Here is a 61,863-nt window from a genome sequence, read left to right on the forward strand (position 1 = left end):
TGCTGTTGCTGGCCACGATTTGAGACAGACAAAACTATGCAGACTCACCCCTATTCAACCTGCTTTTGGATACAAGAGATTTCAGGGGACATCTGCAAAACATTTTAAGACTCTTTAGGCATTCATTAGAGCTAGAAATTTGCTTTAAAAAAGAAAAGTAAAAGAAAGCAACATATGCTTTCAGAATGTTGGATTTAGTACAGTGGCACAATATACACATGGATTAGTGAATCTATACATTTGCATTTTGTAATCTAATGGCCCAATCTTATTCAAATGCACACAGGGATGCTGGCGTGACATCTGTCATATCCTAAGACTGTCCTGGCAACGCTGCACCAACAGCACACCAACACCAGATCAACAAGGGCCAAGCCTGTCCTGGCAAAGCAATGCTCCGCCCTTTCTAGTACTCCCCCCCCCCCGCGTCCACAGAAACACTGACATAGCCTGTTATCCACACAAAGGACAGCTGCACATCACTGCTGTAACATCATCATCTGAGTGTCATGAATATGTACATGTTAGGCCTAGGTGGACACTAGAAGCCTGAACCAAACTAAGTCAGTAATGGAGAAGTTGCTAGCAGTTCCTAGCTGCAAGAATGTGAGTAAAGAAACAAAAAGATTGTTGTCTCTCCTTTGCTGGCCGGAAAGGACAGACAACAAGAATTACAACCCATTGGAATGTTTAACACCTTAGTAGACGGAGAGGCGCCTGATCAAGCGTGATGGAGTGCAGCTATGGATCTCCAGTTGGGAGGGGTAAGAACTAGGAGGGCTAGCAACCAAGCCAACTTCGGTAAGGTTCTGTCCTCAAAAGTTTCGGACTGGACAGCCTAAATAAGGATGAAGCCACCTCAGTACTATTAGCATGAGAAGTATAATAATGAGTGCCCCAAGGGGTGTGGCTGGTTCTTCTTGGGCAGAGTTTTTGGGTGCAACATCCTGCACACTGTGAGCTCCATTGTCCACCATGGGCATCTGGCCTCACAAGTAGCCTGGAGCTAAGACATCTACAAGAGTAACTGACCCAGGTGAGAGATAGGTATTAATAGAGATAGCCAGCTAGCTTTATTATTTTATTGCTGATATGTTTCCTAGATGTTTATGCCTCTAGCATTTGCTGCCTTATGTAATCTTATGTACTTAATAAACTAAAATCTCTTTTACCAAGTTGTTTCATTGTCTGTTGGGGACAAAGTTTCAGAATCCTGCCTAGCCGTTCAGCAAGCTACCAAATGCTCATTGAGGTCTAGTAACTTGAGGACTGAAGCTTTAATTGGAGAAAGAGCTCAGTGCCTGTAAGGGATAGAGTTGAGCCTAGAGGGTCTCAGTGTCCCTGGACTGAGGCACTGGCACATACAGGGTGGTGGCAGTACTACTGGACAGGGGGGCCTTGAGGGCTTTAGGGTTTGAGAACCAAGAACTCTGAGCACCCCAAACCCCCCTAAGTTTGCGACACTCAGTGACAGCCATTTGTCAACTGCTTGTCAACATTCTCACGTCATGCCCCAATCTTCTCCTAGTTTTGGCCTCTCTGCTGGCAGAGTTGCCCTGTCGTCTGAGTACCTTGGCACAGCACTTTTCCTGCGTTGCACCACTGTCCCTAGTATGTTCGTTAACAGGCTGGCTTCTACACAGATGGGGTCGTCATTGTACCAGCATACCTGGACATATGCTGGCAAATCTCTAGAATACTACTGGGCCTAAAGATGTGTTTTTCTAACTCCTGCTGGAACTCTTCAACCATTGTGGTTGCTTATACTGTCTGTGAAAGCTGTTTTTGAGGCTGTTTTTATGATGGGTCCCAGTATCATATTTTGAGACACACTACAAATTTGTAACACAGACCCTCTCCCATATGCATACCATGATCCCATTTGTCTTGTGCTTGAAAAGAAATTCAACAAAAGCATACCTGGTAACAGCTTTTTGACACTGATTATGTGAGCTTCTCCATTGATTCAGGATGTCGTTCAGAACCATTTTTTCACGGTCTGTTATGTTTTTTAGGACTTTAGTTTCAATCTATGCAAAAACATGATTCACCTAATGAAGCACCACTCCTGCTTTTTGTAAATGTCCTTCTGATTGTGGTACCACTAGTTGTGATATTACCTAGTTTTTAAAAGCATTGTTTAGAGAACCACAATGCATCTGGCATTGCTTTTCTTCTTCATCATTTGCCAAAGATTGTCTCTAAATTGAAATAATTTTCATCTTGTTTTCGTTCCTTAGCTGTTGTTTTGCCTGAGTCCAACAGAAAGACCTTCTTTGTTTAGAAAAACTGGAGGATTGGTGCCTTTTTGCTTCTTTTTGTTCCCTTTGTTTAACCTCCTTAAAGTTTCTGGTTGCCTGATTGGTATTTACAGCCACTGTACATAGCAGTATGATGTGTACATCTAAGGGCCCAATCCTAAGCAGGCCTAGTGCCGGCACTAAACTCCAGGATTGGGCTGCCCAACTCAACATTTACTTCTACATATTTTGGGGCCTGTAAATCCTGCTGATTTCATTGTCCCCAGAGTCAATGTCCCCAATTATTATGGTGCTTTGACTCTTTCCCTCCCTCTGGTTTATGCACAAGGGACTCTGGGACTGGTAGTTCTTGAGAAAACATGTCACATATAGAAACACAAATTAAACTGCCCTCAAACTACAAGTCCTAGTTTAACTGCTCCACAAGCACACTCTCTCTGTCCTAGAAAAGAACCTTGGCTGCCAGCTTACTGTTCAGAATGTTACTTGTTCTGCTCTAGCACTGCTTCTGATTGGCTGCAGCGAATCTCATGAAATCTGGACCATAGATACAAGCAGACAAATGTTCAAAAATATCCTCAAGTATGATCTACAATTTAACCTCCATTTTTTTTTTTTACTGAGTAATGAAGTTGCAGACTGGGCCAGTTTCCCCAGGATCCAATCCCTTCACCCTGATAAAGGGCACCACCTCTTTCTCCCATCTCCCATGCTGGAGCACTGCTTGTATGTGAAAACAATTGAAGAGTTAACTGAATGGACACTGTCCAGCAATCTCTTCTACATATGGTCATTTGTTGTGTGCTGGAATGTTGGTTTCCACTATTATTATTATTATTATTATTATTATTATTATTATTATTATTAACAGTATTTATATACTGCTTTTCAACAAAAAGTTCACAAAGCGGTTTACAGAGAAAAATCAAATAACTAATGGCTCCCTTTCCCAACAGGGCTCTCATAATCTAAAAAGATGCAAAAGAATACCATCAGGCAGTCACTAGAACAGACACTGCTGGGGTGAGGTGGGTTAGTTACTCTCCCCCTGCTAAAAAGAAGAGCACCCACTTGAAAAGGTGTCTCTTACCCAGTTAGCAAGGGATTATTATTTTATATAGTGTCATCTATGTACATTGGATCAATTTTATGTCATACTTTTTATTATTAGATTTTTAAACAGCTGAATTTTCAATATTTTCTAGTAATTATGGAAACTTGTTGGATCACATATGCACCAAATCCTGAATTTCTAGCTAGAGTGGAAGGACCTAAACTGGGCGTTTGGAAGAGATGCCTGGGACTTGGGACCACCGTATCTGAGGGACCACCTACTCCCGTATAATCCTGCCTGCTCTCTTAGGTCATTGGAGAGGGCCCTGTTGAGAGCGCTTGCCAGGAGAAGTGTAGGGTGTGGCAGCAAGGAACCTGGCCTTTCGTGTGTGGCACCACTTTTATGGAACTCACTACAGAATATCTAAAATCTGCCCCTTTAATAGAGAGTTTCTGGAGAGGCCTAAAATTTTTATACACATTACCTTTTGGGGGTGGGTTAGGGTGGAGCACTCCTGATGGTCTTTCATGTAGCCTGTTGTAGTCACATTTTTTTAGCTTGTTGTGTATTGTTTTTTTTACTTGTTACGGCCTATGGGGTTTTTTTAAAAGAATTATTATATTACTGCTATGCTGGTTTTAAATGGTTCTAGATCTAAACTGTTTCTTTTATAATTTTGGTTGGTTGGAAACCTTCAGTCTCGAAAGATTATGGTATAAGCCTACAGCGGTCTCCCATCCAAGTACTAACCAGGCCTGACACTGCTTAGCTTCCGAGATCAGACGAGATTGGGCATGTGCAGGGTATGTATTAAGTTTTGTAAATCGTCTTGAGCTTTAGGAAAGATGGGGTATAAGTGTTTAAAATAATGCTGTAAATATGTCTCATCTCAGATTTTGAGAGTCACCTCCTCTGGGGCACCAAATTTGGAAACTTGACCCAGCGTGGAAACACCTTTACGCCCTCCAGCTTGAAGGCAACGTATAGAAATGTCTGCTTGGAACATGTGTGCCACTTGGAAAAACCCTAGGAATGTGGGCACTGCACAAGTATGTATGTATGTATATGTGTGTGTGTATGTATATGTATAGAATCAAAAGATGTAATTAAAAGTCAGAAGCAAAAGAAGCAGCAAACACTAAAAAGCACAGGAGCCCATAAAACTAATGCTTCAGGGCACAAGCCTACCCAGGTCTACTCAGAAGTAAGTCCTATTTTGTTCAATTGGGCTTACTCTCAGGAAAGTGTGGTTAGGATCGCAGCCTCAGTCACAGCCCAATCCTATCCACACTTTCCTGGGAGTAAGCCCCATTGGCTGTAATGGGACTTACTTCTGAGTAGGCATGCCTAGGATTGGGCTGCCGGCCATCAGTCCCACTTCCACATGACCCTCTCTTTAGGACCCACTTGAGACACGCCCACTTCTGCAGCGGCGCGGGAGCAGGAGGGCTACGTCACGACCAGTATCAGAACGCGAAGCCCCGCCCCCTTGCCGGCCACGCCCCCTCTTTGCCTTCCAGCGGACCCTCGCGCCTGGTTGACTCCTCCCTCCCTCTCGGAGCCTGGCGGACACTAACCGGAAGTTGGTGCCTGAAGCGGAAGCCCGGGGCCTCTCTAGGAGACAGGGCCAGGGCCGCGTCTGTGGTGTTCTCGCGCTTTGTGATGTTGTATTGTGTGCGGCCTGGGGACCCGGAACAGTAGACGAGCGGAGGCGACGTCGGGTCGCGTGGCGCGGCGTGGGTGGGGGCGTGAGCCCGAGCCCGAGCCCGAGCCCGTTGGAGTCCGGTGAGCGGGAGGAGAGAGCGGTTCCGCCTGGAACGGCAATAACGGTCTTCGCGCTCCGGGCCGGGGTTGGGAAAGGGGGAGCGCTGTGGCGGGGAGGGCTCCCCCCTCGGCCAAGGGCCGGCAGGGAGGCGCGGCCGGCGCCGGAGCCCGAGCTCGGGTCTTGGGTCTGTCAGCGCGGCTGCTCCCGGCCTCGGGAACAAGGAGGGTCCAGTCCCGTCCCCCCCCCCCCGCCTTGCGCGGGACACGCACAGCGCCTGGCCTGCGAGGGGAGAGCAGGGAACGGGCCGCCGCCTCTGCGGGCACTGCGTCTCCTGGCACCCTGCAGGCTCGCCTTGGAAGCAGCCCTGAGGAAGGAGGGTCAGCTCTCGCTCCTGTCATCCCGTATGCACGTGTGTGTGTGTGTGGGCATCTCTCTCTCTCTCTCTCTCTATAGATACATAGCGAGGGCCAGACACACACAGATGCGTGTGTGTATGGCCATTCTCCCCATCTAGATAGGTAGATAGATAGAGATGGACGCACACGCGCGCGTGGCCATCACCCCCCTGTGTGTGTATCAAAAATATGGCCATCCCAATAGTGTAATTGGTGGCTCCTTCCCAGTCAGTAGTCTGTCTCTGTTTCCCACAGCCAGGAGGCTATAAGCATCTAGGGGTTCTGATCACTTTGAAACAGTAAGAATCTAGGGGAATTTTATTAGGATTAAAACAAGTGGCCTAATACCAAAATTCCCACTAAGAGGTCTGCTCCACTGTGCAAAACCCTTGCTTGCCAAGGAATACCAAGCTCCATGCTGCACAGAGTTAGGCTTTGATGGAGTTTGTTTTGCGCATCTTGGAGGGGACAGTGTTTGAAAATATCTTCACGAGTAGGTGGAATGTGCATTTTTAAAACCCACATAATGATTGATTGCTTTGTATGTTAAAACTTTTATTTGTACAGGTCAAACACCTGTGTCTCATGTGTTGTATTTTAAAATTGTGCTGTCCCTGGAGTCTAGAAAACATCTGTTTTTTTCTGTAGCTTCTTTTATTAAGGGGAGATGTTACTTTGCCATTAGAAATACTTCAAACCCTCATAATTTGTGGCATGTAGTTGTGAGGCTGTTCTAGATGCTGCTATGTGGATATTATAACAGAATTTGTTGTTTTCTAAATAAAACATAAGAAAAGAGTCCAATTGCACCTCTTAAGATGAACGGAAATTATTATTTTGGAAGAGGTGATTACAAATGGAATAAAATATCAGGGTTTTGAGGCTGTATAGTTTTGGGTGGTTTATGACACTTTGGCACTGGTATAAATCCTCATAGCAATTTAGATCACTGGTTGTCAAACTTTTAGCATCAGGACCCTCTTTTTAGAATGAGAATCTGTAAGGACCTGTCAGGTGTGATGTCATGACCAGAAATGACATCACCAAGCAGGAAAATTTTTAACAATCCTAGGCTGCAATCCTACCTACACTTACCCAGGAGTCCCATTTACTATCATTGTTAAAAGAATATACATAGTAGCTTGTTAAAAGTACAGGTCTGTCACATTTCCCCAAATGTAGCCACATACCATAGTAGCATCAAGTCTAATATATTAAAAATAAAATATTGAAATGAATGGGAATCCACTAGAAATTGGTTTGGGCCCACCTAGTGGGTCCCAACCCACAGTTTGAGAAACACTGATTTAGATAGATGTTAACTCTAACTCTCATTAAGATTGACCATACCAAGGTTTATTCAAAGCTCTCCACAACTACTGTCACATCTTATTTGTAATATCAAGGTTCTGTCACTGTCTCTGCCTCTACCCAGCCTACCCCTACACCAGTGTTATTCAAACTGTGAGGCGCAGCTCCTTAGGGAGGCGCCAGGAACTCAAAGGGGAGGCGCAGGATGTCCTCTTGCAGCGATACAGTCACGCCCCTGGGCAGAATATGAGCCCGTCTTCTGCGCTTTTTTTTAAAGCAGAAAAAACAGGAGTTGCTCAACTTCTCCCCTCCCCCCCAGTGACTGTGAGAGTGGCTGCTGCCACCCTGCCCTCTTCTCCCTGCACTCCGAGGCTGTCGCCTTCTATGTTCGCTGCATGTTGTTTCCAAAGCTCTTTGACTCCAACCCCCATCTGGCAAGTACCAAGCATGCTCATTTTGCAGTCCTTGTCCTTGCTGACTGTCAGAAAGAAACCCTCCTTGATCCTTGTCGGGTTGGTTCCTAGTTCCCAGCCTGGGATTGCTTCTCATCAAAGTGAAATCTCTCTTTTCAACCTCCTCCCTCTTCCACTCCCCCTTCCCATCTCCAAACCTTCCTGCTTTTCTCCCCCTCCCCAAATAAAATGCTTCCTATTTTACCAGTCACAAGGGGTCTTAAAAGTTGTTTCCATGCAGTTGGCAAAGGGGGGGGAGAGAGAGAGAGAGAGAAGCACACACTTTACTTGGCCAGGAGCAGAAAAAGGGTACTGTTTTTAAAGTGATTTATTAATCTTGTTGTTTGATTGAAGAGGAGAGGCTGTATTTTTAAAGTGATGAATCTTGCTATTTGAAGGGAATACTTTTCAGCCATTGATGAAGTGATGGCCAGCCCAATCCTATCCACACATTCCTGGGAGTAAGCCCCATTGACTCTAATGGGACTTACTTCTGAGTAGGCATGTGTAGGATTGGGCTGTGCATCTCCAAGTATAGGAGACAAATCAGCTTCCCAACCAAACCCTTATCAGCTCTGATATATTTTCATGGTCTATTTTTGTTTTCCCCACCAGCTGTTGGAAAAATTTAATTTCATTAAATTAATAAAGGGTTCAATCCTATCCAAGGAGAATGGGAGAAATGACTAGTTGGATTGGGGTCCACAGAGGTGTGTGTGTGTAATGTTGGTCAGACTGGTTATTCACAAAGTTCATTTGATAAAAGAATTCTATTGGTATGCTTACAAAGTTAAAAAAAATGAGTCTTCCTGGACCAGACAAAATCTGCCTACTCCAGCATCCTGGCTCCAACAGTGATCAGCAGCTGATCATTTATAAAGCATGTATATTGCTGTGTATTAATAATATATTTTTAAGATCTGCATTTAATTAATGATATGATTATAATTAATATTAATATAGTTAATATTTCTGGCCACTTCCTGTTTAATGATGTCACTTCCAGCCGTCAGGAACATGATGGGGAGTCATGGCCAACAGCCGCGGGGGGGGGGGGGGGTCAAGGGAACCACTGGCTGGAAAAGTTTGAGTACCACTGCCCTACACTGTCTTGTATTATCTTCCATCTCAATGGTTTTTGGAATCCAAGCTTTGCATTAACAGCTAGTATTCAAAAATATGAGTGATGTAGTTGATAACATGTAGTGTCTACATGATGTGTCTTAAACCCTACTAAACTAATATGGTTAAATGAAATGGAGTCAAGTGCTTCAGTGTAACTGGATTGTGGATTTGTCTCTCAGTCAGATAGTCTTGAATTTTGGGAGTCGAATCATTGCGTGTTTCTAGAAAAAAGATCCCTTAGATAATTCTAGATGGCTATGAGAACTTGCTTCTCTATCAGTTCTTGTACAGTTGGAGTGCATAGCAGTGAAATCAAGTTATATCTATGATCACAGGTGTTCATGTTTGCAAATCAGTCACTGTAGTGATGCTGTGGGTGGAAAGTGAAATATGTTTATTGAATGCCGTTTAGCAAATCAAGAAGACCGCCTGGTGTCTACCTTCTCTCTTCTACTTGGTTAGAATTCAAAGTGCTGACTTTGTTAGGAAAGAATTTTTAGAGAATGGAAAGAATCATAGAATCAGAGTGTTAGAGTTGGGAGGAAACTTGGAGGTGATCTGATCCTGCGCCTTGTTCAATGCAGGCAACTGTAGCATCACTGACAGGTGACCATCCAGCCTCTGAAAGCCTCCAATGGAGTGCCACCAACTGCACAAGCAGATTGTTTCAATGCTGAACAGCTCTTACAGGAGGGAAATTCTCCCTCATATCTAACCTAGATCTATTCCATGTAGTTTCAACTAATTGGTTCTAGTCCTGCTGCCAGGAAACACATAGAGCAAGTACTTCCTACCTTCTGCTTGAAGTCCTTCAGATACTTCAAGACAGTTATTATATTTCCCCTTAGTCTTCTCTTCCTCAAACTTAAACATACAAAGACCGTTTTTAACAGATCTGATATTATTTGGTTTCCAGACTCCTTACCATCTTAGTAGCCCCCTGAATCCACCTTATCAATGTCCTTCTTAAAAACCCAGGACATAGTATTCCAGTTGAGGTCTGACTACTACAGCATAGAGTAGAACTATTCCTAACTATAACACAAACCAGCAATGCATTAGCTTTTTGCTTGTTTATTTTTTGCCACTAAATTACTAATGCTGATTAGTTAGCTTGTGGTCCTGTGCAGATTTACTCAGGAGTAAATCCTATTGTAGTCAGTAGATTTACTCCCAGGAAAGTGCATACAGAATTGGAACTTTACAGTCCAATCCTACCTAAAGTTCCATTTGCTAATGGTGTTGCACCAGTGGGGGCGTGTGCTATATTCCACGGGGGAGTTTAATGCCTTGAACATTTGCTTCCTTGCCTCAGGGTAAGCTCTAACCACCCTACTGGGTCTACTTGGACCTGCACCAATGTATAGAGCTGGCACAAATTTGAGTGGACCTGAGAAGGAGGATAGGATATTGGCATCATTATCCCTGCCCTTGTCTCCTCATTCTTTCCCCTTTCCACCCTGTTCTGCCCATCTCCCTTCTGTTCACCCCCATGCTGACTTACCTGCAGTGAGGCTTGTTGGAAGTTTGTTGGCTCATGGGAATGGCTGCACTGTATGGTGTGTCATGTTTATGACAGCCATAAAGGACCTTATACTGCCAAAAACACTAGTTCTTGTAGTGTAAGGCCCTCTTATGGTTGGATTTAGTTTTCTCATCTGCACTTGTGCCTCTGATTTGTGTGTATGTGTTCCTGTATGCAGGACTTTGCAGTTGTCCCCACTGAACTTTATCTTGTTGCTATGTGCCTGATGATCACAACTGTCAAGATAATTTTGAACTTTGATTTGGTATTTCAGGATGTTGGTTATCCCTCCCCCCACTCTGGTTTGTGACATCTGCAGATTTGATAAGCACTCACTTTACCACCCCATCCAGGTCACTTATAAAAATGTTGAACTACACTGGGCCAAAGATTGTGGCTTTCTACTTAATACCTCCCCCAAGGTTGATGTGGAACCATTTAGTAACACTGACTGGGCACAGTTGTTTAACCAACTCTTAACCCATGAGTGGTAGTACCTTCTAGTACAGTGGTTCTCACTCCTTTAGCTCTGGAACACAGTTTTTAGAATGAGAATCTGTCTGGACCCACCGGAAGTGATGTCATGACTGGAAGTGACATAATCAAGCAGCAACCTTTTTAGTAATCCTACTCACACTTAACTCAGGAGTGAATCCCATTTACTATCATTGTTGAAAGCATATTCATAGTAGCCCGTTAAAAATACAGATGTGTAACATTTCCCCAAATGCAGTCACATACCATGGTAGCATTAAGTCTAATACGAGATTCAAAATAAATTCAAAATAAAATATTTTATTTATATTTATAAATAAATAAATATTTATAAATAAATATTTATAAAATATTATTTTACTCATAAATTCAAAATAAAATATTGAAGTAAATGGCGACCCACCTGAAACTGGCTTGCAACCCACCTAGTGGGTCACAGTAGTTTGAGAAACAGTTTGAGAAACATTGTTCTAGTACATTTCACCATTTTATCCATAAGGATATCATGGGAGACTGTCAAATGCTTTGCTGAAATTTAGGTACGCTACGTCCAAAGCATTTCCACTGACTACCAGACTACAGGTATAACCTAATTATCCATGGATTTTTCACCCATGGTTTTATCTCAACACCATGAGAAGGGCCCTTTCAATTAAAAGAAAAACAGTAGAAGAAAAAAGAAAAACATTAAACTAGCCTTGTTAATGCGAGAGAGGGCAACCGACTGACAATCCGTCAATCATTCTCTCTCCAGGCACTTAGAACAGCTTTACTCCAAGGCAAGCAACCCCTCCCTTTCCCCTGAGCACGTGAAAGAAAGATAATTTGCTCTGGTTGAAAGGAGGGGTCACTGGCTCAGAGTGAGGCCTTTCTAAGCGCCTGGAGAAAGACTGATTGATGGATCATCTGCCTAATGACTTTGTCTTACATCACAAAGGTCAGCAAGGTTGTTTTAAAATTGCCTAGCAAAGAGACATTGTTTTTTAAATGATTTGCTTTAATGCAATTTTTGCCATCCACCTGAGTTTGTGAACAAAACCCTCGCGAATGAGACTCAGCCTGTAGTTGCTCTGTCCAAGAAGATGAGATTATTAATAATATTTATAGACTGCTTTTTCAAGAAGAATAATGCACAAAACATAGTAAAATCTTTAACTAACACACACACACAACAGTAGCAACAACCAATGGAAAAGACACCATGCTGGGGTCAGAGGGACTGTTGTTCTCCCCTTGCTAAATACAAGAGGATATCGGATTAGTCTGATATAACCTGTTCCTGATAAACCCATGCTTGCTCCTAGAAACCACCTAATTATTTTTTAAGGATTCACAGATGTTTCACTTGACAATCTGTTTCAGGATCTTTCTGGCTATTGATATCAAGTTAACCATTAGTTTCCTGAGTCCTTCTTTTTAAAAGAGGGATGACATCTGCTCATTTCCAGACCACGGACTGTTCACTCACTCTCCAGGAGTTTTCAAAGGTTACACTCAGTAGCTCCAAGATTCGCAGACTCCTTCAATATCCTCAAGTGTAGTTCATCTGATCCTGGGGATTTAACGGCGCAATCCAAACTGCACCCTATGCTGGTGCCAGTCCCTTGTGTCGACCTCCAGGTGTCACAAAAGTGCTGTAAGGCACTTCTGCACCACCATGGGTAGGTTGGCACATGGATGTATGCTATCCTCCAGAGGCCGAATTGGACCTCGCTGCATTGGCACACGTAAATGTGACCTTGGCTAGTGCAGGGAGGGTGGACTGGCGGCTTTCTGTGGTGTCGGAGGGCGGGTGGCAGGCAGGTTGGGCCTGGGATGGGATGGAGCCAGGAACTGGCACTTAGGCCATATCTTAACACCCCTCTCAGGTGGTCTGGCCTAGCTCAGGCTGCTCAAATCTGCACTACCTTTTTAGGTGGTGCAGGTTCAAATAGCCCCATTTGGGCCACTGCCATGTGACACGGTGTAAAGGGAAGTGATTCTCCTTGCCCTGGGTTGTGCCATAGCCAACCCCAACACTGCACTGGATACAGCACAGGCCAACTGGCCTGCCTGTTCCAGCTCAGGATGGGATTGGGCTGTAAGTCATTAAAATTAACTAGGTGTTCCATGACCATCTCTTTACTTATCTCAAATTGTGATGCACCCAGTTCTTCAGTAGTGCAACTGTTAGATTATGGCTGCAATCCTATACACACTTTCCTGGGAGTAAGCCCCATTGACTAAAATGGGACTGACTTCTGAGTAGACATGGATAGGATTGGGCTCTAGGGCACCTAATTCTTGTGGGAGAAGACAAATGGAAAATAAGAATGGAGTAGTTCTGCCTTCTCTGTCATTTATTACCATTTCTGTGCACAAAAAGCTTAATATTTCTTTGACCTTCCTTTTCTTTTGGACATATCCAAAAACCCCTTTTTTGTTTTTCTCATTCCTTGCCAACTTCAGTTCATTCTGTACTTCAGTCATTCCTGCAGAAAGCAGGCTATACTGGTGTACTGTCCTTGTGTTAACTGTTTCTCCTCCGTCTCTCACGTGTTCCTCTCAACTTTTCAGAAAGCTCTTTGTGCAACAATGCTGGTCCCTTCAATATCTTCCAACTTCTCATGGGACTTGTTTGCAATTCTGCCTTCAATAGTTTTTCAAAAAATCCCATCCCCTTGTGCAGTTTTTCCTTTAACAGTTCTAACCATGGGATAAGACTTTCAGCCCAATCCTATTCAGCACTGGTGCAGCGGGGCGGCATGACCCACACTGTATTAACGCTGAAATTGTGCAGACTGTAGAGATAAGGGAACAAATGTTCCCTTGCCCTTTGTCAAGACGCAGGGCTTAATGTGACTATTCAAACCAGCTAAATTGTTGGCATAAGTCCGAATATTCCTATGTAGGGCTTTCAGGCCTGTGACTTGGATTAGGATACGGCAGAAGCCCTCCCCCCACCCGTCTTGAAACATCCACCTCGTTCCACCCTTCCTCTGCGCCACTCAGCACTGCACTTACCAGCGCTGGCAACCACACATCAGGATTTTGCGCTGGCAGGACAGCACAGGCCTTCCACTGGCGCTCCTTATTCAGAAGTCATTGCAAATGAGTTCCGACACATTTGCAAGGCAGTACCCCAATTTAGGATTGTGGTGCTAATTGTCCTCTGAGCCCACTGAAATTGGCTTTCCTGATATCAAAAATTCCAAGATGATGTGGTTGCGTTCACTTCCTTGATCAATTCTTCCCTGTTAGGAAGGATTAAATCCAGGCTATCTTGACTCCCTTGTTCCTTCCTTCACCATCTGAATGACAAAGTTCTTCATGAGGCAAGTCAAGAATTTATTGTTTCTCCAAAACTCAGGTGATTTAGACTTTCAGTAGATGTCAGGATAGTTGAAGTCCCCCATTACCACTGTGGCTTGTCACTTGGAAAGTATGTATAGAAGAAGCAGGAGGAGGGTTGGCTGATGGCAAAAAAGCCTGAAAAATTAGGTGAGTAGGGAGAACAGAGAAGAGATGGTGGGAACTGGAATGGTTATCCTCTGTAACAGTCATATCTGAAAACCTGTGCATGAAATAAGGAACATTATAGACTTATTCACACATACCTCTGAACTTTGTAAGCCTATGTATGGTCAAACATGTTAGTTCCCTCCAGGCATGTCTCTTGCTCATATCTGCACTCATAAAACACAAAGTTTGAGTTTGACCTGTTTAATCATTACTCAAAATCAGGGGTGTCCAAAGTTTTTGGCAGGAGGGCCACATCAGCTCTCTGACACTGTGTCAGGGGCCGGGGAAAAAAAGAATTAATTTACATTTAAAATTTGAATAAATTTGCATAGGTTTACATAAATGAATATATTAAAGATGAACTTATACGAATGAATGAAGGTCTTGCGATAGCTCAAGGCCTATAAAAGGCCTTGCACAAAGCAAGGCTGGCCTTTCCTTTGCTACTGCTGCTGCATCACAGACATGAAACAGCAAGCAGTGGAGGAAGCCCTCATCCCACAGCTCACATGAGAGGTCAAACAGTCGCCCTCACATTGAGATTAGTTGCGTTGGGCCAGAGTGGGCTCCAACAAATCTCAGGAGTGCCAGAGGCTCATTGAAGACTGGGAGCTCCCTGAGGGCCGCATTGAGAGGCCTTGAGGGCCGCAAGTGGCCCCAAGGCCGGGGTTTGGGCACCCCTGCTCAAAATCATAGTGATTTTCCAACTTTGACCTTCTCTAAGAAATATTTCAGAATTACAAATGTTAGTCTGTTGCAGGCAACATCTATTGAGAAATATTGCTGCAAAGTGAAAAAAAGGCAAGCAATTTGTCTTCACATTTTAAAATGAACTTTACTTAGTTAAGCTCTGTTATCATAAGCAGTAATTGGACACAGAATTAAATCCTTCTGCTACTGACTTTCAGAAGATGTTAAGAATTTTGCCTGTAGAACTCCCATATAATCCTGTCATCACCTTCCCCCAGTGCAAGATTCACAAAGAGAATTTTTTCTCCATCTCCCAGCTGTCAGATTAGGACACAAGCTGGTATATGAGCTTATTTTGTGAAGCTTTTAAAACAGCAGCAGAACAATCTGCACTTTCATTTTTCTTTCTAAGTTGATATCTAGATTCAGCTAAGTAAAGATCTGGTGGTTGGCGGAGTTCTGGTTTTTTAAAAATTTCTTCTTTTTTCAGAGCGCCACATACACAGGAATTGCAGTCTATTTCCAGATATAGTGGTGCTTAAACACTTATTGCTAAAGGACAGCTGTTAGAAATTGAACCTGAGAGTAGGATTATTTTGGTAGGATAAAAGGAGATCCAGATTTCACTGTTACTCTGCTACATTTTTTTTTTTTTTTTGCAGTGCATTACTGAGATGTAATTTGAGTGCTCTTTGCATGTTGCCATCATGTTTCTATTACAGTGTCCATAAGAAATGCTTTCTGTAATCTGTGGGTAATTAGTAGATTCCACCCATTCCTGGAGAAAGATGACACAGTCCCAGTTTAATGTGGCTTTACTCCTCCCATTTCTACCACAATTTATGCAGTATCCTTGGGCATGGTTCCATTTGTGATGAGCAAACTTGTAATTAGTTCCAGATCCAGTGGCAGAATTCCTTTAGCACAGAGACAGAAGAGTATGCGTTCTGCTCTTAGTTCTCATAGAATTTGCTCTTCTGCTTCAGGGGTCACCATGGGTGAAATCCATAAGCCTCTTCCTCAGATTAACCAGAAGCAGGAAATGCCAATTCACAACTCCCTCATGCTCCTGTTTCCCAGCTTCTGTACTATGTGCAGCCCACTTTTTGAATCAGGAGCATAAGCAGCAGCTGTGTTCCCAATCTGATTTCACCAAGGGTCAAGTTCCTTGACTGCAGGAACTTGTAATCAAGTCTGTAATATGTCAGTAGGCTTTCTCAGAAATATGGAATATCTCCAGTGTTGGTTTAAGCATAAGATGGATATGGAAAAGGCATCATTTCTTATCCTAAGAGTATTTAAAAAAAAACACAACAAGCTTTAGTGCGAATATAGAAAGCAAGTTTGTTCGTGACAGAAGATCGAAAGAGAATGAAATCTATCTTGCAAATGCTTTAACAGTCTTTACAGTCTTCTTAGTTTTATTATCTTTGCAACAAATAGATGCCAGTTACTTTGGATTACAAAAAAGAACAAATATTGCTACATGAAGAGAGAGAGAGAGAGAGAGAGAGAGAGAGAGAGAGAGAGAATGGTCCTCTTTTTTTCAAAGGATGTCTTCTTTTAGGGGGCTGACAAGTGTTAAACCTTTCGTACAGATAATTGTTTGACTGCACACAACAACAGTATTTATATACTGCTTTTCAACACACCTATTTTCTTTCTTAGGATGTGATCTTCATGGTGTCGTGGCAGGAATCTGAGTTTTAAGTTACCCCAATGGATGCAGAGAGTGATGTTGCATTGGACATTTTAATCACAAACGTAGTTTGTGTCTTCCGAACAAGATGTCATTTAAATCTGCGAAAGATTGCATTAGAGGGAGCAAATGTAATATACAAGCGTGATGTTGGGGTAAGTGACCTATCTTCTCAGATCTGGTGTTGCTCATTAGTCCAGAGGTTCTCAAACTACCTGATTTTGGGTGGGTCGCAAAAAGCTGGGCAGCGCCGTCTTGGATTCTGGCAAAATGAGCTGGGTGGTGCCATTTTGGATTCTGGCAGTGGGCGCTGCCATTTTCCAAGCCTGCATCAGATGTGTATGGGACAAGCTTCTCTCCCTCAGGGTCTAAAAGAGCGGCATGCACAGGCACAAAGGAGCAATGCAGCACCTGTGTCATTTCTCCAGTGAGCGTGGCTGTGTTGGCAGGGCAAGGCAGAGTAGAGCAGAGCCTGTCTCTTGAATTTCAGGTGGGAGTCTTAAGCTGCCCCTTCCTCCCCCCTTGCCTTGGATGGGCTCCTTTGAAAAGCTTCTTGCACAAAGGGAGGATTCAGGGCTCAGAAAGGATCTTCCTCCCATAATGAAGGATTCACTTGGTGAAAGTTTTGATGTGCAGCAAAATGCAGAAAGTGTATTTCTTTCTATACAGAAACTAAAGCACTCCCAGGAGAGGGAGGGGTGGGAGAACTGGGCTGTTCATGTGGGTGATCAGAGGGCTAGGAGAAATGGGGTGGGGGGAAGTGGGGTGAGTGGACTGAGCATGTGGGTGATCAGAGGGCTAGGAGAGATGGGCTGGGGAGAACTGGGATGAGTGGACTGAGCATGTGGGTGATCTGCAGGGCCAGGAGAGATGGAAGACTCCCGTCTTACAGGTGTGCAGACAAGTCTGGTTTTGCTCTATCTATAGGAGGCTTCAGGTTAGTTAGTGCCATGAATGCTGATGGGCATATTCAAAATATATCAATGCCATGCTCAACACTAGCTGGAAGCAAGCACACCCTTCACACACATCTCATTACAAGAAGTATATTGAGTTTTACAGGTGGCATGCTTGGTAGCAATGGTAGCATGGGGCAGAGAATTGGAAAAGCTTCTGTGCTGGAATGTTTTCTCTGGTCATTTGAAGTTTATGAGTTCCTAGGTGAGAACCTGGAAGTGATGTCCCTTCCTGCTTAATGACATCACTTCCGGCTTTGGCATCACAGTGGCATCACTTCCTGCTTGATGATGTCACTTCCGGGCATGACATCACGTCTAGGTTACTGACATCACTTCCGGTGGGTTCTGGACAGATTGTCATGAAAAGTGTATCCTGGTCTAAAACTCCCGAGAACCGTTGCATTAGTCAATATATAACCATTGGGCATTGTTTGTGTTGTGAATGTCACTGGTCAGTTTCAGACGTAAGTGAGAACTCTGGTCTCCTGCTATGCAGTTGAATCCTAGAGAGCCATCTGCTTATGCGCTCTGCTCACTTTGTCTTCTCTTACATGTGAGAGGAGGAAGAAATCTTTTACTTTCACATTGATGTTAACCACAATTTCTTATTATGTCCAGACTTGAGAACCGTGGTTTACTTAAATAAAAGGTTTCCATCTTCTCATCTTCCCTGTTCAAAGGGTGTATGTGTGCACAAGTGTAGCTCTCCAGGGCTCATTTACAGAGTAAGAAATGATAGTTTCTCATTATATTTGAACCATGTCACTGAACATGCAGTAGACTATTTTAGTATTTCAGTGGTCCAAATCATAGGGTTTGTTCTTTTTACAGCTGCTGAACTTAGAGCAGCGTAGGTGATAGTAAAATACTGAGCTTGGAAGACATCTGTTGTCATATTTAGCAGTGCTGGAATCAGTTTTCTAGGGGCCCTGGCACAAAGGTCTTTGCAGGCCCCCCATTAAGGCTCCATTCACTTCCAGATGTCACATTGGGCTCTTCCACTGCTACAGATTCTGAGGCTTCAGGGTTCAATCCAGCCAGCTTTGATGGCTATGTTATGTGCTACATACGCAGCGCAGATGTGTTGCATATTGTTCACATGTAAATTTTCCCAAAGTACCTTCCTCCATGTTTTGTCCCCCAGGATCATCTTCTCATTTACATTGCTGCAGCAGGTGACATTGTGAACCATTTTTACTGCTATCATGACCTAAGTTGCACGGTGATAAGTGATGTATAACTTATGACCTGGTTTAACTTATGCATGATTCCACAGTCTGCAGCAGTAGAGACCAGCCAAACAAGCTGAGATGGGCCTTTTTGCCAGGACCAGGGTTGCCCTGGCAACTCAGTGTCTAATGGGAAGGCCAGATGTCTCAGTGTCCGAAGATATGCTTGAGAGCAAGGCAGCTGCCAAAGAGGCTGGCTGGAAGGCAGAAGATGTGTGTAGAAGTAATTGCCATTACTTCTTGGAAGGCAGAATTCAACCTTAAGAGGTGTGAAATGACCTACATTGTTAATTGCTGTCCAACATTAATAGGAATTTTAAAATGGAAACTTTAAACCCTTACCATTTAAAAACTATACAGTGGATTGTCTTTATTTTATTTTCACATATTTATATCACCCTTATTCCAAGGAGCTGGGGGTGGTACACATAGTTCCTTCCCTCTTCTTGCCTTCACAATAACTCTATGAGGTAGCTTAGGCTATGACTAACCCAAGGTGAACCAATGGGGACTGTCCAAATCAGGATTTGAACTTGGATCTTCCCAGTCTGACTCCTGACCCATTTCACCATCTTGGCTCTTAACCCCAAGAAAAGGGTGCACCTCCTTATCTCATTGAACTTTTTAATCTAATCTATATGGATGAAAGTAAAAGATGTGTTTTTGGGGATGCAGATCTTCAGTCATAAATGTGGTACAGGTTTACCAAGTAAACCTTTCACAGGGAATTGTCTGAATTACCAAATTTTGGCCATTTTGACTCATTCTTCTGGAATTTGGCCAGAATAAACTCAATATTGGAAAGATTATCTGTGCCAGATTTTGTAATGGCAGGTTTTAGAGAAAATAGTCTGAAAATTCTGTATAATTGTAGAATGTAGAACGCAAATTAATTTATAATTGTATATAATTTGTAATTGTAGAATGCAAATTAAAACAAAAACACTTGAACATTCCAGCCTTACTATACAGGAACTCTGGTGCCTTTTTATAATAAAGTTTATGCTGCACTTCAACACAATGACAGCATTCAGCTCTGTAGTTCAATATTCTGTTCCGCTTCTATGGTAAGAGGTTTTTTCAATCTAAGATCAACATTTGTTCTATTTGTTTCAGAAAGTATTAATGAAGCTTAGGAAACCCAGGATTACAGCGACAATTTGGTCCTCAGGGAAAGTAATTTGCACAGGAGCTACAAGGTATACTTTGCGTGTATCTTTATTTCTCATTTTCCTACAAATTTACTTGTTGGTGAATATAGGACTTTATTTCTGTAATTTCTTAACCAATTGTTTTGTTTTTCAACTCTAGTGAAGAAGAAGCTAAACTTGGTGCCAGACGCTTAGCCCGAAGTCTGCAGAAACTAGGTTTTCAGGTAATTTGTCCAGTGAAATAAATCTAGGCTTATTCACTAGTGAATGTCTGAATTCACATAACCTCTGATTTAATAGATCTGATTCCAGAAGACTGCTGATTAATATTTCTTTACCCAGTACTTAACTGATCTGTGGAACTCCTTGCCACAGGTTCTTGTGATGACGCCTGGCCTAGATGTCTTTAAAAGGTGATTGGATTGATTTATAGAGGAGAAGTCCATCATGAGGTCACAAGTCATAATGGCTATATGCAACCTCCAGTTTTAGAGGTAGCCTGTCTGAATAGTAGATGCAAGGGAGTAGCAATGAAATGCAGGTATCCTATTGTCTCATATGCTCCCAGAAGCATCTGATGGGCCACTGTGAGATACGGGAAGCTGGACTGGATGGGCCCTTGGCCTAATCCGGCAGGGCTGTTCTTTTATTCTAATTAGTCTTACTGCTTAGCCAGGGATTCATAAATTTGCTAACCAGTGGTGAACATCCCTCCCATTTGGCATGTACTGCACTTTCAGATTTAAATCCTGTTTGTAGGAGAGAAACCTTCCTACAAGAAGGGTTTGCAGAAAGGAAAGAAGTGGTCCTGCTTTCTTTCTGCAAAAACTCACTGGGGTTGTGTAGTGTTGGCAGTTTCTGCAACTCTCCTGCTTGTGAGACAAACTAGGCAATTGCTTTCTCATGTGGAGGTTTGAAGGAAGGAAGCAAAAAGAGTCCCTGGCAGACATGCAAGCTTCCTTTCTGGAGATGTGGCTTAAAGCTGTAATCGTTTGATTTGGCAGCAGCCAGCTTTGTCTAGTCAAAGAACTGTTCCTTTAACAGAAGTGTTGCAGCTGCTGAGAGTTCATTTGACATTGTCAGTGAAAAGGTTTGTTTGCAATGAAATGAGAGCATGACTACAAAGACCAATGTGGATTATCTTTCAGCATTTAGTAGTATCATTGATTTGTGACTGCCACTGTCATCCTTAGGATAAACCATGTAAAGATGACTAACAACCTAATCCTGAGCTCCCGTGGCACGCAGCTGTGGCAGCAACGAAAACGGCTGCTGCCGCATCCTGTGCACCAACAGCAGCTGCAGGCGGCACCTCAGGGGAAGGGGGCTTTCATCCCCTTCTACTGGGTAAGGGAAGTAGTGTTCATGGGATGTTCACCCGCAATGGGAAGAGTGTTCATGTCGGATGTCGAGTCCCACACGAATACTCTGTATCTGGTAGAGTGGAGTTCCACTAGACCCGCCTCCCTCCCTCCCCTGGCACAACTCCCGCCCACCTCCCCACTCCCCAGAACACCTTCTCCCCCCTGCCCCTGCTTACCTTGGCTGTCCATGCGACCGCCTAGTGGCAGAGGCCAGGTGCCTGCCTGTGAGGCTTACCTGCCTGCCAGCGGTAAGCCTCACAAACATGCCTTATGGTATGTTTGCAACAGTGTGCACCGGGATTGGGCTCTAACGCAATTGGTGCAATATATTTCAGTCAACTGAAAATCATAATGCATTTTACAATACGTACATTCCAGGCAAAATTAAGCATCTTTGGGGTGCATTTCCTACTGAAATCAATAGGATTTAAAGATGCTTAGTTTTAGCTGGATTGTGCCCAGAGTTTCAACAGCTTTCAAGTATAAACATATAACTGTATTTGGAAGAACAATGATGCATGAAAAGAAAAAAGAAATTATTGTAGTTACAATATTCTAACCAGTATAGAGTTGTGAATGCCCTTGTGATATTGGCAGGGCTGGCTCTCGGTGAAAGCCCCTGCCATGTGAACAGTGAAGTCTCTGTACGCATTGGGGGGGGCTGGTTTTTATGGAGTGGGGTGTGGTGGCAGCTCCTTTTCTTCCCTGTTGGTGAATTGGTCAACTCCTACTCTCCTAATACAAGAGGAGAAAGACCCACTGTTTTCCTGTTCCCAATTTGTCAAGGGACTGGGGGAGGGGGAGTTGCCAGCAGTGGCTGTCCCTTCCCATTGGTGAATGGAGGGGGATGCAGTGATGGCAGCAGTGGTTCATCACTCTCAGAGGAGGAAGCTGCCACTGCTTCTGCATTCTCTGATGAGAATGATGGGGGTGGGGTGGGCTCAGAGTCCTTCAATGATAACATCTCCTTTCCTTCATGTTGTTGAATGAGCTTCCTCCCAGAGTTTCTAGGAGGAAGTCCATTTACAGAGAGGGAAAGCAGGAGGAGGCAGTAATGCTGTATGTCTCTTGCAGCCCACCTATCTCCCTGTCCACAAATGGGACTGTCCCTGCAGTGTGAGAGATTTGTCACAGTGCCGCCTATTAGCAATCCCTATTTGGGGTGTGGGGCCTCAGTGTTGGGCTGTGGGCCCTTGAACCAGTGTCCAACTTTGGTCACTTATGCTGCCATCCCTGGGTATTTGGGGTTTTTCTTCAACAGTGTAGTAAACAAGAAGGTATCTTAATTGAATTCATATAGAAATGTGCATAAATAAGTCCATATCAAATTATAGTAAATGTGCCCTAATATTTCCATGCCTTCTCTTTCCTTCCAAAAGGTGATTTTTACAGATTTTAAAGTTGTCAATGTTTTAGCAGTATGCAACATGCCCTTTGAGATCAGATTGCCAGAATTCACAAAAAACAACAGACCCCATGCAAGGTATAGTAAAGTTCAAATCCATTCACGCTTGTTACTTGATATTTTGAATTTCTTGTAATGAGTGTTGCTTTTCTGCTACCTAGTTATGAACCAGAGCTTCACCCTGCAGTGTGCTACAGAATAAAATCACTCAGAGCTACTCTACAGATTTTTTCGACAGGAAGTATCACCGTTACAGGTATTTGCTTTCTTGTGAATAGGTAACTTTCTGTGGGAGAGCTGGGTTGAAGTTATTATTTGTTCTGTGATTACTGGGTGTTACAAACTAAGAGCCAAACCCTGAGCCCTTAGCGCTGGTCCAGCACTGGCGCTGAGTGTCACAAATGTGCCATAAGGCACGTCTGTGTTCTGGGGAGGGGGAGGGTGGGGATAGGGCAGGGAGGAGGCATGTCAGGGGGGAGGGAGTGGGGTGGGAGGGAGGGAGGACCAGAGGAGCTCCCCTTCTCTGCATCCAGAGCCTCTGTGTCAGGCCACAGAGCCTCAACATGGAGGCTCTTGATTCTATGGCAGCCCAAGGGGTGCTGCAGAATCGAGTAACCCTGTAGCAGGGCTAATTGCATTACCTGCTGGAAGGGGACAAAAGTTAGTCACTTAAGCCAAATAATGTGGATTTAAGTTGCGCAAGATATATTCTGGAAGTAATTGCTGTTTCAGTAGTATTGCTTAACACTTTAAAAATTTTACTGTCCATGCCAACACAGCATGAGGAAACTTTTAACAGTGGTATATTGACTGGATTATGTTTGGATTGGACTGCATACTAGCCCATGGTTAAAGATATATCAGCATGGGAATATCCAGGCCATTGTATTATCAAAGCAAACTGCAGGGAGCCAGCTCTGGAGAAAGAATGTAACACTGCTGAGTTTTATGGCTCCTTCTCCTGTATGGAATTGATCAAATTGGCCCCTGATCTTCAGTGTGGCATGGCCCCGGGCTGGTCTCCAACACACATGGGAAGAGATGTGGCTTATTAGGGTGATACATATTGAATGAACGCTCTTGGAGGTGTTTGCTGCTTCAGTATTACTGCTTAAAATCATTCCATGGAAACATTTGTGTTTGGAATACCAGGCACAAGTAATGCTCAAGGCATGATTATAAAATAGTGACTTCAGTGGTTTGTTTTCTTCTATAGCCTGATTCTTTTTCATTTTTTCCCCCATTTACTCTCAGGGCCAAATGTAAAGGCTGTTGCCACTGCAGTGGAACAGATTTATCCATTTGTGTTTGAAAGCAGGAAAGAAATTTTATAATGTGCCACTTCGTGGTTGGATAACCTAACAAAGCACCTTTTATAAGACTGCTGCACATTGGACTAAAAAAGCAAAAAAGAAAATGAGGGAGAAAGGACAACTGGACCAACACAGCTGAGGAGGAGGTGCAAACTCTTGGCCACAGTAATAAACTCCAGTCCCTTTTGGATTTTATTTTGAACAGTGCTGTATTGTGAAAACAAAAGTTTACAAGATATTGAAATTGCTGCTTTTGACAAGACATTCTATTTATTTCTGCAGTAATTTCTGTGTGTTCATAAGCAGAATTGTCATGATATGCACTAACTTTGGAAACACTTCACTTGAGCTTGTGTTGTTTTTTTTTTGGGTTTTTTTGTGAATAGTCTTTTACATTTTTGTACGCTGACTGTTGGGCACCAAAGAAGCTGTAGACATTACCTTTTTCACCTGATGACCATGCACAAATAAAAGTCTGCAAAAACCTCTCTTCATACCTGTTCTGTTACATTCCTTCTCTCTTTTCTATTAACAATTGTATATTGGCAAAGTAAGTAGAGCAATGTAAGTGTAATATTTTGCTCATATTTTGTTCAGTTTTAGTGTGTGTATAAAGTGATCAGTAGCAGACTAGAGTGAAATGAATGGCAGATGCATAAGTGTTCCAAGTGCAGAATTTGGTTTGCTGTATTTTTCTTGTAGCTAAATGCAGAATTCAGAGGATTTCCTTCTTGCCGTGCTAAACAAGAATGTATTTTGGATCTTGATGGACTTTAGTGAAGAATGTGTCAAGTGTGAAGAGAAAATCTTCAAGTCTGAAGCATTTGGCTGTTGTAAAATCAACTATCCCTGGCTGCAGTCTAGAAGCAAGGTTTTTTTTTTGTTTGTTTTTAAAAGCTGTGCTATGAACTACTTCCAGTGATCTTAAATTTTCAGGATACACCATATTTCTCATTGATTAAGTCTTAGGCTAAGCGAAAAACTGTCCATATTTTTGCCAGATGTTGCTATAGTACTGTTATAAAATTTTTCTAAAAACGTTAATGAGCAACAAAGCTTGGCTGTGGCATGTAAGCTTGGGACTTGAAAAGCCAATATTGAATCTGTTGGTACATTTGCATATGGAACTGATAAGTGGTAAATCATAAGGGAAATGAAAATGCTACTCTTGCCATCTATAATAAATATGTAAAAATGCACCTATGTTTGTTTCCCATCTCTTAAGTTGCAAGAGGTGAACAAAATACAGATACAACTATTGCAGATTAATGTGCATTCAGCTACCGGTTTTGCACTTCACACTGAAATAAACTCAGTGGATCACTGTAAATAAACTTCTTTTGGAAGATGCTTTTATTTATTACTCTTATTCTGAAATACCATTAAGTACTATGACAGAATCTTGGGGGAAAGGACATGGGTAAAACCAACCTGTTTGGGGGAGGGGGGAGGAGAAAAACATGCTTACAAATAAAGTGATCTCTTAATGGAAAACAAACAATGCTTCAGAACTGTTGTTTGAGACAACCAATATTTTCTTCCAGCAAAGAAAATGCTTTACCTGTCATGGATGTGAACCAGGGGCCTATTGATCAAGCCAACAGGAATTCTAGTAGTGGCAGATAGAAAAGAGGCTGCTATAGTCCTAGAAAATGCTACTGTCTATTATAACCTGCTCACCCAAATTCCTTAGTGTGCTAGCCTGATGACTACATGCCTGAGAACTGTTTGGGGTCACTTGCATGAAAAATTAAATGCACATGAACGTGCCCTGAGGAGATAACAAGCAAACTGTTTGGAAGCCTTAAATCATGGAGAAGTATGATAAAATGCAATACTTTTACATTTCTAAACAGAAAAGCAGGTGTGTTGGTTGCTTTTCTATAGTTGATGGGTACATTTGCCAGTGCAGACTTAGGCAGCATTCAGAGTAAAGCAATGTACTCTGTAAATGCAAGGAGTATTCCCGGTTTGCAAAGGTCTCTAAAAGGCATGTGCGAGAAGAATGCTCATCCTGTTCTCAAAGGGAGTTTGTGTTCAAGGAATGCACTTTGATGAATGGAAATGTTACTGTGGATGTCATATGTTCAAAAGAGTTGTCAACATATGTGTGCAATATCTTGCCACCAAAGTTTGGGTTGTGAATCTGATAAATTTTCTTGAATGAGTTGTTACCTAATATGGGTAATTAAGGACCAAATCCTATTCAACTTTCCAGCACCAGTGCAGCTGCAATGTAACCCGGAGGTAATGGAACAGCCTTTGTGACTGCCTCCCCACCAAAGGATGCAGCTCACACCCCCTGACATCACTGCATCTACCCTGGAAAATTGGATAGGATTGGGCCCTAACTTACTGCAAAGCAATTAAAGTGTGGGAACCTCTGAATTAAATCATTTAATTTGGTTGATGGTATTCTCTGATTTTAGGAATATTTGAGTCATGCACTTCTTTGAGAAGTCCTAACAAATGGATATGTGCTTATGTTTTCTGAACCTTTTATATATATAATGTCAAAACAAGTATTTGAATGGGACAATTAAGAATAAACAACAGCCCAATCCAATCCAACTTTCCAGCATCGGTGCAACCACAATGCAGCCCGGGTTGAGGGAACAAATACCTTAAGGAGGCCTTTGTGACTGTACCCCTGCTAACTGGGTAAGAGGCACTTTTTCAAGTGGGTGCTCCTCTTTTTAGCAGGGGGAGAGTAACTGGCCCACCTCACCCCAGCAGTGTCTGTTCTAGTGGCTGTCGGTGTTCTTTTGCATCTTTTTAGATTGTTAGCCCTTTTGGGACAGGGAACCATTAGTTATTTGATTTTTCTCTGTAAACTGCTTTGAGAACTTTAGTTGAAAAGTGGTATATAAATACTGTTAATAATAATATCCCCAACACAGGAAGCAGTGCATACCCCAAAGGCACAGCAGCACCAGCACTGGAAAATTCGATATGGTTGGGCCCTAGGTCATTTGAACATTTGGGGGCTAGGGGCCCAATCCCATCAAATTTTCCAGTACTGATGAGGTGTACACTGCATCTTGTGGTGGGGAGGTAGTCACAAAGGCCTCCTCACGGTATCGAAACATTTGTTCCCTTGCCTTGGGTTTGCATTGCAACTGCACCACTGCTGGAAGATGGATAGGATTGGGCCCTCAGATGTATTATAAAAGGCCTTATCTACTTTTTTAAAAAAATTGTTTTCAAAGAAGAGCTAGGTGTGGAAGTGAAAGTATTTCTGAATTAGATTATGTAAGCAATATCTGAACAAAGATTATATTTGCAAGGGCTGCTTCTTGCATTACACAGGAGTGACCTGTGTCATACCTGCTAAACCTATGATTTTTGGAGCATGAATATCTCTTCCCCTTGAACAATGTACTTTTTTTTCCTTGTTTTCTAGCTACCTGCTGGGTCTGAGATCTCTTGGTAAAGCAAGGCTGAACAGTTGGCTTCCTTACACAAGTTTTTAAAACTGTATACTGTACTCAGTGAGTACTATTATTAGTGAGTACAAAAACTCAGATGTAACCCTGACAATTAAAAGGGAGAACATGCTAGGTAACATAACATGGTTAATGATTTTTAAACAGCAGTTCTGAAATGAATATTGTGTTTTTCCTCCAAAAGGTGAACATATGCCTTTTCACCACTACAGCTTGCAGAACAGCTCCACCATGGGAGTGTACGTGAATGGCTGTGAAGCAGTAGTGCTTCATTATGGCTGAGGAATTCTGAAATTTGACTATTTGCATTGCCTTCCAAGCCATGGCAGAGAAAAGTCTTGAAAAGTTCAGTTCTCAACATTCTGGCTAGATTCATTAACTTTAAGCCAAAGACAACTGGTTTGTGGCAATAATTACACAGTGCCTGCTCTATATTCTGATGGCACTTCATTTTAGAAAGCTTGGTGGTAGGCCAGAGGGCCTTGTCCCCTTGTCACCTGAGGGCTGGGGATAAGAATAGGCCCTCAGTTTGGCTGCACTTGTCGTAAGAGGTGACTGAACAGCCACCGGGTAGATGGGACTCGTTAGCCTGGGAAGGCAGCTCATCTGAGAGAAGGAAAACTCTGATGCCAAGCCTCCACTGCCTTGTAGCTACATCCAATTATGGAAAAGGCTTCAGGAGTCAACCTCAAGGAAAAATCCGGAGCCGGAGTCCCTGAGGCAGTTCATGGCTGAACACAGTCACGTTCTGGCAACTCCTGCGATGCCGCTGGAACCAACCGTATTGGCCTCTGTCTTTCCATTGGACCATTTCAGCGACGTGGAGAGGGGGGATTTGCTGCATGGGTAACAGTCTATCCTCCATATCTACTTTACCCAGGCTTCGCGCTCTGGAGAGGACACTCTGTTCCAGAACACTATTCAGAGTGCGATACCAGAGTCTTCTTAGACTGAAGGATGCCAACAAGGTGGTAGGCCTAAGGAATACAACTGCTTGAGCAAAGGTGACTGCAGTGTTTGGAATGGGTGGATTGTGTAGTCTAAAACAACTTTTTAGAATCCTTTAAAGGAGGGGTTTGTGCAAAATTTCCACTGTTCTCTTGTACAGTGTTTCGGAGATGTTATAGAATCAGTCCCCTCATCATATCACCTTATTGATGATATTTATGGGTTTGTGCTTATGAAGTGCAAAATCTTATTAATCTGTCAACTGACCAAAGACATCTACTAAAATAGAATACCAAAAGCATGTACAGTAAGGTAGAAAGCAGGTGAATGTAGTGGCTGCACTTTGGAGCACTGTGCCATTGTGTCCTTTGAGAAGACTAACTCTTCTGCCTGTAATGCTGCTCAGTAGAATTGTTCACGGGATTCTTTCTTGGAAAGCCCTATAGGCACCAGTTCCTCCTGTGGTTGACTCACCCAGCAAAAGGCTGTCCTGGCATATTTCCTGGAAGACAGGAAGCATTTCAAAGGAATATGTATTATAAGCCTTTCTACTTCTTCATTCCTGAATTTACAGCTAACAAAACCGTTGCTACTGGAGTGTGTGTGTCCATCTTGCCTCACTAGGCCAATGATTTAGCATTTTTTATCAATTTTGTCCAGCACATTTGGTCCCTGCTGCATATATGCAATATTAGGCGTAAGTGGAATGAAATTTGACTTGAATCAAATTAACATTTGTTGTCAAACATGATGTGATCCACATAATCAAGCAGTTTATCAGAACAGTGAAAGGCACAGATAAGACTTGGGTACACTTTCATAAAATATTATTATCAAACTAGGGTTTTGAAAAGGTTCAGTGTTAGCTTTGGCTGTAACTGTGCTACCTTTATATAAAATAAAAGTATTTCACCTTTCTCTAAAAGGGCAAAAAGTAAATTCAGCTATCACAAAAACATCTCAGTTTTGACACTACAATTTTAAACAGTGCTGCTAAGACAATGCTCTGATTAAATGGACTTTTGAAGATCATTTTTACGAAACATTTTCTCCATTTCTATTTATTAAAAAAAAATAGAGTTGGGCTTATGAGTGGGCTTGTTAGGGAGGGCCCCAGGATGCAGGTCTCTTGTTATCTGGTGTGCTGCTGTGAGATACAGGAAGCTGGAGTAGATGGGCCTATGGCTTGCTCCAGTGGGGCTGTTCTTATGCGTATCTCTGAGGGAGGACAATGGCAACTATTTGTAGGGCAAAACTGTTTCTATTCCTTCTACTTTTCCACCCTAATACAAGGGCACCCAACGCAGCTCACAACAAACATTTAAAAGACAGTAAGCTCAAAAAAGCCAGCAGACAAGCTGGCAACAAAACCAACCATAAATACACACACGGAGCCAAATTAAAACACGGAAAAATTAAAACTTCCAGCAGGCTTTCTGATAGAACAGTAAAGGGTTTAGCATTCTGTGGAAAAACATTCTGGAAGGGATCACGTGGATCTCCCAGTTTGAGCACAGCCATGGAGGAAACCCTATTCCCAGAACTGAGCTTCAGATGATGACAGTGCATGAAAAAAGGTCTCCTTGAACTACTCTGGAGAGAAGGCAGGTTTATGTGGAATAAGGCATTTAGCCTGAGATAACAGCTGGTAAGGCTCTGCCCCATCACTGGTGCTGGGTCACTTGCCTACAAGCTGAGAGCCCAGCAGAACCCAAGCACTTCTGAACCACCCTGCACTTAAGAGTTGTTCAATTGTTAGCTGGTTACTTACTATTACTGCACAGTGTTAAATGGCTTGTCCACTAGAGGGCAGGTTTTGCCTGATTTATGAGACTCATCACCTTCCTCAACACAACTTTGCAAACTGACATGGGAAAGCATTCACAACCAGCTATCCACCTGCGCGCTCTCTCTCTCTCTCTCTCTCTCTCTCTCTCTCTCTCTGTCTCACACACACACACACACTTAGAGAGAGAGAGAGTTTCTGCACATTTGAACAAGGCTTTGTAGTGTGTTACAATGTGCTTACCTAGATATTGTTTTATACTTACTGTTTTGCCAATTTCATAGAAATTTGCTCTAAGGAACAGCCCTTTGTCTCAGGAATAAAGACAATGACAAATGCTAATGACACCAGGCTCATCAGGGCATAAATGAAATACACCCATGACAAGCCAATTAGGTCTAGGAATTAAAAAGGGAAAAAAGAGAAAAATTAGATTAAACTTTGATTTGATTTTAATTAAATTTAAAAAAAAACTCCAAAAAAAGTGCAAGATATTTTATGGACACTTCTCTCAGACCAGTTAATTTAGACAAGTAATTTTTAATTTCCACAAGACAACTTACTACAGGTTTTTATTTTTAATGAAGTAAATACACATGTGGATGATCTGTTAACATTTAGGACGTCCATCCACATACATGTTGTGATGCCCACAATGGAGGCCACCCCCTCTGTCAGAGGCCACTAGTCATGATGTCTTTAAAGTATACCACTTCCAGGTTCAGAAGCAGTCAACCAGTCACAGGGGAGCAATGGTGGGTGTTGTGTTTCTCTCCTGCTTGTGGACTTCCCAGGGACATTTGGTTGGCTAGTATGGGAAGATAGGATGCTGGACTAGATGGGCCTTTGGCCTGATTTAGTAAGGCTCTGCTTAGGTTCACATATAAGTATGCTGGAATATGAAGCGGGTTCCTCCACACAACACTTTTCCCTATCAATATCTTTCTTGTAGCAACAACATTCCTATGGAAAATGTGTTCTACAGGAAAGAAAAGTAACCACATTATGGCTAGGAAGTGACCTCGTTCTGCAAGCTAAACGAGAGTGTAAGACTTGATTAGTAATTGCTACATTTTATATTTTCCAAAAATGGGAAACAGCCATTTTTGTTTCTTTCTCCTAGGTCCTTGGTGCAGACAAACTGAAATCTGTTTTATACCTAGCAGAAGCACATCTAATTAACTGCATAAAACCAATGCTCTGTCTCTAAGTCACTGGTGGACGACAACTGTATCTGGTGAAATGGCAATGTGGGACAACTTTGGAGAAAGGGGTAATGCTGGTATTAAAGGCGATAAAGAAGCCCGGCTAGGGCACGTGCATGCATACATCATTGGGTATCATAATGGCCAGGGCAGAGATGCACTCCTTTGACATTGTATAAGTGAAGACTTTCTATCCTGACAACACGTTGCCAATAAAGTTCAACTCTTGGGCATGAGGGGCTGTGAAGACATTCCAGCCTAGCTGCCAGATTCCCCATTACAGTTCTCCCACCTAGAGTGGCCAATTCTGGAGATGCTAGAAATAAAAAGGGGATGAGTTATATTTGTGTCCACTGAGATACAGTACACTGGGCCCCTCCCAGATGCTTGGAATTCAGTTTCAATACTGCAACTGATGTTATTTCAGCCTCTTCAGAGGAGCATCACACACCAAAAGGGTCATTCTGAGCCATATGTGGATTTCTGAATTCAAGCCAAGACATGCCGGCCTTACCTGTTATCGTTAAAAAAGTTGATGAGATTAGGAGATTAACACCCCAGTTCACGCTGGAGGTTAGAGCCATTGCTCTTCCTCTAATTCCACCAGGAAATATTTCACTCAATACCAGCCAAGACACTGTAATAAATAATAATAATAATTTGCAAATATATTACAACATCCTAGGCCCCCGGGTGGGTCCCGACTAGTAATTAATGCCAAGTTTGGCTAAAGAACCAGCACGGGCTATACTGCATCCCACAGGGGATTTTTGGCTGCTGGAAGTCTCCTCAGGGTGGTTTTTTCTCCTTGTCCCTGGGTATCCCAGCAGTCACTTGAACTTGTGCCAGCAATATCACTTGCACAATACCATATTGATCTGCGCAGGCGGATCAGGCCAGGAATGGGGTTGGGTTCAGTGCACGCCAGCACCACAGATCTCACCCCCTCCCAGACTTGATCCACCCACCCCCTGCCCCCGTCACCACACAATTCTGCCCTCCTCCCACTCTGTTCAGGATCTGGGGCCGCTTCTGGCATGGTCAGCTCTCCAAGTCAACAGAGAGGGCAACCTAGTATCTTAAAGAGTTTCTGGAATATGTTCACAGTTTACAGTGAAAATGTTGCCAACTTTTGCCACCCAAGAGGGCAAAAAAATCTTGAGCCAGTTTTGGCCACACACGACACCTATAGAAGTCACAAATATTCTAATATGGGTACTCCCTGCAATCAACAATTCCCTGGGGCAATTACCCATATCAAATTTGTTTTACAGCAGGTATTTTTAAGCACCACAAGCAACAATTCTGATTCAACCCAAGTTAAGCCCTTTTAAGTCCCTCCAATGGTACCTGCTGTGAGATGAGGACATATCTGTATTGCCATGCCTTGGATCCGTACATGGTTTAAGATGATGATAGTGACATATTTACTGTGGTAAATTTCATTGCTACAGTGGTCTTTCTTGGGAGCTGCTCTATTTCATTTTCTCTGCTGCTATTTATTCTTTTTACTGCCCAATCCTGCCTCCTGCTATGTTATAGCATGCAGCCAAGCCAAGGGCTCTGTGATACATTTATCTTAAAAAAATTCTTACTTAAGGCCCCCCCCCCCCACCCCAGTAGGTTAGCTGATTGCCTATGGGTCTCTTTGGACAAAACTACAAGCATATGCTAGCATATGTCCAAGAAGATAAAAGGGGTGGGGTGGTTTCAGAAAGAGGGGATCAGATCTGGTGTGCATGACTGCTGCTGGATCCAGCCCCTCCCTTATCTGGCACACCCCTGGTTCCTCTCCCTCCCTGCCCACAGCCTGCACCCACCGCCTACTTACCAGTGCCTGAAGAGCCTCTGGGGCTGCTGCCATGCATGCCCTGCCCTGCACTGTTTACAGCAGTGGGCCTGTCTTCTGCACTTCCATAAAGGACCTTGCACTGCCACAACACTAGTGGCAATCCTAAGCTGCCAGGCACGTGGGGCTGCCACGGCACCAAAAATGGCTGCTGCGATATCCAGTGCCCACCGGGTAGCCCACAGCAGCTCCTTGAAGGAAGTAATCCCATAATGGGGCTACTTGATCCTGCATCAGCTCAGAATTGAGGACTCCAATGTCAGGCTGCGAGGCCTGACATGGGGCTCAGGATCCAGTGGAGCTGAGCTCTGCTGGTCCTGTCCCCTACCACCCCATTCCCCCTGCAAGGCCTCCTCCCCGCCATATCCCCCCCCCCAACCTGGAACCTGCTACCACTTACCTCTTCGCCACCTGGCAGTCCAGGCAAGTTACAGACAGCGGAATTTGGGCCCAGTGCCAGAGCTGACCCAGCACGGGCTAGCTCCGGTGCTGGGCCCATGTTATGTGTCGCAGGCATGCCTCATGGCACGTTTGTGACACTGTGCGCTGGTGGTAAGCCAGGGCTCAGGATTGGGCCCTGAATCTTTTACAGATTATTGATGATCTAAAATGTGTTCAAAAATATTTTTATGGTTTATTTTTATTGTGCTGTGGATTGGTGTGCCATGAAACACCTTGAGTATTTTTTTTAAACAAAAGCAGGATATAAATAAATCCACTTCACTGAATGGATTAAATGGCCTCACTGTCCCCAATTGAAATCAATGGGATTTAAAAGTATAACACATGAAAACAGCCCATCGTTGTTATTCTTTCTGTTCCCCAGCTCTGAGCAGGGCTGGCCCAAGTATAACATCCCAAGCAGTCACTTGGGACAACAACAGTTTGAGAGAGGCTTATGAATCAGCAAGGGAGCCAGGATGGATACTCTGGCTTCCTTGCAACGTTACCGAAATTCTAGAGTGAACTTTTAGATCCAACTACTTGCACCCTTCAGTGTAACTGGAAGAACAAAGTGCCATGGGCTTGCCTGATCCTGACCATTACGTGTTGGAAATCTATGGCATGTTGAAAATGTGTGTTGAGAACTTGGGTTGACCCAGCCATGAGTCTGGCTGAAGCAGCTGCTTCAAGGGGCAGGCTGGAGAAGGCAGCTAACTGACTAACCCCCTGCCCCCCAAGTCAGCCTCCTGCTCCCCTCCAGCCCACCATCTGTGCAGACGCTTCAACCAGTGTTCCAGTCCTCTTCCTACTTGCTGAGCATGAAGAAGAGGAGGATTATGGCAATGACAATTCACGACTATCACCACCATCATGAGCAATCACAGCAATGCCGCAGGAGAAAAAAGCAGCCGGACACTGTAGCCAGAGGTGTCCCTGTGGCAGCTTGCACCCAGTGCAACTCTCACCTTGTGAAGCTCAGCATTTCGGAAGTTGGGGGGGGAGCATGATGATGTAATCATGTCACTTCAACATTCCGGGCTTTTGCATTGGTTTAAATACAAAAGCCTGCCTCTGGACCGCCTCTGTTTGGCAATCTTTGGCCCTTTCCCAGTCCGGTTGCTTTGTGCTCTTACCAGCAAGTGGCAAAAACGTGATCGCTGACAAGAGCAGGAGGTGGCTGGGACCAGAAAAGGCCAAAGACAGTTGAAAGGAGGCTCAGGCAGTGTGGTGGCAGCCCCTGCCAAAGGTTGCACCAGAGTGGCCTGCATCAGCCACAACTCCATAGTGACCCTACTGATTGTAGCAAGCCTGTTCTGATTGCCCTGCTTGCACAAGCAAACCAAACAGGATAATTCCACCTCTAGCTCCTCCTTTCCCACCCAACAAGAAAGGATTGGGTGTTGGAGAAGAAGTCACAGCCCCCCCCCTCCCGCCTCCTCCTCAGCTTTACTGCCACCACTTTCTACTTGCTCTTGCTCAGTTGTATTCAAAGCAGGCTGTGTAGAGCGTGCTGGAAGTGGAAGAGAACTCTGCTTCAAGCCCACTCTGCTCAGCACATTTGTTTGAATGTGGCTGAGTGGGATCAAGCAGCAAACAAAAAGGTAAGGAGGGGAGCACCCCCTCTCCTCACCAGACTGGCTGCTTCTTTCAACAGTCAGGCACAAAGGAGGAGAAAGAAGAGGCAGCAGCAGCAGCAGCTGCACTGGGGCATGTTTGTGCGAATGTGAGCAAGGAAAAAAAGGATGGGAATTAAAAAGGGGGTGAGGTGTGCAGGGGCAGCAGATCCACTTGACGGCCCCTGTTTAAAACTTCTCAAAAAATAGGCTGAGAGTCACTGGTGAGGGCTAATTTACTAGGAAACTTCACATGAAATTTCTCAATGATGAGATACTTTAGACTGGTGATCTGGGAGCAGGAGAGAAAATGAAAACTCCATTCTCCAAAGCGACACAGCCTCCTGAGTGAAATGCTCCACCTAGATGGTATATGCACCTGTAATGGCAGATTTCCCTTTTCAGATATCTCCTTGCATAGTTACAACCCAACCTTCTTCTGCAAAATAGCAGCAATACCCCAAGGAGACCTTTTCCTGTGGGTGATGCCAGTCATCAGGTGCCAGCTTTTGATAATAAACACAGGCAGCTGCAAATCTTACATCTCCAGGTCTCTGCTCAACAAAAGAACCCAAGGGATTCAATCCTGCACAGGGCTAAGCTTTCCATTTCCATTCAGCCAAGAGTTTACATTTCAGAATACGATTCAATGAACATCCATTCACTCATCATCATTTGTGTACAGCATCCCAATATTAAATTAAAGGTGTCTAGTCCACAGGGAAGCTTGAGTTCAGAAAAATCAGAATAACCTTTATTGACATACACCCCAGTAACCACATCCCGGCAAGAAGTATTGCTGGTAGAGTAACAGTTTCTTACAATATCATACAGCTATGCCGGGTTATAAGATTTAAACAAAGCCTAAAAAATTACCCTTAATAGCTAGAAAGCATAAAATTACAGAAAAATGGAAAGTTAGATCTGAAACCAGAAATATCGATCTTGCGTTAGCTAACGAATTTCCACACCATCAAGAGGCTTGAAGCACTATCTATACCAGCCATTTTCAACCACTGTGCCATAGCACACTGGTGTGCCGCGAACGGTCCCCAGGTGTGCCGCGGGAATTTGGGAGAGGGTCATTTATCAATAGACCATCGGGGGATGTAAGCCCCCATTGACAGCACAGTGTGCCTCGACCATTGTCAAAAAGCTGATGGTGTGCCTTGACCATTTTAGTGCCTTGCCAGTGTGCTGCCTGATGAAAAAGGTTGAAAATCACTGATCTATACCGTAGTTTATCACCACCATCATAAATTTTGAAATTTCAATTCCGCAGGTGAGCAATTGTTTAAAAGAAGCTTAAAAAAGACCTCCCTATGGAGACCAGGCAGGCACCCAGAACTCATGTGGATGGAAAAAAACCTTTAAAGCAAATTCATTTGTTTTTTAAATGGGTATTTTTGCTAGGTGATTTAAAAAACAGACTTGTGCCTTTGTGTTGTAAGACAGAATCATTAGGCAGACAATTCATGGAACAGTCTCCCTCCAGGTGCTTAAAAAGGCTTCACTTAGCAACCCCTCCCTTCACCCAGGGCAAAGTGATTATCTTTCTTTCTGGGGGAAAGGGAGGGGTTGCTTGCCTTGGAGTGAAGCTGTTCTAAGTGCCTGGAGAGAGAATGATTGATGAATTTTATTTATTCGATTTATATTCCGCCTTTCTCCCCGAAGGGCGCACCAAGGCACCCAAGGCTTGTCAGTCAGTTGCCCTCTCTCGCATTAATGAAGCTCTTGTTAAACAACTTTTTCCTTTAATTGAAAGGGCCTTTTTCATTGTGTTGAGATAAAACTGCAAGTGGAAAAATCCATGGATAATTAGGTTATACCTGTAGCCTGTTAAAAGTACACATCTGTAACATCTCCCCAAATATAGTTACATACCACTGTAGCATTAAGTCTAATATATTAAAAATAAAATATTGAAATGAATGAGGACCCACCTGAAATTGGTTCACAACCCAACTAGTGGGTTCTGACCCATTATTTAAAAAACACTGGCCTAATAAGTTGTTGGGGGTCATTTAAAAAACATCTTTCTTTGGTCTCGACCTTGGCCACCGTATAGCTAAAAGGCTGGGCTTTACATAATGGATTAACTTAACTCTGTTTTATAACTTTCTCTGCCTAGCAGTTTCAGGTTCATTAAGCGTCTCAGAGCCAGCGTGAAGTAATCACTAGAGTTCTGAACCTTGGCCAGGAAAAATCAGTATTCTCATCCCTGAATATCACTGGGTGACCCTTGGCCAGTCACTATTTCTCATGGGCTGCTGTGAGGAAAAAGTTGGGCAAGCCATGTATGCCCATTCAAATGAGTTCAGAGAGGAAAGGTGGAATCCAAATGTGAAAAACAAGGTAAGTTTTTAAAAGTAGAGTTCAAAGAACTTGAAATGATTTGGGAACTTCAAAGGTATGTGTTGTGGACAAAAAAAAAAAAAAGAGAAGGATTAAACAGGCTTATAGTTGAGAAATGAATGAAGCATGGGGGTATGAAAATCCATGAGAGAAACAGATTATTAAATGGTGCAAGTTGAGAGAAGATAAGGAAAGAATAATCCTCTAAGCAATGAAGGCAAAAAGACTTGGGGGGGGGGGAGTGCAAAGTACATATTATACACTTCCAAAACCATGAACAAACAATTAACTACTTACATAAGAACATAAGAACAGCCCCACTGGATCAGGCCATAGGCCCATCTAGTCCAGCTTCCTGTATCTCACAGCGGCCCACCAAATGCCCCAGGGAGCACACCAGATAACAAGAGACCTGCATCCTGGTGCCCTCCCTTGCATTGGCATTCTGACATAGCCCATTTCTAAAATCAGGAGGTTGCACGTACACATCATGGCTTGTAACCCATAGTGGATTTTTCCTCCACAAACTTGACCAATCCCCTTTTAAAGGCATCCAGGCCAGATGCCGTCACCACATCCTGCGGCAAGGAGTTCCACAGACCGACCACACGCTGAGTAAAGAATATTTTCTTTTGTCTGTCCTAACCCTCCCAACACTCAATTTTAGTGGATGTCCCCACTTAATGCAACCCAGAACTGAAAAAAGGTTTCATGAGGAAGGGCCTCAGAAGACACAGAAAAGCCTAGGTGTCACAATGAGGTCAACACAACTGTAATCAAGCCAATGCCAGGCCACTCTCCACTGTGCTATGTCACTGTTCAGGGCTGGGGAACACAAAAATCTAAAATGGAAGTAGGTAGTATGAAATCATGGGAGAGGAACAAGACAAGTCCCTCTGTGTTCCTTAACTTCCTGAAGAAGGGAGGTGTATTGGGTAATTGGGTGGAAGAAGGAAAAGCCATCAAGGTGAAGAATGACTGTTAGTGCCTTTGTGAGCTAAACCATGCTTTCCCCCCTTACCGACTATCCTGTGAGGAGGAGGAGAGACATATCTCCCCTCCCTTTAGTTTTTTATTCTACCAATACATCAAAAAGATACACTACCTTGGATATCTCTCAGTGGAGATGAGAAGGGCAGTATAAAAATATTTTAAATAAATGTTCCTGTTGATCAGCAATCAATGATGGCCTGTGGGCTGGGAAATAAGAGGCTACTGACCCTGAGGAGCGACTGTAGTATGGGAGACCCAGCACCCTGACTGAGTAATCATGAGGCACTGATGGAGCCACTGGGGCTGCCTGAGTCAGCAGTGGGCAGGTACACAATTGCTGAATGGTGAGCAGCACCCAGATCACATGCATAGAACTGTCTTCTCACTGATGATAGGCCTGTGTAGGACTGGATTGCAAAAGTGACTTCACTAATTATATTTTATAGGTACTGGTGTAGAGAGTCTCCATAGACTCTCACATGACAGAGTTACTGTTTTGCCAGATTCCAAGGCCAAGCTGTGCCTAGAGAATCATGCCCACTTTCAGCTAATTAGCTCCCCTACTTTCCCCAAAAATCCTTAAAGGCATTTCTAAATTTCTATGTTCTTTAGAGGTTGTAGTGGAACTGGACAAGGTGCAGAAGAGAGCGACCAAAGTGGACTGGGGCATTTCCCTTATGAGGAAAGGCTACAGTGTTTCTAGCTCTTCAGGCTAGAAAAAAGGCGCCTGAGTGGGGGATAAGATTAAGGTGTACAAAATTATGCAGGGGATGGATAGAGGGATATTCTTTTCCCTCTCACACAGCACCACAACCAGGGGACATTCACTAAAATTGGGAGAGTTAGAACAGATTAAAAAATATTCCTTTACCAAGCATGTAATTAGTCTGTGAAACTCCTTGCCACAAGATATGGTGATGGTGTCTGGCCTGGATGCCTTTAAAAGGAGATTGCATAGATTTCTAGAGGAAAACTCCATCACAGGTTACAAGCCGTGATGGTCACACACAACCTCCTGGTTTTAACAGGTGGCTACCTCAGAAGGGCAGTTGCAAGGGAGTGGCAACAAGACGCAGGTCTCTTGTTGTCTTGTATGCTCCCTGAGGCATCTGGTGGGCCACTGTGAGACACAGGAATGGGCCTTTGGCCTGATCCAGCAGGGCTCTTATGTTCTAAATGAAATTTGGAATGTATCCTTTCCAGTATGTGTTTACTTCTTATACTTCAGGTTTACTGTGTAATGCAAATGCTTTTTTTTTGAGAATGGCAGTCTCATGGAAACCCTAGACTGGCCAGAGTATGAGGAAAGCACCAGAACATGTCCTTTATCCTGGCATTCTGCCCAGAACAACAGCACAAGGCAGGTTCAGGCAAGTCCAGAAAGGGAACTGCTCTTTCTTTGCAGCAAAGCAACTGTCTACTTCAGCAATTTTCAGTCTTTTTCATCTCATGGCACACTGACAAGGCACTAAAATGGTCAAGGCATACCATCAGGTTTTTGCCAATTGACAAGGCATACCCTGCTGCCAGTGGGCGGCTCACAACTCCATTGGCCCTACTAATAAATGATCTTCCCCCCAAGTTCCTGTGGCACACCTGTAGAACACTCGTGGCACACCAGCGTACCACGGCACAGTGGTTGAAAATGGTTGGTCTACTTTTTCACTGGGTTGGTTCAGATTAGACGGGTGTCCCCCAGACCCTCTTCATACTGCTGTGCTGTGAGAAGGCTCATTTCAACTGTCTTCTCTTCCAACCCTGATTAACCAAAATAGCCTTGGAGTGCATGCTTACAGTGTGCCTGACCTGCAAGGTCTCCAAACTCTATTAAAGAGACAGAGTTTCCAAACTGTAACTTAAGTTTTTTTTTAATGCCATGGATAAGTTTCCAGTAGGGATACCAGATCTGCATTTAGAGACTTTGCCTACTCCTTTGAATACCCCAGGCAGAAAGAGGGAATGCAGCCGCTGCACTGCTTATCCTCTTCCTTCACCAGGCACTATCAGGAGTGACATGACATGGGACACTGTCCATGCAAACAAAGGAACCAGGTTTGTCATCTAATTCAAGTTCATGGTGCATCTCAAGCAGACCATGCTGCCCACAAAATGCAGGAGAAAAAAGAAGTTGCTATTAGTTCCTTTTCACAAAGTAAGGCTATTCAAAGTAAGGCAGGTCTGCTCTTGCTTGGCCTACAGCACCTTTGCTTTCAGAACAAATCTCGTACTCACACTCTGTTCGTTCTGAAACCAGAGACATATTTCCTTTGGCACACATCAATTATCAAGGGCCAGAAATGTCTCTCAGGAGCACTGGTGTCAACACAGAACAGTCTACTGATCGGCTTCATTCTACCAAATTGACTGAACAGCATCTGATTTACTGACAGCTTCAAACACTGCCAACGCTGTGGCTGAATCTGAACAAGTTCCTTCCTGTGCAAGGAGGAACAAGCAGCTCTTGAAGCACTGCTAAGTACTTGGGATTGTCCCTTTCATCTCACAGGGGCTCTGCGATCTTACCAGCACATCAGTCCAAAATGTTCATGGGACAGTTTTTCCCATCCTAACATGCCAGGAGGAGCTACCCCTGCTGAATTTCCATCTGCCAACCAGCTATTATAAAAACACAAGGACCTTGCTGGAACAAAAAAAAGGTAGCCACTTTCCCACAGTTCACTTGAATTCATCTGATGTCCACAAAATGGGAGGAGGAAATGCTAAAGCATGTCAGAGGTATAGATTCGCCCCTCCTTCAATTATTTGGAAGAGACTAATGTCTGCTGATGCTCATGATTACAAAACAAGAGCTGGTAGGTATTCTGGAGGATAAACCAGTATTTATGAGTCTGTGCTGGAGGCTGTGCTACCACCTCCTTGCTGTATGCAGATTTGTCCAAGGAGGGAAGTATATTTCTCCTTGATTTCCTGAATCATCAGGTAAAGTGGAATCAAATGGTACTGAAGAAAAAGTTACCTCTAGTTTAGCGCACAGAAACCAAAGTGCCCAAAGCTAACAAAGGGAGCATTCTCTCTTTTTTTTTTAAGTGTACTACAACAGTGATTTATTACACTGATAATGTACTACAGTAATTGCCTGGAACAGATAGTAAAGGAGACACTGGATTGCATTTAATCAAACTTAATTAATGCAAATAGACAAAAAAGCGACTCTTTTTTTTATCTTGCATGAGGCTTCATTGTGTATGGTACAAATCAGGATGGAACTGAACAGCTGTTCACTTGTTCCATCCTCATTCACAATACAAGAAGAGCTTTTCATTTCTGTGTTCCCTAGCACCCACTGCCTAGGATGTCTGTAAGCTTTTGATCAATAACAGTAGTCATAATTAAGTTTGGCAAACAATTAGTTCATAGCAATATATGGTTGTTTTCAGTGCCTAGAGCAGTGGTTCCCAAACTGTGCGCCTAAGGGCACCATGGCTAACACACAGGGGTGCCACAAGATGTCTTTGACAGCCTCTTCTTCCTGGCTTTCCCAGGCATTGCCACCTTGAACTGTGCAAGAAATGTGTGATCCAAAATGGTGGCGCCTGGGAGAGCTGGGAAGATGAGGCTGTCACCAAAGAAGGGTGCCGTGGCGACAGTATGTTTGGGAAACTTGGTCCAGGGGAAGGAGACAAAAGCCTTACCTAGGCACAGAGCTTCTTCCCCGTGCCAGACCCTGGCTGCTGGAGACCCTGGGGCAAAGCTGTGCACTGGGCTCCCCATGGTGCCTCTGCTCACCCCACAATGAGAGTGACTACCACCACTGCTTCTGAGGGTTCAGGGACTGGCCTGGCCCACTGGACCCTCTGACAGCTTGGGCCCTTGCTGGGTGCCCTACTTGGATACCTACTTGGATGCCCTACTTGGCTCGAGGTCACCCGTGCTTATTTCAATGGCAGTTTTCAAAGGTTTGGGGTGATCTACACTTCAAACTGTTGTTGTTTTTCCATTGATTTATCAGTCACAGCTTCCCACAGAGAAGCCTTGAAATGATTCAGTGCTACCAGCATGAACACTTCACACTTACTTAGCAGTTGAAATAATTTATGAGAGAAAATTTGAAACTAATCTGAGAAATACTTACTTGGGCCAAGTCCTATGGAGAAAGCAGCAACGTAGACAAGCAAGCTGGCCAAAGAGAGCCATTGCAGAGCAGATGAATGTTCTGTTGTACTTGGAACTTCATGGGATGCTGCTAGGCTGGTGGCAGAGGCTTTGCTTCCTGCCCAGGCTGTCTGATTTTGTCTGTCCGTGTTAGCAACTTCAGCCTGCCATTGGGAAGTCCTGCTGGATGAATCAATGCTAGCACTGTAGTCCGTAAGAGTCTCGTTTGTGGAGGTTATTGCGCCCATTCCATGGAGAGAGGCATATTCCAAGGACTGGCTTCTACAGACAGTAGTGAAATTCACGTGTATATTAAGTGTCACCAATCCCATGGTGACCAAAGACACAGACATAAGGGACGAGCCAATACACAGAAACGTCTTGCTTCCTATATGGTCCACAAAAAGCGTCGTTGGGATTGTACTGAGCACTTTGACCACACCCACACCAGTCGAGGCCAAACTCGCAGCCTCATTGCTCTGAAAGCCAACAGATTTCAAAACAGTAGATGCATAAAATAGGATGTTAGGCTGCCCAGTGGTTTGCACAAAAAATACTAGCATGATTCCTATCAGCATCCGGGCCCTCATATTGTCTTTTGAACGGAACAGATCCAAGAAACGATACTGGTGCTCATCTTTCACAGAAGATTTAATCATAGTTAGTTCTACAGTAGTGTCTGAGGTTCCCCTGAGCTTTCCAAGTACTTTGCTAGCAGCTTCATCAAGGCCCTTCATAACCAGGAACCGAGGACTCGGAAGAAGGAAGTACAAAGCGACAGCTTGCAAGGCCCCCAGTGGAATGCCAAGGCCAAACATGTACTTCCAACCATGGGAAACGTTGGCAAAGGCGTAATTTGAAACATAGGCAAAAAGAATACCAAATACAATCATGAGTTCATTCAAGGACACCAGCAAGCCTCTTCGGTGCTGTGGGGCAATCTCCGCAATGTACACACACGTTGCGGTTGAAGAGAGCGAAATGGAAACCCCAATGGAAATCCGTCCTATTATAAGTAGTTCATATGAGGCAAAGAGTATCAAGATCAGACTGCCCATGACAAGTAAGCATGATGCCAGCATAATGGTAACTCGCCTCCCATATTTATCGATCAGGAACCCTCCAGTTAAGGAAGCTAGCAAGGCGCCAATAAGGAGAGCACTTACGACTATTTCCTGTTGCCGGCATGAAAGTGCCAGTATACTAGTTAGCTGAAAAAGAGCTCCTGAGATAAGTCCGAGTTCATAGCCCATCAGGAGGCCACTGATAGCGGCAACAGCAGATGAGAGAAAGGTAAGCAGTCCACATCCTGAAATGAAATGAAATGTCTCAAGTTAATTCTGCACTGCCATCAGAAAATGTATCTTATAGCCCAATGCTTGAAGAAGAGCATGAAGGATACAGTGATAGAGAAATCTGTAAAGAGGGGTTCAGACAGCCAGTGTTTGCTTAGGCTGTTATGTGGGGCTAAGGAGCAAAGTCAGGATAAGGAAGAGGGAAAATCTTCCAAGTTAAGGTGGAGCTACGGCATAATCTGGGAATGGAACCTGGTGAATCTGCTGGATGGAGCCTTGAAGACTACGATGGGTGATAGCAAGGCAGTGCTAGAGCATGATCTTTTGCTGCCTGAAGTGGTCCACCCTGGTTCATGGCAGGGCCGGCCCAGTGGCAAGAAATCTTTCTGAAGCCACCTCTTAACTTGACTATCCTTTCATAGCCCAACATTTACGTCCTACTTTTCTTCTTTAAATGCCACCTAAAGCAGCTTTCATCCATTACATTTAGCTCATACCGGAAGGGTCAAGGCCAATTGTACTAGTATCGTTTATCTGCCAAAGGGATAAAGCACAGAGTGCAGGCAGTCAGTACAATCGCAACTATTTAAACAACAAGAATGCCATGTTGGGCCACATTTGTTTGCACTGGAGGCCTTTATGAACTAGGAACTTAGATGAAGACAAACTGCAGAGCAGACATCACAGGAAAGCTGATGGATTTATGTTGCCATGGAAACAGCATAACTAAGACGTAGAACTTGACCTTCCTCACTGACTTTCAAGCTGTGAGGAATTTTTGCAGACCTGGCCAGTTCTTCCAAATCACACACATTCACTTATCCCAATGGTTGGAGCACTATGCTGCCTATGATAGATCTTCTCCTTGATCCTTATCGATTCTTTCCCAGATTCATGTTCATATACCAGAGTATCAGGAAGTTATCCAATCTCAAGTTCTACAATGGACTAAAATGATGGGAATGATTCTGGAAAGTAAAGTTTGACTGTTTACTTGGGACATAACTTGAGATAATAAAAGTCATTTTCAGATGTTACCTTTGTGCGATAAATGTTCACACTGTAGTAGTGGACGGTCTGTCCACCCCTGCAGCGACAAATGCTCAGCATTCTCAATCACCAGGAGAATCTCTTCCAGGGCACAACATTGTTCACTATGGAAAGATGCTATATTCAAGGGGTAGTGGGTCTTCAAGGGTATGACAGCACAGGATCAGACGTGCTAGTACACTCTTGCACCCCCTCCATCACACAGACTTTTATCACAGGAAGATAACATCTGAAAAGGGCTGATATGTCAGTCTATTTAAGCAACAAGCATTAATGAAAGCCCTCTCAATTAGCTGCCATTGTCACATCTTGCACCACTGAATTCCAGGACATATCAAACTACAGGTGGGGCCTCGGTATCTGTGAGGGATCCCTTCTCAGACCCCTTGCTCTGCCTCACCTGCCACAGTCACATCAGACACCCCTGGATTGTGGGAGTGTTTTTCAGAAAAAGTTGCTTTCTATCAGATGTTTTTATAGCACTACTAATCTACAGAGCCACCTAAACAATACCAGATACATGATGAAGTTCATTTTGCCATTGGTGTGAGACAAGTAAGCAGTATTATTATATGATTGTTGTGAAAGTTTAGATACCTCTTTTCAACAGAAAAGTTCACAAAGTGGTTTACATAACAAGAATGAGGAAAAGCCATGAGAAACTGGTTCCCTGTGACAAAGGGGCTTATAGCACAATCCTATCTCCGCCCCCCCCCCAATTAGGCCAGCCGCAGCAAAACAGGCAAACTGTATTCACTGAGCTTCAGCAAGGAAAGAGGATTTAAATCCCCTTACCCCTGCATAAGCTTCCTGCTCTGCAATGGGTCTCCTTGGACCTATGCTAGTGATTTCACTAGAGCAAGTCCAAGAAGAGGAAGGGGATGGGAGGACTGCAGGAAAAGCGGATGGGATCTGACACTGCCACTGAATCCGCCCTGTCCCACGGCCTCCCTGCCCCATTATGCCGCCTCCGTAGGGTTTTGCGCTCTCCCCACCCCTCCCCCGCTGGCTTACCTGGTCCAGCGGGTGGCGGGAGACACACACAGCAAGGCTCCATCCATCCCATTGCTGTCCTGGCTGTGTGCTACTTAGCCTGCTGCTTGGAAAGCACTTTATGGCGCTTTTGCAGCAGTTGCCCCCAGTGGAACATGCATCATGCTGCGGGAGAGGCCCAGTAGGATTGGGCAGTAATACTCTCATAAGACAAACCATCAAAGGAATTTTAAAAAGTTGAAAAGTAGAAAGCAAAAGTAGGAAAGGAGGACATCTCATTTCTGCAGTGACGTTAAATAGCTGAGGACCCAATCCTATGCAATTTTCCAGTGCCGGTGCAGCCGTGCCAATGGGGCATCACTGCATCCTGTGGTGGGGAGGCAGTCACAGAGGCCTCCTCAAGGTATGGGAACATTTATTCCCTAACCTCGGGGCTGCACTGCAGTTGCACTGGTGCTAGAAAGTTGGATAGGATTGGGCCCTGAGTTAGATTCAACAGTGGCATAGCTAGTGGGGGGGGATAGGCTGCTCTCAGCTTCTGGCAAGCTGCTACAAACCTCCAAACACAGTGCTGTGCAAGTTCAAAGTTGGCCAGGAAGCTGCAGGAGAAGGAACGAATGCAGCAGCCACATTGTGAAGCCACTGCCACCCTCTTCCAAACCTGGAAGTAACAACATGGTTTTGCATGATGTCATAACATCACCACCCCAGGTGGCACTGTTGTTGGCTACACCAGTGAGTTTCAACAGGCCAATATGCAACGGTAGCAAATAGAAACTTTTCATTTTCTATAAAAAAAGGGCACAATGATAGTAACTGCAGCAAGGAATAAGTTTTTATGGCGAATCCATAACTCTTTGCAAGTCTACAGCATTCTGGTGTTTTCCGAGTTGTCATCCCTTGTCTTTTCAGACCTAACTTGTAGTGGTTATTTTAAATCTATAGCTCAACTGCAGTGCCAGCCTGACCAAAGTAAAGTAGCAGCAAACCGTTATTGAGGCTTCTTGGGGCTACTATCCCTTTAGCAAGTTGTTATGATGGAGCCTTTCTATATAACAAAAAGGACGGAAGCCCCAAGCAGCAAAAGCCATTTTAAAGAGGTGAGGAGAGAGTAGCTTGAGGCAATCAGATTTGCTGAGCAGGCTGAAATTTACTGTCAAGGGAGAAAATTCAATTGAGCCAATTGGGATTTTTTCTAATTAGAATACATCACAAATATATTTGTGAGCTTGCCCATTCCTGGACATTGCCAGACTCTTAAGAGGACCATAAGCACTATATTATATGCTGTGTGAAACCACTGTTTCAATTCTACTTTCAGCTGAATGCAGAAAAGCAACGCTTCAGGAACAGGGAGAGAGGAACATCATAAAAATTGGAAAAAATGTCCAGTATACAAAAGTAAATTTTTCTCAGTGGAACTTCCGGTTTCATCGCGCTTGGAACTTTCACTGTTTAGAAGTCACAGGGAACCCTGTAAGTGCTCCACAGGGCTCCCCACACCCCCTGGACCCTGGGAGCATGTAAGGTTAGTTAAAAAATAGCCCCCCCTTCCCCTGCAGGAGTGCGATCCTGGGGATCACTTTGCTGCCTCTGCCCCCTGTCCCTGCCCCTTAAAGGGAATGGGGCATCTACACAAACTGGTGGGTCATGACCCACCAGTTAGAAAACTACTGCTCTAAAGCATGACTGAAATTGTTTTCCCTTTCCAAAATCTTTGTTTGGCTTTGTTGGTACTTCTCGGGGATAGCTACACAATCTACTCCTTATTCTCCCAGGACAAGAAAAAGTACACACTTCAGTCTCAACTTTACATAATAGTATTTTTCTCCCTTTTGGGGGGTTGGCAGCTTCTAAATTCATTAAGTCTTAAGAGCCTGATCTTTAATAGGACTCATGTGAATGCAACTTATGTTATATAAGGCTGTATACAGCTAACAATCCATACAGACATCACAATGATACCAAACCTCAGCAAAGTAACAATTTTGATACATTTTTACTAAAAAGATAGTGTGCTAAAAGCTATACACTAGGCTTGCACTTCCCCTGAAGAAAGGGAAGATATCAATGACAGTTTGTAGATGCCAACTGACTATAATTAGATGTGAATTAAAAATTAAATTACTAATAGGCAGGCATTACGCTGATCCACAAACCTTCTCCAAAAAGTCAGGTCGCTTTCAAATAGCCCAGAAGAACCTCCTGTGTTTATGCTGGGAATGATACAAACATACACCTCCTTCCTGGAGACCTGGAGGCGGGGAGGTGGTGTGTCTGTGTCTGTGTGCACCTGGAATATGCACTCTCCGCCAATGTACCTAACTAACTGATGTTATCTTAGCCATATACAGTAGACTCAGAAACAGGAATGAGACATTATTCTGAAAATAGAAAAGGTCATCGCTAATCATGTACTAAAGCAACTTAGTATGCAGCTTTGAGGAGGGCAATTGAGAAAGAGAAAAATGTCCTGGTGAAAGAGCTAAGCACTGCAGCACCAATCTGAATCACTCCCCACCCCCACCACTGCTCTGTTTCCCTTAAAAATGGGAGGGGATCTATTTAGGATATTTCGGTCATTGTGGCAGCACTCCCCCCTCCTGTCCTAATCGTGGTAATCCCTGTGCTGTATTTGTGCACCATCCGGTTCACACTAATGTTTCGCTACCTGCACTGATATTATCCATGAATCTGAGGTGGTGTCGACTTGCCCATATTTATTTATTTCATTTTATTTGAGATCCTACCCTGCCTTACTCCTAGTGAGGCCTCAAGGTGGCTTGCAACATTTAAAAACAATAACTAGAACATTAAAAACAACCAAAACAAAGAAACCCAGTGGACTGCATAATAATTAAGCAATTAAAAAATACATTCAACTAAAACAGCAGTCAATCACGTCAGCCATCAAAAGCCATCCTAAAGAAAAATGTCTTTCAGCCTCACCAATAGCTCTCCAGAGAGGAAAAGGTTCTTAGTTCCAAGGGAAGAGAGTTCCTCAGTTGGGGCACCACCACTGAGAAAGCCCCATTTCTTGCTGCCAGCCCCTCACCTCTATCGATGGCAGCCTGGTTAAAAGAGCCCCTTCTGATTACCGCAAAGAATGAGTCAGATAACATAGAAGGAGGAAGTCCCTCAAATACCCTGGTCCAGAGCCAGAAAGGGTCTAAGAAGTCAAAACCATCATCTTGACTTGTGACTGGAGACAAACAAACAGTGAGCATAGTTGATGCAGCAGCATCCCAAAAATGTCCCAAAAATGCCTCTGTGAGTTGGACCCTTAGGAACTGTACTTTTTATTTTATTTTAGTAATTTATTTATTTATTGGGCATATCCTTCAAGTCTCCTTTTACATAAATTGAAACATGAGTTCTAAATGCCCTAGCACAGTGGTTCTCACACATTTAGCACTGGGTCACAATTTTTAGAATGAAAATCTGCCAGGACCCACTGGAAGTGATGTCGTGACTGGAAGTGACATCATCAAGCAGGAATTTTTTTTTACAATCCTAGGCTGCAATCCTACCTGCATTTACCCAGACTTCTGGGATTTACCCAGTCCCATTGATATCGTTGTTAAAAGCATATATATAGTAGCCTGTTAAAAGTACAGATGTGTAACATTTCCCCAAATGCAGTCACATACCATGGTAGCATCAAGTCTAATATATTAAAAATAAAATGAAATTAATGGGGATCCACCTGAAATTGGCTCGCAACCCACCTAGTGGGTCCCGACCCACAGTTTGAGAAACACTGCCCTAGCAACAACATAAAAGACATATAGGACTGTTTCTGCGGTTCAAGATTTTACTTAGAGGAGAGCCCTGGAAAATCAATGACAACAATTGCAACATGGGATGGAATTACATCCTCTGGCAAGGTCTGACATAGGTATGCTGAGAATCTGGGAGCAGCTCAGCCTGTCACAACGATAACACAACACGAATATAATCCTTCCAACAGTATAATTGACTCAAAGAAGCAACCTGTGCTGTAGAACAGCTCTTCAAGGTCCACAACCTGACACTTCTGTTTTGATTTTTTGAAATCTTGCTAGATAAATAATTCTTCCAATGGTGCAATTTAACAACTTATTGCATATCAGCTATGCTTTTGATTGCAATTCTTCATCTCCTGAATCTGGAGTCAAGCACCTCAGACCTATAACTGGTGTGCCCTCTTGCAAGTGCAAAGGGCAGTATTGGTTTGGCAAAAAAGGCCTCACCACTTAAATGGACTTTGCATATACATGACAGGGGAATATTTTTGCAAATGGCACCTATCAGCAAAAAACATAATATGGGGTAAATAAACACACATGACTAGACTGCTGGCTGTGTCATGAATCCAGTCCCCATGCCTTCTGCCAACATAACCTCCAGATATTTATTTTATTAATATCTTTACCCTGTTCTTCAGTTGGCCACAACTCTCAGTGCTGCTTACAAAGCAAATCAAAAGAATTTAAAACAAACAAAAACATTTAAAACCATTTAAAAGAGACATAAAAATACTGAACCTTTCAGAAAAACAGCATTAAAACAGGGGGGTGGGGCTTAAACCTGGTGCTGAAAGGAAAACAAACTTGGCTCCATGCCCAACGCAGGACACTCTTGATATTTACTCCAAAATGGCTATGTACAGTAAACACTTTTTAAAAACCATGGCATTTTTTAACCATGGCAAGGGTCAAAAGTGCTTCTTTTCACACATCTAAGAGTTTGGACAAGGTAGAACTGAATTTTTTTTTCTTATTATTTAATACATTTATATTCTGCACCCTGCCACCCACAATGGGACACCAAAGGCAACTAACAATAAAATCATAAACAACCAAAAAAATTACTTTTTGCCTTTAAATGGCAGATCTCCATCCCATATCACAAGTATATGCCTGAGGTCCCTTTGGATGTACAGAACTAATTGCATGTTTCTTTTTATCCCAGACCTTTGCTGAAATGCTGGCAGTCACATGGGGAGCATATAAATGACCAAATATTATAGTAGTTACTTAGAAGTATAGTTGTTGACTAGCATAATGACTACTTGTTGTTGACTACTTTCATTAACAAAGACCCATCATCATATATTCCCATCATCATATACCCAACAATTGTATTTGTGTTATGCCACTTTGGATATTAACTCCTGAAACATTCCTACAACCACGGTCTCTGACCACCACCAACGGAGGTCTTTTATCTGTGTGGTAGATGAAATCATGTGGCAGGGCTGATTCAAGGCCCAATCCTTCCCAGTACTGATGTAGCTGTGCCTATGGGGCATGCGCTGCATCCTGCAGTAGGGAGGCAGTCAGAGTCCTCCTCAAGGTAAGGGAATGCTTGTTCCTTGGGGCTTCATTGGCCCTGGAAAGCTGGATAAGTTTGGGCCCTTAGTTCCCTGACACCATAAGACATGAAGAAAAACTGTAACCAGTGCTTCTTTCTCACCAGCATGGTGTTGGGATCATTCTGGTTGACCCAGGTGGGCCCAAGTCCATCAGAAAGCCCATCTGACTGGGCTAACCCCTAAACCCTTACTACCTGTGCCAGTGGAAGGCCCAGGGGAGCATCAGGCAGAGGGCAAGGTATGCTGTGGGAGGACCAGTGCAAGCCTACACTGAAAAGGCCTTCTCTCTAGTTACCACCTGCCTCTCATTTCTAAGGGTACAGGCACCTGTAGAAGGGCACTCAGGTTGCCACTAACTTCTGTAACAGGAGACTGACAGCCCAATCCTGAGCTGCCCGGGGCGCCCAGGCTTAGCAACACCGAGAACGGCTGCCGCCGGATCCTGAGCACCCCACGCTACCGCGTAAGGGTAGCCCCGCAATGGGGTTACTCACTTTTGGTCAGCAGTAAAGTAAAGGTGGTGTAGGGCATGGAGCCCTCCCTGAGCGCCTTGGATCCTGCGGAACAGAGCTCTTTGGACCCGCCTCCCTCCCTCCCCCCAGCATGCCTCCAGTCCACCCCCCTCCCCGTGTCACGCCTCACCGGCATGCCTCCTCCCACCCTCTCTCCGCCCCTCCCGCCCCGCGCTAGCCCAAGCACTGGCCAGCGCTGGGCTAGCACGGGTGGGAGCCTGGCGGTGAGGCTCGCAAGCGTGCCTTACGGCATGTTTGCAACAGTGCTTGGCGGCACGGAGCCATGCCACTGAGCACAGGATTGGGCTCTTAGTTGTGATAACTTGACACAAGTTATTCCAGACATATTGTATTTCATCTGCGTGGCCCATCTAGACTATACAGTACTGCTTTGACTGGTTACCATAACTAGTATTTCTCTTTGGGAATATGAGCCTGAATCAGCTTTTGCCACCTTGTTCAAAAGGCATTTTCCACTGCATATTAAAAACTAAATATTTTTTTTTCCTCTATTCACTTTCTGCTTCCTTTTGGCTTCAGGTATATCATTTAATTATCCTCTTCAATTACCTCTTACACTACTGTTACCCTGCACATGCCCAATCTCGTCTGATCTTGGAAGCTAAGCAGGGTCAGGCCTGGTTAGTACTTGGATGGGAGACAGCCTGGGAATACTGGGTGCTGTAGGCTTATACCAGAGTCTTTCGAGACTGAAGGTTGCCAACCATATACTGCAGAGTGAGATTTTCATAAGAGCACATATCTCAACAATGTCAAAACCGCTTCACTGGCTGCTTCTTTCTTTTCAGGCACAATTCAAAGTGCCTGCTTTGAACATAAAGTCCTTCACTGCTTGAGACCTGAGTATCTGGAGAACCTGTCTTGGCATTCCTGCTTCTTGAAGGTGTTCCCCCTCACAACAGCAACACTTGGCAAGTCTGGCTATTCAGTCACCCCCTCATCAGGCTGACCACAATGCTGCAGATGCACAGAATATATGCAGGATCTTATAGGGGTCCCCCCCCCCCACATACACACACACAAAAACAATCCCAAACATTGCATGCAGGTGATGTGCCAGCCTCTGCTCCTCTCACTCTCCAATGTTCTAGCTCAGCACTTTCTTCCCCTCTACATTTCCCCTTCCACCCTGTCCTCTTCTTCCTTTTCCAATCCAGGGAAGGTGGAACAGCGGAGACAAGTTGGTGATCAGAGACTGGCACTCCCCTCGCACCAATCCATGCGACTTGAAGTGACTGCTTCAGTTGGCCACATGGATGGACTTGCCTTGATCTGTTCAGTAACTAATACACAACACCTGCACAGATCTGAGGACACCCAAGTCTGATGCCCAGGAAGGCTTTCCATGGGTATTATGTACTAATCTTTCTCAATCCCAATATGCTTACCTGGCCATTTTTGAGGTTGTTTTTTGGTGTTTTTCACACGTGCAATTCCATATGTTGGTTAAATTACATGGGCCAGAATATAAATTCAATTTAAAAGGGCTTTTTCTTTTCCTTTCCACTGGTGTTAACAATATTCACGGGTGTATACATATGTACTGTGCAAGTGTCTCAATCTAGTTTTCAGTATCATGTGACAATGCCCCAAGACCAGTGGATTATAGTAAAGTCCTTCCTTAGACAGCATCAGCACATTCTGTGTGGCTGTAACCCCATATGGCTATTTTGTGTTGCTTCTGGAACTCAGCAAAAGACCAAGAATGTACAACATGTGGAATAAACAAAATGAAACAACAGCAACACTGGTATTCTATTTTTATTTACCAGAAATTACTGTACTGGCCTTGCTGTGATTAGAAACAAAAGCCAATGTCATCAGTGGCACATGAACGAGAAGCAATAGATACTTCTAGATACCGCAATAAAATGACAGGTTTGTTTTCACAGTGAAGTGTTAATATCACAATTTCCCATTCTAGGCAACAGTGGATGTTGTGGTCTTTCGGGAAACCAATTTGAAAAATCAGGGATCACAAATTTCTCAAAAAACAAAAGCAACCCTCAACCCATCACTAGCCACAAGTTCTCAGTTTTTAGACTTGAGCATTTCAAAGGCCATCATTTGTATGAAAGATCATGGAATAATGAATTTGTGCGGTGATTTGGACCAAGTAGAACTAGATTAAAATCCCTAGAGTTAGCAATGGCTTTTACGGAGTGATCCTAATAATAATAATAATAATAATAATAATAATAATAACAACAGGTATTTATATACCGCCTTTCTTGGTCTTTATTCAAGACTTTATTCAAGGCGGTTTACATAGGCAGGCTGATTAAATCCCCGTAGGGATTTTTACAATTGAAAGAAGGTTCTATCTTTCAAGAACCACAAAAGTCCAGGTGTTTCACTCTGATCTGGTTTCACATTCTGGCCTCCATCCTCCCGCGCTCAGAGCAGATGGAATCGCTCGGCTTCAGCTTGTCAGCTGCTTCAAGGTCGCACGGTGCCGGTGGCCTTGAACTGGTGACCTTGTGGATGTTATCTTCAGGTAGACGGAGGCTCTACCCTCTAGACCAGACCTCCTGCCCCCTCCTGATCTTGAACCACTCCAGTCATTATCCTACCTCACAAGGTTGTTGTGAGGATAAAACAGGATCGTCATCGCAACCCCCATGCATGACTCCCTCAGTTCCTTGGCGGGAAGGTGACAGATGGATGTGATGGAATATATACACATTAAAACTGTGTATAAAATTCACATTGCCCTTGCTAGCAAATCAAAAGACTAGAAAGCTGGCTGGCAGGGTGAACTGACCAGGTTTTCTGGCTATGTTTTGGTTTGTTCTTTGGCCAGGATATGGACCATTAGATACGCATATTTGCAGCTCTTGTCCTGCAGGCATCATTGCCTTTCAGACTATGCTGCTTTACCTGTTTGAGCGGGAAGCTTGTTCAGGCAGCTGCTGCTAAGGCTGTTGTCATTCTGGCATTCCTCTCCTCTCATCTTCCGAGTTTGCTGGTGGAGCTGCTCTATGTCCTGCTGCACAGGTAGCATGGCTGTGGAGACAGTTCCTCAGTGCGGGAAAGACCTTAGAGGACGAGAGGCCAGCTCTTGGGATCACAACAGGCGTCTCTCCTCACTGTGGTCCAGATCATGGCAGCTGGTGACAGGAGCCGACTGCACTTGGAAAGTTACGAAGTGATCCATGCACAACTTTTCTTTCCCTTTCCGCAGGCTTTGCCCTCTTCAGTGACACAGGCTGTTGCTATTCTGGCTGAGCCTATCACAAGCCAGAGGGAGGGCCTTTGCTCGCAAGTATTGTTTTCCCCCTTTAAACAAATAGCTGAAGGCATCAGAAGGTTACCCAGAGCTCAACAGGCATTCTCCAGTTTGGAGCCTAAAGCTTGCACCCTCTCTCCAAGCTGAATTTTCTCTTCCTTTCCCCTTTTTTCCTCTGTAAAAAAAAAAAAGAATGGAATGAAAATGGTCGATGTCCCAAAAGCAGAGAGAGCACTGAGCAAGCACACAACAGATGGTATTAATTCTTTAGCCATTATGAGCAATTAAGCGAGAAACAAAAGAAAATGGTCACTGTTGGTACATAAAACACACCCAGACTGGGCAGGGTTTGGTTTTTACAGATTAATAATTTCATCTGTACCTCAAAGCAGAACCTTTCAGTATCCTAGAGAGCAAAATAATTATGCTTAGCATGGAGGCAAGAAATAATTTTTAATTGACTATATCAGTGATACTCAAACTTTTCCAGCCAGTGGTTCCCTTGACCCCCCGCCCCGCGGCTGTTGGCCATGACTCCCCATCATGTTCCTGAGGGTTGGAAGTGACATCATTAAACAGGAAGTGGCCAGAAATATTAACTATATTAATATTAATTATATTAATCATATCATTAATTAAATGCAGATCTTAAAAATATATTATTAATACACAGCAATATACATGCTTTATAAATGATCAGCTGCTGATCACTGTTGGAGACAGGATGCTGGAGTAGGCAGATTTTGTCTGGTCCAGGAAGACTCATTTTTTTAATTTTGTAAGCATACCAATAGAATTCTTTTATCAAATGAACTTTGTGAATAACCAGTCTGAGCAACATTACACACACCCTGTGGACACCCCTGTGGACCCCAATCCAACTAATCGTTTCTCCCATTCTCCTTGGATAGGATTGAACCCTTTATTAATTTAATGAAATTAAGTTTTTCCAACAGCTGGTGGGGAAAACAAAAATAGACCATGAAAATATATCAGAGCTGATAAGGGTTTGGTTGGGAAGCTGATTTGTCTCCTATACTAGGCGATGCACAGCTCAATCCTATGCATGCCTACTCAGAAGTAAGTCCCATTAGAGTCAATGGGGCTTGCTCTCAGGAAAGTGTGGATAGGATTGGGCTGGCAATCACTTCATCAATGGCTGATAAGTATTCCCTTCAAATAGCAAGATTCATCACTTTAAAAATACAGCCTCTCCTCTTCAGTCAAACAACAAGATTAATAAATCACTTTAAAAACAGTACCCTTTTTCTGCTCCTGGTCAAGTAAAGTGTGTGCTTCTCTCTCTCTCTCTCCCCCCTTCGCCAACTGCACGGAAACAACTTTAAGACCCCTTGTGACTGGTAAAATAGGAAGCGTTTTATTTGGGGAGGGGGAGGAAAGCGGGAAGGTTTGGAGATTGAAAGGGGGGAGTGGAAGAGGGAGGGGGTTGAAAAGAGAGATTTCACTTTGTTGAGAAGCAATCCCAGGCTGGGAACTAGGAACCAACCAGACAAGGATCAGCGAGGGTTAAGGACTGCAAGCCAAGCATGCTTGGTACTTGCCAGATGGGGGTTGGAGTCAAAGAGCTTTGGAAACGACATGCAGCGAACATAGAAGGCGGCAGCCTCGGAGTACATGCAACTGAAGAGTGTGATAAGTGGCTGCTATTTTTTTTAACTGTGTAGAGGCAGCAGACCCAAGATGGCATCAGGCAGCATTCCTGGTTACAAGCCACCCCTGATTAAGAGTGCACACCTTTACTTAACCCATCAAAGTGAATCACTGCTATTTACTCTGCTAAGGATGCAACGTTATACAACCTACCTGAGAGTAAATTCCACTAAATTCAGTGAGTCTTTCTTTTGAGTAGACATATGTAGGATTGTGCAGCAATATAACCCCTGCTAATTGGGTAAGAGGCACTTTTTCAAGTGGATGCTCCTTTTTTTAGCAGAGAACATAGGACATAACAGCAGCAATATTCTGCTGAAAGCAATAGATGAGAGAGAATACAGAATCATTAGATAGGTGAAGAAGTGATAAAATATATCATTTCCACTTACAGAAGAAGAAGAAGAGGACAAGGAGTCTGCTTTGTGGTCTTAATTCTTCTAGTTCCTTAATGGCCTGGAACCAGGGAACCTGAGAGGTTCGCTTCACCTTAATGAATCTACCCACAGCCCAATCCTATGCATGTCTACTCATAAGTAAGTCCAATTAAAGTCAATGGGGCTTACTCCCAGGAAAGTGTGGATCGGATTGGGCTGCCACTCACTACATACATCATAAGCCTTGCTCCATGTTCCCCCTTTCCCTTATGCTCATGGGAGGGGGGAATATACAGGACAGGGCCTTTTCAGTCATAGCCCCCACATTGTGGAACTTCCTTCACATCTGACCCCATCATTATCAGCTTTTTGCTGCCTAGCTAACACTTTTTCTGTTTAGGCAGGCATTTCAATTTGATTGTTAGCCCCTTGTGTTTCTGTACTTTTAGCTGCATTTTAATGTCTGTTGTGTTTGGTTTTCAAATATAGTTTGAATTGTTCTAGCTTTATTATATGATGCATTATTATTGTCTGTTTCATTTTTTATCATTATTTATTATAATTATTTTTCTGAATATTTTGTTAGTCATCTTAAGAGAAGAAAGGAGGGATAAAAATCCCCAGACAGACAGAGACTTTTAAAGCATCTCAGGGCCCACTCCAAAGGAATTTTTGCAGCTAACATGTTCCATACGTCAATTGTTGGAACTATTTTCCACCAAGCTACAATGGGAACTCTTCTTCATAAGGCTGACTTCATGCTCAGTCAGAAACCAATGGTCTTTTCCTAGTTTATCACTAGCATTATACAGAAAAGCAGACAATCTGTCCCTCAATAGCTGAGGCACACATTCAGGTCAAACTGTTTGAAAAGCTGAGGCATCAATATTATTCATATGTAGTGGAGATTCTAGCATAGGAAGGAACTGGAATGGGCTTTGGCTGTAGTGAATTACTACAAACAAAGAGAGGAAACACAGGCTGTTCAGCTAAGAAACCCCTGGGGGAAAATATATCATAAACTCAGAATGTTCTGTAGCATTTCCAGTCTTCCAACAAAGAGATGGTTAGTCAATACATGTAATGACCAACATTGCTCCCTTCTTGTTGCCATCCCTTCTTGTTTGCCATCCTTAAAGAAAGCTTTAGCAAAAAGGTTGAGTAGGAAAGAGGCTTTCCTGAGACACAACAAATAGACAGACAGGTTGTTTTGTGAATTTGTGGTCTTCTTTGGCTGGGCCTAGCCAGGACAATAGCCCTAACCAGCATGACAATCATCTGATGAGATTGGTATGCACCAACCAGTTGGGCATCCAAGCCCACCACCTGACCAAGTCAGATGGGAGGTAGGGATGCCCAGGTGGTCATAAACTATCCAATCAGCTGAACCAGTGATATCAACACTTGGTTTCTTAAAGTCAAGCCCAAGGATGCTGGCTTGGCTCCCTCAGAGATCACATCCTCCTCCTGGAGATCAGAGAGGTACAACAAACTCTGTAATCTGGTCTTGGAGTAGGTAGGGAAATCAGTTAGGGAACAGTGAGACATGTTAAGAAATTATGTTGCTTTTAAGTGCTTCTCTAATTGCCTGCTTGTATTTTCTGAAGATTCGCAACTGGGCACTGCCAACACTCAAGGCATTTCCCAAGCCTGCATGTTTTACTCTTTCCTCTGAGCACTACCATTACATTCTGAAAGTGTTCTGAATTATGACATGGCAAATCACAGTCTGGCCACATTCCTGAAGCCAGTTCAATCAACCAAAAAGCTGATCTGTTTATTTAAACAAAAAGATGGTCATGTGAATCAACCCTAATCCTAAATGTACTGTACTCTGAAGCCATAAATTATGTAGGAGGATTGGTGGTAATGACCTTGTAAGGACCTAATTGTTGGTAAGGGGAAGGAATCTCAGATGATCATCCTTTAAAAAAAAAAAATGGGGACGACAACCCTGGTCACTTTAACTTTTTTATTAGAGGAGCAGTTAAACAGGTTTCCCAAACCCTTGTAGAAAGTTTGAGCTTAAAATGAACAAAGTACTATTACACAACCAATGATTAATATCATCCAGCTTTGCAGTTTGACATCATGTCATTCAAAACAAAGTACAGTAGGAGGATTTTAAATTGTGATTATGAAAACAAACTGAGGATAAGAATGTGTACGGTCAGTGATGGCATCAGGAGCCTTGGGGCACTGCCTGCTGATCCCCTGGTGGTGCATGGGTGCTCCTGCTGCCAGTGGTATTTAGGGCTCAGGGATGGCTCACAGTCCAATCCTATGCACACTTTCCTGAGAGTAAGCCCCCCTGTCTCTAATGGAACTTACTTCTGAGTAGACCTGCATAAGATTGGGCTCTCAGTCAGGTGGGCTGTTTGATGTCTGTCTGGGCTCTCCACAGTGCCCAACCAGGCTGACTACTGTTGTAGTCAGCCCTATGTAGTGGTTAGAATGCTGGGTTTTGACTAGGGAGACCCAGATTATTGTGAAGGTAAAGCAAGGAAGGAACCATGTATGCTACCCAGAGCTCCTTGGAAGCAGGGTAGACTAAAAATCTAACAGTAATTGTGTGAAGCCATATTCCTGCATGCAACATTCAGGGCATCTAGTAGTGGGAACATTTACGATCCTACAACAAAAAGGCAGGAGACGTGAGCTGGTGGTTGAGCTGAAGGCTGCCCAAAGAATGCTAAACAGTTTTCTGGTTGAAAATTGGATAGGAGACCAGAAGACTGGAAAAAAAGCTGACAAGCGGTCATGAGAGGACAGAGCTTATGGAAGTCGCTGTTGTGATCTGTGACTCTGAGAGTGATGAGGTTCTCAGGCAATACTGCAGGAATGGAGAGTCAGCTTCCAAGAAAGATAGAATAATTAATAGCTTGGCTGACCTGAAGCTATGCCTGCTGGAAGCTTGGAAGGCATACCCAGGTGCCAGATATAATGACCATGCCATGAAGGATTCCATCTGGAAGTGAAGGGTTCTACAAGTGTTTATTTGAAATAAAGGTGAGTGTAGTATAGCCTGCCCATGTGAACAGCCTTGCATCTGTAAGACTCTCATGATGTGTTGTGAGAGTCAGTGAGAAAGTCGGTGTACAGATGTTGCTGTTGTTATTAAGTGCAGTCTGGTCAGGACTCAGGAGATGTTTGGACCCTGCCAATAAATAAGTAATAGCAGAGCATTTATTGTGCTAAGAATGAATTAAAAAAAAAAAGAAAGAGTATTATTATTCTCTTATTTTTCATTTTTATATCTCACTTTTCTTCCACTGAAAATGTTCCACTGGCATTCATGGTTCTGGGTTCCCCCCATTTGACCCTCACAACACCCAGGTGAGACAGGCCCATGTTCAGCTAGATAAAACAAAGGCTGTTATATGAACCCATCCATGTTACTCTCATTTGACAGAATACAGCTGTCCTGTGTCTGGGGTAACAAATTTGATTACTTGATTTTTTTGAACAGTTCATAATTTATAAAGCAAGCTCTTCTCACTGCACAATATCTTTGGTCAGGTTTGACTACAGCAGAAATGCTACAGTTCCAGTAAAATCACTTTGTGATTTCCTGCTATCGTCTTATGTCCTTCAGTGAAATAATTTGGTTATAGCTGGGGGAAAAATGTATTATACGTAGTTTCCCATTTCTTTATTTCTCTTTGCAGCAAGTAACTGAGCAGACCGAAACATTCATTCTCTCCCTCTCTCTCGTGTCCCTATTACTGTATGAAATGAAAACCTCTCTCTTGTCTTCTCTATTTCCACACCTCCCTATTAGTCTCGTACCTTACTGGGCAGACAAGAACCCATTGTCTTCAGTTTACCAACTGGGAAATGAAACAAACTGATACTGAGTGATTTGTCTATGCTGACACAGGATCTTTGCAGCAAAGCAAGATACTTATCCTGCTTTTTCTCTGTCTAGGGCTCTTGTGTAATTCTTCAGTGGTTATTTGTCCTTATTTGAAGCTTTAAGCAAGCCTGCAATCCTATTTATTATGATTTATTATTACTATATTTTTATTATTTAGTAAATTAGTACTAATTTACTAGTAATACAGTTAACATTCTGCAAGTATAGATCTGTTCTTGGTTGCCATTTCTAGTATCCCGTCTTAATCCAAAGATTCAAGAATGTGAATGAAAAACTCTTTAACATCCCTCCGTTCTGTTGCTTGGGTTACTCTCTGAGGTACTGGCAGTTATTATGAGCCTATTCTAATGTTCAAGCTTTGTGCGTCCTTAAGAATGCAAGTACATTTTTAAAAGTGGGTAGCTGGTATTATGGGTCTAACTTCAGTTATCTTTATGGGATTCTAGCCAATTAGGTCAGTGCTGTTCTTAGAGAGGAGACTGGATCCTTGATGGCTACTCCTGTCTTATTACAGGGTTCAGTCTATTGAGCTAAGTACTAAGCATGGAGATTGTAGTAATCAGTCTGACAGACAACAGCTCTAACTCCCTTTCCAGATCATTTTAAAGTACCGAATTCCCTATCGCTGCTGACAAACTAACACAAGTAGGACCTTGCTTGTAGCAAAGATCTATAAAGCAATTATTATGAAAACCTGTGCTCAAGGGGGGGGGGCATTCACACTGGAGCACAATGAGATTTATTTTTTAGAACTTTAGCAAAAAGTTCATATATTTTTAAGAGCATGTAGAAAGCATATTTAAAGCATGTAAAAAGCTAGATCGAGAGCAAAAATCTTAAGGAATCTTTCATTGGAAGAAACTGAATGTAGATGGAGAGAATCTGAGGCCAGGGAACAAGGCTACAAGTCAAAATTCAAAACAACAACCAATCTATTCTGTCTTGAACAAGGTTATCTTTCTAAACTATGGCAATGACTCTTCCTTGCAGTACCTTCAAAGGCTGACCAGGTGGCACGCTGGCTGAAGGCCAATAC

The 61,863-nt window shown here is 43.5% G+C and overlaps 2 protein-coding genes and 1 pseudogene across 3 annotated transcripts; 2 read left to right on the forward strand and 1 right to left on the reverse strand.

Annotated features, from left to right (window-relative positions):
• The first annotated feature begins 4,944 nt into the window (after window positions 1–4,944).
• Window positions 4,945–25,040, forward strand: TBPL1 (TATA-box binding protein like 1). Of its 2 annotated transcripts, none has more exons than XM_066614791.1 (7): window positions 4,945–5,100; window positions 16,243–16,428; window positions 19,578–19,660; window positions 19,773–19,836; window positions 22,356–22,459; window positions 22,543–22,637; window positions 23,636–25,040. In XM_066614791.1, exons 2-7 carry the CDS (start codon window positions 16,294–16,296, stop codon window positions 23,713–23,715), a joined length of 561 nt encoding a protein of 186 aa, XP_066470888.1. In that variant the 5' UTR covers window positions 4,945–5,100; window positions 16,243–16,293; the 3' UTR covers window positions 23,716–25,040. The 2 variants fall into 2 exon arrangements, with proteins under 2 accessions (XP_066470888.1, XP_066470895.1); XM_066614798.1 differs by lacking the exon at window positions 4,945–5,100 and adding an exon at window positions 5,193–5,457.
• A 2,246-nt stretch (window positions 25,041–27,286) lies between these two features.
• SLC2A12 (solute carrier family 2 member 12) lies at window positions 27,287–54,836 on the reverse strand. The gene is made up of 5 exons (XM_066614775.1): window positions 54,554–54,836; window positions 42,427–43,755; window positions 31,594–31,716; window positions 30,140–30,272; window positions 27,287–28,590 (listed from the first exon to the last, which is right to left on the reverse strand). Exons 1-5 carry the CDS (start codon window positions 54,675–54,677, stop codon window positions 28,491–28,493), a joined length of 1,809 nt encoding a protein of 602 aa, XP_066470872.1. The 5' UTR covers window positions 54,678–54,836; the 3' UTR covers window positions 27,287–28,490.
• LOC136637316 (5S ribosomal RNA) lies at window positions 52,224–52,342 on the forward strand (annotated as a pseudogene).
• Window positions 54,837–61,863: the final 7,027 nt, after the last annotated feature.

The sequence above is a fragment of the Tiliqua scincoides genome, chromosome 1, assembly GCF_035046505.1.
Source record: "Tiliqua scincoides isolate rTilSci1 chromosome 1, rTilSci1.hap2, whole genome shotgun sequence".
Lineage (NCBI taxonomy): Eukaryota > Metazoa > Chordata > Lepidosauria > Squamata > Scincidae > Tiliqua > Tiliqua scincoides.

Coding starts and splice junctions, on each gene's coding strand:
- TBPL1 (XM_066614791.1), top strand. CDS start 16,294: ATGGATGCAGAGAGTGATGTTGCATTGGACATTTTAATCACAAACGTA. Junction 22,460..22,542: donor AACAACAGACCCCATGCAAG/GTATAGTAAAGT, acceptor TCTGCTACCTAG/TTATGAACCAGAGCTTCACC. Junction 22,638..23,635: donor AGGAAGTATCACCGTTACAG/GTATTTGCTTTC, acceptor ATTTACTCTCAG/GGCCAAATGTAAAGGCTGTT.
- SLC2A12 (XM_066614775.1), bottom strand. CDS start 54,677: ATGCTACCTGTGCAGCAGGACATAGAGCAGCTCCACCAGCAAACTCGG. Junction 31,717..42,426: donor CTCCATAGGACTTGGCCCAA/GTAAGTATTTCT, acceptor TATTTATTACAG/TGTCTTGGCTGGTATTGAGT. Junction 30,273..31,593: donor AACTTTTTTAACGATAACAG/GTAAGGCCGGCA, acceptor TTTAATTCCTAG/ACCTAATTGGCTTGTCATGG.